Genomic DNA, 70,698 nt, shown 5'->3' with positions numbered 1-70,698 from the left:
GGAGAACGGGGGGGGGGAGAACGGGGGGAGGGGGGAGAACGGGGGGGAGACGGGGGGGAGAACGGGGGGGGAGAGAACGGGGGGGGGGAGAACGGGGGGGGGGGGGGAGAACGGGGGGGAGAGAACGGGGGGGGGAGAGAACGGGGGGGGGGGCGGAACGAACGGGGGGGGAGAGAGAACGGGGGGGGGGAGGAGAACGGGGGGGGAGAACGGGGGGGGAGAACGGGGGGGGGGGAGAACGGGGGGGGGGAGAACGGGGGGGGGAGGAGAACGGGGGGGGGAGAGAACGGGGGGGGGGAGAACGGGGGGGGGGGAGAACGGGGGGGGGGAGAACGGGGGGGGGGGAGAACGGGGGGGGGGGGAGAACGGGGGGGGGAGAACGGGGGGGGGGAGAACGGGGGGGGGAGAACGGGGGGGGGGAGAACGGGGGGGGGGAGAACGGGGGGGGAGAACGGGGGGGAGACGGGGGGGGAGAGACGGGGGGGGGGAGAACGGGGGGGGGGAGAACGGGGGGGAGACGGGGGGGGAGAACGGGGGGGGGGAGGAACGGGGGGGGGGAGAACGGGGGGGGGGGAGAACGGGGGGGGGGGAGGAGAACGGGGGGGGGGAGAACGGGGGGGGGGGAGAACGGGGGGGGGAGAGACGGGGGGACGGGGGGAGAACGGGGGGGGGGAGAACGGGGGGGGGGAGAACGGGGGGGGGGGAGAACGGGGGGGGGGAGGAGAACGGGGGGGGGGAGAACGGGGGGGGGGGAGAACGGGGGGGGGAGAACGGGGGGGGGGGAGAACGGGGGGGGGGGGAGAACGGGGGGGGGGAGAACGGGGGGGGGGAGAACGGGGGGGGGGAGAACGGGGGGGGGGGGAGAACGGGGGGGGGAGAACGGGGGGGGGGGAGAACGGGGGGGGGAGAACGGGGGGGAGAACGGGGGGGGGAGAACGGGGGGGGGAGAACGGGGGGGGGAGAACGGGGGGGGGGGAGAACGGGGGGGGGGAGAACGGGGGGGGGAGAACGGGGGGGGGAGAACGGGGGGGGGGAGAACGGGGGGGGGGAGAACGGGGGGGGGAGAACGGGGGGGGAGAACGGGGGGGGGAGAACGGGGGGGGGGGAGAACGGGGGGGGAGAACGGGGGGGGGGAGAACGGGGGGGAGAACGGGGGGGGGAGAACGGGGGGGGGGAGAACGGGGGGGGGAGAACGGGGGGGAGAACGGGGGGGGGAGACGAACGGGGGGGGAGAACGGGGGGGGGGGAGAACGGGGGGGGGGAGAACGGGGGGGGGGGAGAACGGGGGGGGGAGAACGGGGGGGGGAGAACGGGGGGGGGAGAACGGGGGGGGGAGAACGGGGGGGGAGAACGGGGGGGGGAGAACGGGGGGGGGAGAACGGGGGGGGAGGAGAACGGGGGGGGGAGAACGGGGGGGGGAGAACGGGGGGGGGAGAACGGGGGGGGGAGAACGGGGGGGAGAACGGGGGGGGGAGAACGGGGGGGGGAGAACGGGGGGGGGGAGAACGGGGGGGGGAGAACGGGGGGGGGAGAACGGGGGGGGGGGAGAACGGGGGGGGGACGGAGAACGGGGGGGGAGGAGAACGGGGGGGGGAGAACGGGGGGGGAGAACGAACGGGGGGGAGAGAACGGGGGGGGAGAACGGGGGGGAGGAGAACGGGGGGGAGGAGAACGGGGGGGGACGGAGAACGGGGGGGAGGAGAACGGGGGGGGAGGAGAACGGGGGGGAGGAGAACGGGGGGGAGAGGGAGAACGGGGGGGGGGAGAACGGGGGGACGGGAGTACGGGGGGGGGAGAACGGGGGGGGGGACGAGAACGGGGGGGGGACGAGAACGGGGGGGGGAGAACGGGGGGGGGAGAACGGGGGGGGGAGAACGGGGGAGGGGGGAGAACGGGGGGGGGAGAACGGGGGGGAGAAGAACGGGGGGGAGGAGAACGGGGGGGGGGAGAACGGGGGGGGGGAGACGAACGGGGGGGGGAGGAGAACGGGGGGGGGAGAACGGGGGGGAGAACGGGGGGGGGGGAGAACGGGGGGGGGGAGAACGGGGGGGGAGACGAACGGGGGGGGGAGAACGGGGGGGAGGAGAACGGGGGGGGGAGAACGGGGGGGGGAGAACGGGGGGGGGAGAACGGGGGGGGGAGAACGGGGGGGGGAGAACGGGGGGAGGGAGAACGGGGGGGGGGAGAACGGGGGGGGGAGAACGGGGGGAGGGGGAGAACGGGGGGGAGGGGGAGAACGGGGGGGGGGAGAACGGGGGGGGGAGAACGGGGGGGGAGAACGGGGGGGGGAGAACGGGGGGGGGGGAGAACGGGGGGGGGGAGAGAACGGGGGGGGGAGAACGGGGGGGGGAGAACGGGGGGAGACGGGGGAGAACGGGGGGGGGGGGGAGAACGGGGGGGGAGAACGGGGGGAGGGGGGAGAACGGGGGGGGGGAGAACGGGGGGGGGGGGAGAGAACGGGGGGGGGGGAGAACGGGGGGGGGGGGGAGAACGGGGGAGGGGGGGAGAACGGGGGGGGGGGAGAACGGGGGGGGGGAGAACGGGGGGGGGGGGAGAACGGGGGGGGAGAGAACGGGGGGGGAGAGAACGGGGGGGGGAGAGAACGGGGGGGGGAGAACGGGGGGGGGAGAACGGGGGGGGGAGAGAACGGGGGGAGAGAACGGGGGGGGAGAGACGGGGGGGGGGAGAGAACGGGGGGGGGGAGAACGGGGGGGAGAGACGGGGGGAGAACGGGGGGGGGGGAGAACGGGGGGGGGAGGGGAGAACGGGGGAGAGAACGGGGGGGGGGGAGAACGGGGGGGGAGAACGGGGGGGGGGAGACGGAGAGAACGGGGGGGGGGGGGAGAACGGGGGGGGGGGGAGAACGGGGGGGGGGGAGAACGGGGGGGGACGGGGGGGAGAACGGGGGGGGGGGAGAACGGGGGGGGGGAGAACGGGGGGGGGGAGAAACGGGGGGGGGGAGGGAGAACGGGGGGGGGGAGAGAACGGGAAAGAACGGGGGAGAAAGGGGAAAAAAGGAGAGGGAGGAAATGGAGAGCGAAAGAGAAAGGGAGGGAGGGAGACAGAGAGAGGGGAAAAAAGAGAACGAGAGAAAGGGAAGACAAGGAGGAGTGAGGACAGAGAGAGGGAGTTTGCTGACTGTCTCCTCTGGCAACACAGAGGCCCCGGGCCTGGGCCCAGCCCGCGGGTTAGAGACGGGGAAACCCCGGGAGTCTCCGCTCCCTCCTCCCCCTCACCTGGCAGCGGCACACGATGTCGGCGTCCTGCGCCAACAGATCCACCACTTTGCCCTTGCCTTCGTCCCCCCACTGCGCGCCCAGCACCACCGTCACTCGGTTGCCCAGCTCGGGCTTTTTGAGCCGGGGCCTCGGCCTCTCGCCCGGCTCCGGGCCGCAGCTCAGCTCCCCGTTGTGGCCGTGGCCGTGGCCGTGACCCAGGCCCCCTCCTCCGCCGGCTCCGTTCTCTGTCATGGTCTCTCCGGTTACCGTCCCTCCCGGTGTCCGAGTCACTGTCAGTGGGAGGTGGCCTGGCTCCTCCGCCCCTCCCTCTCTCTCTGTCCGTCCGCTTTTCCCGCCCTCCTCTCTCACCCTCCCTCTCACTGAAAGATGCCGCCGCCGCCTCTGAACCGTGTCTTCCATCACCACAGAACAGGCTGTTTGCAGAGGTAAGGGGATTCGCCTGTGGGATCTTACTGTGCGCAAAAAACAAAGTGTTATCTGCCTTTTGCCTCATCAGCTTGGTTATTGCAATCCATTCACTCTCCCATTGACACCTCCCTATATCCACACAAGTTTACATTTTCAACAACTGTTCCTTTTTACTTTATATTGTCCCAGTCTGGCTCCCACTGTGCTTGCACATAGAAAAATTAGCATAACTGCTTATTTTCCTGCTCAATGTTCTGCTGCTCTTCCTTGAACAATAACTCCCGTCCGTTTAGCACCCTTGAAATTGCTCGCCCCTTCACAGGGACATAATGGAATGAGATCTGACACTCATTTGAAGATTATTTTTCCCCCCAGTTTGTTCATGCAATGTGAGCATTGCTAGCAAAGTCAGCATTTGTTCCTCATTTTGAATTGCCTTTGAGAAGGTGGTAGTCAGCTGCCTCTTCAACTCCTGCAATCAGAGATACCAGATGACTGTAAGGCTGGAGAAGGTTACAGATGAGAGAGACCGTGGAAAATTTCAAAACAAGGATGAGAATTTTCATGTCAGAAAACTGAGTCCAATGTTTGTGAGTCAGCAGAAGAACAACGGATGTTAGTAATTGGGTGTGAGTTATTTGATTTGTCAATCTTATATTGCCAACCCTGGCAAGGCCACAAGACTGGAAGAGCAGTTACAAGTCAGCCATATTGCTATAGGTCTGGTATCACATGTAAGCAAGACCAGGTAAAGAGGGACAATTCAATAAAATGTGGAGCTGGAAAAATAGTAGATCAGAGGAGAAAAAAAGTCAATGTTTCAGATCAGGACTGGGGAGAAGGAAAGCTTAGAGATAAATCGAGGGAGGGGCTGGGGCTGGGGCTGGGGGAAAGGTAGATGGGATGCTGATAGGTGGATACAGGTAAGGGGGTTATAGTGATTAGTCAGTGGGAAGACTCTCTCAACATAGAGTTCACCAGTTTCGAAATCTCCCCATCCCCATCCCATGTCCCGCCCTCCTTTTACTCCCCACCTCCTTGACCTGATCTAACCATTCATCTTCCTTCTCACCTCAACCCTCCACCCTTCCCACTGACCAATCAAAATGACTCCCTACCTGGGCCACCTATCTTTCTCACATCTACCTATTACCATCCTATCTACCTTTCCCCCGGACCCACCCCCCTCCCTCTTTGTATCTCTGAGCTCCCTTCCCCCTCCTTAGTCCTGATGAAGGGTCCTGACCTGAAACATCGACTTTCCTGCTTTGTTTTTCCAGTTCCACATTTTACCAACTCTGACTTCCAGCACTTGTAGTCCTTATTTTCTACAAGATGGAAGATTTACTGTCCTAAAGAGCTTTGGTGAACCGGATGGATCTTTATCTCAAAGAACTGTGGTTACATTGTCATCATTTGGCTAGGTCTCTATTTCAGATTTTAATAAATTCACTTTCATCATCGACTATGGCTCAAACACACATCTTCAGAACATTTGCGAATCAAGTGGCATCACCACCACATCCCCTGAACAGTGCAGTTGTGCAATCCTACATCGCACCTACAATCCCCAGCTCTTTCATTAAGCCACTGGACTTCCACAATGGATGAGTTCAGTTCTGTTGAGGGTTGGATGATGGGAAACTGGACAAGAGTGTGTTTGAACAGCCAAATTTGGAGGTAACAAAAGCCAGGACAATGATTTCATCAACAGATGAGCTGAGGTAGGTAATACAAACAGAAATAATACGATGACTTGGCAATGCTGCTGATATGTGCTCAGACATTAAACTCAGGATCACAAAGGATGCAGAACTTGCAAATGGTCTGATTCACCCTCAGGTGGTAAGGTGAGAAGGGTTGGAGTTTGTGTCTAGGAAACTGAATTTGTTGCTCGGTCTGAAGGCAAAGTCTTCTATATTTCAGATATTTAGTTGAAGGAAACTTCTTCTCATCCAGTATAAGGTATCAAGCAAGCAATCTGACAATTTTGAGACAGTGAAAGGGTTGAGAAAGGCCATAGTTCAATGGAGCTGGGTGTCATGAGTGTGAACGTGAAACCTAATGCTGTGTTTTTTTTTGGTTTTTCTCTCCTATCAGCAAGTGATATGGTGTGAAGGGGTTGAGGACCTTTCAAGGACCACACGCATTTTCTGGGCTTTGAGGAGTCCCATATGGTAAAAGCATCTGGCTGCAGTGTAACTTGTGCTTCAGTTTAGGGATGAATGTTGACATCAGGCTTTGAATTTAGGGTAGATCATTCAGTCTTACAAACCTGTCCATCATTCAATTGGCCCATGGTCAATTATATCAGTATCTCTTTATACTGTTACTGAACAAATATCCATTCACCTCAGTCTTGAAAATTTCAACAAATCTACAACCTTTGAAGAAACAGATTCCAAAGCATTGCTTTTTTTGTTTGGAAAAGTTTTTTTTTCCAGATTTCATTTAGTCTAGCTTTAATTTTGATTTTTTTTTCTAAATTCTAAATTCTAAATTCGTCCACCAGAGGACAAGATTGCTTTCTTGTTGCATGAAATTCTTTTAACATTTAAATTCAATGGAATGCAAAGCAAGATTATGCGGCCTCTCCTCACAATTTAACAATTTAAGACCTAATATTATTGTGAACCTGGACAGTATTCCTCAGGTTTTGTGTGCAAAACTGAATGCTATACTATTAGGATCTGGTCAAAGCTTTGTAGAACTGAAGCATTAGTTCCTCATATGAATTCAAATATTTTAAGGCCTTTTAAAGGATTCAATTTCCTTTTCTTGCTTACATTTTGTACCTGTACATTAACTTACATTGACTTATGAAATTGAATACTAAAATCCTTTGCTAATACAGCACCTGGTCTCTCACCACAAGCTTTTTTCTTTCATGAATACAAATGGAGAACCTCATACATTACTTTGAATTCCATGTGAACATTTGCTCACTTACTCTGTTTGTGTCCATTTGTATTCTTCAGTTTCTACCTCTATGGATTACTTGACAAAACCCCAGTAGATATATTTATGGAATATCTCTCCACCCTGGAGGCTCCCTGCCTCTGTTCCTGATGAAGGGCTTTTGCGTGAAACATCGATTTTCCTGCTCCTCGGATGCTGCCTAACCTGCTGTGCTTTTCCAGCACCACTCTGATTTAAACTCTGGTTTCCAGCATCTGAAGTCCTCACTTTTGCCTAGTATATTTATGGAAATTGGCAAATGGTATTCCATTCATCAGAGAAGTAAAAGGAAATATTCTACGTGGAAAGTATGTACAAATGGTTATACTTCCTTGCACAGTTTGCCCATGTGTACAGCCTAATTGTGTCTCATTTCATTCTCTGACATTCCATCCTTTGTTGCTCTCTTATCCTCTCTGTCATTGCCTGAACATCCCTTCATCCCTGCCCTTGACTCCTGCTTTTACCACATGCACATATGCAGTTGCCAACATTTTAAACTAAATGGATAATCTGCTTCCTTGCTTTTTTGAAATTTTGAAGAGAATTAGGAGACTGTGAATGGGAAACAGTAAAATCTCCAAGGACAGCAGGTGTGAGTGGCATAAGGGATGTGGAGCTGTTGAGAAAATCAGGAGCTTGTTGGTGCAGCTGGGAAGTGCCATCAAACGTTGGGCCAAGAATACTCCGAGAAGAAGATTCAAAGAAAACTTCATTGGTTCTGGAGTTTAGTGACCTCAGTCACTGCAGGCTTTGGTGGATAAATTTGTGTGGTTTGTGCCAGTGATGTATGAAGGAAGATTGGTGCCATGGGACCACATAGCTGGAGATTTAGCTCAGACAATTGAAGCAGCAGTATTAGGTCAAATTGGAAAATTCTACATTGCTTTGTTAAATTCAAGTGCAATCTTTATCAGTCAAACAGATCATAAATCTCACATAATGTTGTCCCAATGTGTCAATTCTGCAAACATTTCATTTTTGGCATTATTTATAGCATTCATAGTTTGTTCATGTGTGAGTCATTGCATGTACTGGAAAAACAGCCTTTTAACTTTACTGTTATTTACCAAAGGACCTTTCTTGTATTGTGAAGACAGGGCAACCTGTAAAGCCCTAATAGGATGGCTGCTGATGCATTACAACATAGTGATTGGATTCCAGAAACCTTGTGACATAAATCAGTTCTGTGAAGTCAAACTTTCAGTTGAGCTCTTTGATTGGATTGCTACCTCCAATTCATTCGGCTGCATATCAGTTAGAATTTAAAGTATACAGTGTAAAAGTTAATGAATTGATGAACAATATGATTGGTGATGACTGGCTGTACTGTATCAATTGAAATAGTAACACAGAATCTTTCTGGGAATCACTTTTGTAATGTAGGAACTCACAGATTATTAAATATTTCGAAGAATGAATTATGCAGTATACCAGTACCTTTCATTAATGCATCTTGTCAGTCTTAGCCTTTATTTGTTCAAATAGTTCCTTATCCTTAGTGCCTTAACCTGCTGTAGTAAATCATAGAAGCACAAGGCCTATAGTAGGAGGCCATTCAGCCCATCATACTTCCGCTGGCTTTTGAAGGTTTTATAGTTCCATCTTTTATTTGTCACCCTGTAAGTTCCATACCCTCAAAAACTGCTCGACCAACCAAAATACTTTTTGGAATTAGCTATCACACCACCGCTTCAGGTAAACCTTCCAGATTCCAAGAACTCTGGATATGAAACACAAAATTAGATGTTTTGCCAATGATTTTGAATCTATGACTGCTTGACCTTCTTTCCTGAGGGAAGGTTTTTTTTTGACTTTATCAAAAAGCTTCATCATCTTTAAAGTATTTATGAAGTTTTCTCTTAACCTTAACTATCTCAAGGAGAACAATCCTAACTTTCCTAATCTCTTTGAACTGAAGTTCCACATAAATGGTTAAATACTAGTAAACTCTCTGCTTACCCTTTCTAAGGTTTTGGTGTAATATGTAGCCCAGTTGGTATCTCTTTTGCCTTTGAGTCATAAGTTTCTGTGTTCAGGTCCCACCGGAGTCAACCTGTCTTGCTTTAAATTAAAGAAAACTCTTCAGGGTGTAGGTTTGCTCGCTGAGCTGTAGGTTTGATATCCAGACGTTTCATTACCTGGCTAGGTAACATCATCAGTGGCGACCTCCAGGTGAAGCGAAGCTGTTGTCTCCTGCTTTCTATTTATATCTTTCTCCTGGATGGGGTTTCTGGCGTTTGTGGTGATGTCATTTCCTGTTTGTTTTCTGAGGGGTTGATAGATGGCATCTAGATCTATGTGTATGTTTATGGAGTTGTGGTTGGAGTGCCAGGCCTCTAGGAATTCTCTGGCATGTCTTTGCTTAGCCTGTCCCAGGATAGATGTGTTGTCCCAGTCGAAATGGTGTTTTTTTTCATGCATGTGTAGGTCTACGAGGGAGAGAGGGTCGTGTCTTTTTGTGGCTACTTGGTGTTCGTGTTTCCTGGTGGCTAACTTTCTTCCTGTTTTTCCTACGTAGTGTTTGTGGCAGTCCTTGCATGGAATTTTGTAGATGACATTGGTTTTGTCCATGGATTGTACTGGGTCTTTTAAGTTTGTTAGTTTGTGTTTGAGAGTGTTGGTGGGTTTGTGTGCTACTAGGATTCTGAGGGGTCTTAGTAGTCTGGCTGTCATTTCTGAAACTTCTTTGATGTATGGTAAGGTGGTTAGGGTTTCTGGCTGTATTTGGTCTGCTTGTCGTAGTTTGTTCTTGAGGAATCTACGCACTGTATTTTTTGAGTATCTGTTCTTCTTGAATACGTTGTATAGGTGGTTCTCTTCTGTTGCCACAAACACTACGGAGGACAAATAGGAAGAAAGTTAGCCACCAGGATAGACGAACACCAGCTAGCCACAAAAAGACACGACCCTCTCTCCCTCGTAGACCTACACACGGAGGAAAAAAAAACCCACCATTTCGACTGGGACAACACATCTATCCTGGGACAGGCTAAGCAAAGACATGCCAGAAAATTCCTCGAGGCCTGGCCCTCCAACCACAACTCCATAAACATACACATAGATCTAGTTGCCATCTATCAACCCCTCAGAAAACAAACAGGAAATGACATCACCACAAACCCCAGGAATCCCATCCAGGAGAAAGATATAAATAGAAAGCAGGAGACAACAGCTTCGCTTCACCTGGAGGTCGCCACTGATGATGTTACCTAGCCAGGTAATGAAACGTCTGGATATCAAACCTACAGCTCAGCGAGCAAACCTACACCCTAAACCTCATCCTGAGGTACAAGCCTTCACAAACCTTGCAGAAAACTCTTCATTTAACTGGTCATAAGACCGTAAGGTATAGGAGCAGAAGTAGCACATTCAGTCCATCAAGTCTGTTCTGCTATTTAATAAGATTGTTGTTGGTCTGATAATCCTTGACTCCACTTTCCTACCTTTTCCACATTATCCTTGATTCCCCTCCTGATTAAAAATCTGATAGCTAGATTTCAGGAGTTGTTATAAAGGAGAGATTAGGCCCGTTTCTACAGAATTTAGAAGGTTAAGGGATGATCTGAATGAAGTCTTCAAGATATTAACAGGAAAAGGTAGAGTAGATAAATATAAACTATCTCCATTGGTTGGGAATTCGAGACCTAGGGCGCATAGTCTGAGAATTAGAGCCAGATCATTCAGGAGAGATGTTAGGAAGCACTTGGCACACAAAGGAAGGTAGATATTTTAAACTCTCTTCCATAAATGACAATGGATGCAGGATTAATTGTTGATTTTAAATCTGAGATAGATATATTTTTGTTAAGAAAAGGTATCAAGAGATATGGGGCAAAGAAAGGTGTATGAGTTAGGCCACAGATCAGCCATGATCACATTGAGTGGTGTAACAAGTTCCTCCTTTTGTTCCAATGTTCCCATCTCAATTTTTAGTATACTTAATGATCTAGCCTTGACAGCGCTCTGTGGTAAATAATCCGCACTAGCCTGAGAGAAGAAATTCCTCCTTATTTCTTGTCTTAAATGGTTGATTCCTTACCCTAAGAGTATGCCCTCTGGTCCTAAACTATCCCAAAGAGGGAAACAACCTTTCCTCATCTACTCTATCAAGGCCCCCAAGACCTCATGTTTCAGTATACTCACCTCTCACTCTTTTAAACTCCCAATGAGTACAGGCCCAACATTCCACTTGCCTTCCCGATTACCAGCTAAACTTGGATGCTGTTTTTTTTTTGTGATTTATGCATAATAACCGCAAATGCCTATGTGCTGTGGCTGTCTGCAGTCTTTTCCCATTTAAATAATACTTAGTGTTTGATTCTTCCTGTGAAAGTGCATAACCTCAGATTTCCCCATATTATAATTTCATCTGTTAAGTTTTTGCTAGCTCACTTAACCTTCACAAATCCTTTTTTAGACTCTTTGTGTCATCCTAGCCACTTAACTTCCCATCCATTTTTGTGTCATTCCCAGACTTGACGCCAGTATGTTCATTTCCATCATCCAAACCATTGGAGACACATGTTCAAATTTCACTGTGGCAACTGGTAGAGTTTCTTTCTTTCTTTATTTTATAATAGAATATGGGTCTCACTGGCAAGATGAACATTTAATGCCTACACCCAAATTGCCCTGATGAACCACCTTCTCAATGCATTTCTGGTATGTAGGGACACCCGTAATGCTATTTAAAAGAGTATTTCAGGTTTGTGACTGAGTGACATTGTAGGTTTAATGATATGGTTCTAAGTCAGGATGGTGAGTGGCTTGGAGGTGATGATGTTCCCATCAGTGTTGAAGGGAATGAATATTGAAGGTGATGAATGGAGTGCCAGTTAAGTACGCTGTTTTGTCCTGGATGGCATTGAGCTTCTTGAGACACATGGATACCATTCACTCAGTCTCCTGCCTTGTGCCTTCTAGATGTTTGACATGCACTGGGGTGACGAGATGATTTAATCACTAGAATTTCTAACTTCTGGCCTGCTTTTGTAGCCACACAATTATGTGGCGAGAACAGTTCAGTTTCTGGTCAGTGGTGATATCCAGTATGTTGCTAGTGGGGAATTCAGTAATGCTATTGAATATAAAGGTCTGGTGGTTAGATTCTGTCTTATTGGAGTTGGTCATTACTTGGCATTTGTGTGGTTTGAATGTTACTTGCCAAGCCTAAATGTTGTCCAGGTCTTGCTGCATATGGACACAAAGTGCTTCAGTATCTGAGAAGTCATGAATGGTGCTAAGCATTATGCAATCATTGACATTCCCAATTCTGACCTTATAACAGTCATTCAGCTGTTGAAGATGGTTGGGCAAGGAAACTACCCTGAAGTACTCTTGCAGTGATCTCCTTGGACTGAGATGATTAATTTTCAAGTACCACAGCTATCCCCCTTTGTGCCAGATATGATTCCAATTGTCTCCAGTTTTGCAAGGGCTCCTTGATGCCATACTTGGTCAAATGTGGCCTTCATGTGAAAGGCATTCACTTTCACCTAATTTCTGCTGCCCCTGGGTAAAAACAAGGACTGCAGATGCTGGAAACCAGAGTCTAGATTAGAGTGGTGCTGGAAAAGCACAGCAGTTCAGGCAGCATCCGAGGAGCAGTAAAGGGCTTTTGCCCAAAACGTCGATTTTACTGCTCCTCGGATGCTGCCTGAATTGCTGTGCTTTTCCAGCACCACTCTAATCTAGACATATAGTTGACCCTCAACTGTCTTTTGAAATGGGCAAAAGTGAGGACTGCAGATGCTGGAAACCAGAGTTTAGATCAGAGTGGTGCTGGAAAAGCACAGCAGTCAAGCAGCATCCGAGGAGCAGGAAAATCGATGTTTCGGGCAAAAGCACTTCATCAGGAATGGAGGCAGGAGCCTCCAGCGTGGAGAGAGAAATGCTGTCTTCTGAAATGGCCAATCAATTCAAGAGCAATTGGGGATAGGTAGTAAATGGTGGCTTTGTCAGTGATAGCCACACCTCGTGTGAATCAAAGAAAATCATTGTTGCATGTTTTAAACGTTATTTATATGAATTCTTCAATGTGCATTACACTGTAAATCAGCATCTGTGCTCTTTGGTCAGGTCAGTACTCTTGAAATATGGCTGTTCAAAACTATTGTGATTGTAGGAAGCACAGATGCCAACTCTAGCACAGAAAACTCCAGAAACAGCATTGGGATAAGAGTCAAACAGTTTGTTTTTATCATGTTGATTGAGGAATAAATGTTGATAAGGACTCCAACGATAACAATCCTGCTTTTCTTCCCGGTAGTGCCCTGGGATCTTTCACATCCAGTCGAAACAAGTGGATGGAGCCTTAGTTTACTATCCCACCTGAAAGACAGCATTTCCAGTCATGCAATGCTACTTCGATTTTGAAGAGAGTTGAAATGCAGCATCGGAGCTCCACAATCAAAGTGAATTTCCTGGTGGGCGAGGAAAACCGTTTTTAAAACAACACAGTTATGGCTGCAAAAGCCAAAAAACAGTAAATATTTACAGAGATCCCATTGTAATTTAAGGTAATCTTCTTCGCTGACCACTACACTTCTAATTTTGGTGTCAACTGCAAACATACCAACTATACCTCTATTGCTCAAATCCAAATCATTTACATAAATGACGAAAAGTAGTGGACCCAGCACCGATTCTTGTGGCACTCCACTGATCACTGACCTCCAGTCTGAAAAACAACCCTCTACCACCACCTTCTACCTTTGAGCCAGTTCTGTACCCAAATGGCTAGTTCTCTATGTATTCCATGAGATCTAACCTTGCTAACCAGTCTCCCATGGGGAACTTTGTCGAATGTCTTGCTGAAGTCCATATAGATCACGTCTACCTCTTTGCCCTTATCAATCCTTTTTGTTATTAAAAAATAATGCTTTATCTTAAAAGCAATGATGTGCTGAAGTAAGACACAATCATAGGACAACAGGAATTCAAATAACTATTCACATAAAGAGTTTCCTGAGACTACATTAGAAGAAAAGCCAAAGGGAAATTGGTGACCTAGAACTTGCCTTTAGGCAAGAAGATATTTATATAAATGATAACTTGAATTTAAAGGTATGCTACAAGCAACTCTTCAACACAAAAGGTGTCAAATTACACATTTCATAATTAAGAATTCACATTTTTAAACATAAATGTGTATTTTGACCTCAATCTAATTAATCAAGAAACAACTGGTCAAGAACATGTCACAGTCATTAGATTTAAACTAGTAAGATGGCAGAGGTGGAGGTGGGGGATCCCAGGGAGACTGTGAGGAAAGAGATCAATCTGAGACTAGTACAGCTGGGAAAAGGAGTGAATCAAACAGATAGGGCAGGCAGGGACAAAACAGAGAACAAGCTAGGTCTGATAAATTAAACTGCAAGAGGCCTAACCAGGAAGGCAGATGAAGTCAGGGCATGGTTCGGAACATGGGACTGAGATATCGTAACAATTACAGAAACATGGCTCAGGGATGGACATGATTGGCAGCTTAATGTTTCAGGATACAAATGGAATAGGAAGGATAGAAAGGGAGGCAAGAGAGAAGGGGAAGTGACATTTTTGATAAGGGATAGTATTTCAGCTGTACTTTGGAAGGATATTCCTAGGACTACATCTAGGGAAGTTATTTGGGTGGAACTGAGAAATAGGAAATGAATGATCACCTTATTGGGCTTGTAATATAGACCCCCTACTAGTCAGCAGGAAATTGAGAAACAAATTTGTCAGATCTCATTTATCTGTAAGAATAATAGGGTAGTTATAGTAGGGGGTTTTAACTTTACAAACATAGAGTGGGACTGCCATAATGTTAAGGGTTTAGACGGAGAGAAATTTGTTAAGCATGTACAAGAACATTTTCTGATTCAATATGTGGATGTACCTACTAGAGAAGGTGCAAAACATTACCTACTCTTGGTAAATAGGGCAAGTAACTGAGGCCTCAGTGAGGGAGCACTTTGGGGCCCGTGACCATAATTCTATTAGTTTTAAAATAGTGATGGAAAAGGATAGACCAGATCTAAAAGTTGAAGTTCTAAATTGGAGGAAGGCAAATTTTGATAGTATTAGCAAGAACTTTCAAAAGCTGATTGGGGTAAATGTTTGCAGGTAAAGGGATGGCTGGAAAATAACAAGAGTCCAGAAATGGTATATTCATGTTAGGGTGAAAGGAAAGGCTTATACGTGTAGGGAATGTTGGATGACTAGAGAAATTGAGGTTTTGGTTAAGAAAAAAAAAAGGAAGCATAGATAGGAGAGATCGAGAGAATCCTTAGAAGAGTATAAAGGCAGTAGGAATATACTTATGAGGGGAATCAGGAGGACAAAAAGGGGACATGAGATACCTTTGGCAAATAGAGTTAAGGAGAATCCAAAGGTTTTTTTACAAATACATTGAGGACAAAAGGGTAACTAGGGCGAGAATAGGGCCCCTCAAAGATCAGCAAGGCGGCCTTTGTGTAGGTCCACAGGAAATGGGGGAGATACTAAACGAGTATTTTGCATCAGTGTTTACTGTGGAAAAGGACATGCAAGATATAGGATGCAGGGAAATAGATGGTGACATCTTGAAGAATGTCCATATTGCAGAGGAGGAGGTGCTGGATGTCTTGAAATGCATAAAAGTGGTTAAATCCCCAGGACCGATCAGGTGTACCTTAGAACTCTGTGGGAAGCTAGGGATGCTGGGCCCCTTGCTGAGATACTTGTATCATCAATAGTCATAGGTGAGGTGCGAGAGGATTGGAGGTTAGCTAACATGGTACCAATATTTAAGAAAGGTGGTAAGGAAAAGCCAGGGAACAACAGATTGGTGAGCCTGACGTCGGTGGTGGGCAAGTTGTTGGAGGGAATCCTGAGGGACAGGATGTCCATGTATTAGGAAAGGCAAGGATTGATCAGGGAATGTCAGCATGGCTTTGTGCCTGGGAAATCATTATCACGAACGTGATTGAGGTTTTTGAAGAAGTAACAAGGAGGATTGATGAGGGCAGAGTGGTAGACGCGATCTATATTGACTTCAGTAAGGCATTTGACAAGGTTCTCTAGGGGAGACTCGTTAGCGAGGTTAGATCTCATGGAATACAGGGAGAACTAGCCATTTGCATTCAGCAGTGGCTCGAAGGTAGAAGATAGAGTGTGGTGGTGGAGGGTTGCTTTTCAGACTGAAGGCCTGTGACCAGTGGAGTGCCACAAGGATCAGTACTGGGTCCACTACTTTTTGCCATTTATATAAATGATTTGTATGTGAACATAGGAGACATAGTTAGTAAGTTTGCAGATTACACCAAAATTGGAGGTGTAGTGGACGACGAAGAAGGTTACCTCAGAATACAACGGGATCTTGATCAAATGGGCCAATGGGCTGAGGAATGGCAGATGGAGTTTAGTTTAGATAAATGTGAAGTGCTGCATTTTGGAAAAGGAAACCATAGCAGGACTCATACATTTAATGGTAAGATCTGAGGAAGTGTTGCTGAACAAAGAGACCTTGGGGTGCAGGTTCATTGTTGCTTGAAAGTAGAGTTGCAGGTAAATAGGATAATGAAGAAGGCATTTGGTATGCTTTCCTTTATTGGTCAGAGTATTGAGTATAGGAGTTGGGAGGTCATGTTGCGGCTGTACAGGACATTGGTTAGGCCACTTTTGGAATATTGTGTGCAATTCTGGTCTCCTTCCTTTTGGAAGGACGTTGTGAAACTTGAAAGGGTTCAGAAAAGATTTGCAAGAATGTTGCCAGGATTAGATGATTTGAACTATAGGGAGAGGCTGAATAGGCTGGGGCTGTTTGCTCTGGAGCGTCAGTTGGTGGGGGTTGCGATTTAGAGGTTAATAAAATAATGGGTATGGATAGGAGAAATAGACCAAGTCTTTTCTCTGGGGTGGGTGAGTCAAGAGCTAGAGGGCATAGGTTCAGGGTGAGAGGGGAAAGATATAAAAGGGACCTCAGGGGCAATGTTTTCGCGCAGGCAGTGGTGCATGTATGGAATGAGCTGCCAGAGGAAGTGGTGGAGGTTGGTACAATTGCAGCATTTGAAAGGCATCTGGATAGGTATATGAATAGGAAGGGTTTGGAGGGATATGGGGCAAATGCTAGAAAATGGGACTAGATTTTGGTAGGAGATCTGGTCAGCATGGACAGGTTGGCCCACAGTGTCTGTTTCCGTGCTGTACGTCTTTATGACTGTATTTAAGGGATAGCCAGTTGTGGATCAACAGGTGAAAGAATTTTCAGTTAATGTAGAACTGTTACTGTCGAAGTTTCATGAGACTTTCTAGCCTCATGATGAAACCCAAATAGAAGACAGATTTCATTAAAATTAGCCATGTTGGCATAAGTGAATTATATCACATTGATAACAGGAAGGAAATCTGGCAGAACTAAAGGTACTCTGTATGAATGCACACAGGTTGATTTTAAGTCACAAATTGGGATAAATAAACAAGTTTCCTTGTAGCATTAATATTTATAACATGAGCATGACTATACATTTGGTATGAATTAATGATTTGTTTATGATACTTAATAAAAATAACAAATGCACATAACTCTATTATTTTTGTAGTAAAAACACAAAATGTTAATAGTTTCCAAAGGTTTCCATTCATCTTGATGTGTTTCTTTAAGGTGAGGTGGGAGTTTGTTTTAAAAAATTCTCAAGGTCAGGTTCGTAGGAGAGTAGTCTGACACAGAACAAACGACCAAGAGGCGAGTCTGCTAGAATATGGGTATTTTATTCCCCGCAGCGTCGCCACAACCAGGTTTCATACAACGGGTCTGGCTTATACTCACTCTACATGTTACCGGAACTGGGAGCCGTCAGTTCTCGTAGAGCGGTTGCCAACAACCCACGCTCGGCGGTTAAACGTAACCCCGGAGCAGACTCACCGAACTGGAGACTTTTCCAGCTGATATACTCTTTTCCAGATATAAACATTCATGTGAACAGCAGAGCAAGGCTAAAAAACACATTCCATTCTGGTTACATACAGATAAGAAGATTCACACGGGGAGGTGTGTAATAAGATTCACACGGGACTAAGCAACACCTCCATTCCGGTTAGATTCACACATGTATTGGGACATAATTTTTAACCGTTTCACCACATTCCACTGCTTGGCCCAATACATGTGTTACATTATGATTCACACATGTATTGGGACATAATTTTACACCACAGAGTTGTAGCTACTCCCTGGGTTTTTTTATACCCCCTGCCCCATATTAGCAAATGAATGAATAATTTCAGGAGCCACTGTGTTAGTACACTTAGATGAGAACATTATGAAAGATGCCAGTAGAGGGTGCCCACCATCTACCTTCATATCCCTATACTGCATATCAGGGGATGAGTCAGCAATCCAAACCAGTTTAAAATAAGATTGAAAAATTGCATGGAATATATAGAAGGAAACATTTCCCACTATGAAAGCTTTAAATTATTTTAAACGAGTCCAGTGTTTAGAGATACCTAGGCAATTCAGCTGAGAATAGCTTTCGTTCTGATAGAATGCCAAACATTGTTACAGAAATCAGAAAGACTGTAAGTGACGGAAACTTGTAATAAAAAATTGTTAAAATGCAGAAAATGTATTTGATGGTTGCTTGAGATGTTTTGAAACTTGAAAGGGTTCAGAAACGATTTACAAGGATGTTGCCAGGGTTGCAGGATCTGAGCTACAGGGAAAGTTGGGGCTGTTTTCTCTGGAGTGTCGGAGGCTGAGGGGTGACCTTATAGAGGTTTACAAAATCATGAGGGGCATGGATAGGATAAATAGGCAAAGTCTTTTCCTTGGGGTCGAGGAGTCCAGAACTAGAGGGCATAGGTTTAGGGTGAGAGGGGAAAGATATAAAAGAGACCTATGGGGCAACTTTTTCACGCAGAGGGTGGTACGTGTATGGAATGAGCTGCCAGAAGATGTGGTGGAGGCTGGTACAATTGCAACATTTAAGAGGCATTTGGATGGGTATATGAATAGGAAGGGTTTGGAGAGATATGGGCTGGGTGCTGGCAGATGGGACTAGATTGGGTTGGGATATCTGGTCGGCATGGATGGGTTGGACTGAAGGGTCTGTTTCTATGCTGTACATCTCTATGACTTTATGACTCTTAATTGTCTTTCCCAAATGTGACTCTTACAATAAAACAGAAATCAATATACTGCATTTAAAATCTAAAACAAATATAGAAAATCATGCAAACACACAATGTTAGATCAGGAGAAGGCCAGTCAGCCCCTTGAGCCTGTTCTATGATTCGATTCAAACTGTAGAAAATATATTTCTATCTTTTGTTAATATAATAAGTAATTAGGTTAGAGGGTAACAGTTGATGGTTATTAATTGATATCAACACATGTATTGAGGGGGACAGCTGGAAGTGGGGGAGAGAACAGTTGGACTGCTAAGTCAATAAACTCTCTGCACGAAGAAAATCTATGTCTCTTGGTTCCTATTTGACCAGTGACTGAGATTATATTGTTTTCTATATGTTAGCCTACACAACATATGCCACAAGTACTCAGTTTCTTATTGAGACAGATATCTGGAAGTTTATTAACCATCTGCATACACTAATATGAGAACTCAGATTTATATGTATGATCTGGGTTCTTTGCTTACTTGTATTATTATCACAGTATACAGATAGTTAACTGGATGACTAGCTGGATAACTTTCTGGTTGTCTGACTATTGACTGACTAACCGAGAGTAGGATGGAGTCCTGTTGTGCCAGAGCATCACATGTCGTGATACAGTCTTTTCTGAAATCTGTACAACAATACAACATCGCCCTTTTTCCCATTGAAGAATAGAAAACCTGTTATGATAAATACACACATGGATACATTATTAATATCAATATTTTATGGACATACAACACAAGTGGATCTAATTCTTGTTCAGCAACAATAACTCAGCTTCTGGCTTCATTCTGCAGTGAGTGATCTGTCATGATGGATGAATATATATCAATCATTATTGATGTATGGTTGTTGTCTGATATGATACTTTCAATATCAGAGTCATCACCTTATATGACAGATGGTTAAGCATATACAACTTGGATGTGTTGTCTGTTTCTTTCGTAGGATTTGACCAATTTTGCATCAAATTGGATGACCTGAATTAGACACAATTGCATAATGTATTGATTAACCCATGTATTTAGATGTAGATCTGGAACTCTGAAGCTTTGTCCTTATTCAGTTTGGGTTAAATGTCTGTGTGCTAGCTGATCATTCTCTTGTACTGAGAAAGTGTATTAGGTATGAGCAGGTAGGGAAAGAGTTAAATTTAGGGTTGCTTGATAAAAGGCTCAGCTAGCAAGACTTTGACCAGATAAGAACTTGCAGTAAACAATGAGGTGCTGGAGGCAAGGGTAGTGGGTTAATGAGGTAAAAAAGCATTCATTAGGTAAAGCAAGTTAACAAGGTGAAAAAGCATTCGTTATGTAAAATCAGTTAAACAAGGTGAAAAGCATTCATTATGTGAAGTCAGTTAAGGTTCAGAACATTCATTGTATAACACCAGATGGCTCAATCTCTACTATTGACACTTGCTGATTGTAACAGTCACCCAATCAGTATGAATGTTGCCTTATCCGGATGCTGCTCCCTGTAAGTGACTATATCATTCACTAAGAATCTGCTGGTCGAGAGAAGACCAAGAACTCATGTCTCTGTGCTCATGGGTGATCGTTCTCTTTCCCTCCAGCGCCCGGAGTAAAGATGAAGGAGGTAAAACCATACCATGTCTCTGAGTATTTTGCTTCAACTGAGACAGGAACAGGATGACAATATTGGCGTAGTCAGCGGGATCCAAACGAATACCTACTATCGGATAGTGTCAGCGATCGCCTGGAGCATCCATGTCTCAAGACAGATGGGCCCACAAGGTAAGATTTTAAACCTTGGTCCCTCTCAATATTCCTGTGTACCGGAAACAGTCCCCTCCCTTGATTGCACTCTATTCTATGTACTCCTCGAGGGGGACATCTAAATGGTAATTGGTTCATTCGAGAGACACAGTTTTGCAAGCGCGCTGACAGAGTTTCAAGTCCTCTGTGCTGTATTGGGGTTCAAGTCCCCTGGGTTTAATTGAGGTTTGGGTCCTTTGTGCTGTATTGGGGTTCGAGTCCCCTGGATTAAATTGAGGTTCGAGTTTCTGGGTGGGTTAAATTGAGGTTTGAGTCTTCCGCATTGTATTGGGGTTCGAGTCCCTGGGTGGGTTAATTTGAGATTCAAGTCCTCTGCGCTGTATTGTGGTTTGAGTCCCCTGGGTTTTATTGAGGTTTAAGTCCTCCACGCTGTATCGGGGTTCAAGTCCCCTGGATTTTATTGAGGTTCGAGTCCTCTGCACTATCGTGGGATTTGAGTCCTCTGTGTTTAATTGAGATTTGAGTCCTCTGTGTTTAATTGAGATTCGAGTCCTCTGTGTTTGATTGGGGTTCGAGCCCCCTTGAGAAGTAAAGTGAGAAAGGGGTTAAAGTTCCCCTGATGGTGAAATTTGAGGCTCTGTGAGCCTTTGTTCTGGGGGAAGCACCATGTGTAGCACCATGTGGTCTGGTTTGTCTTGTTTGAATTGGGATCTCAATTCAGTGTGTTTTGTGGGTAATGTAATGGAACAGATTTTGTTTTTACATTGAAACTGTAAAGGTCCTTTTTAAAATGATCAAACTTGTAACCTTAAAACAAATTGACTACGAGCCTTGAGCCCCTGATGTGTTTGAAGTTCTACAATGTGTGTTTAAAAAACAGTTGGGTCAGTGGTAATGCTTTAACCAGATGAGAGTATTGTATTAAAATATCTTTGCTGTGTGCTTTTAATGCAGAGTGTTCACAAAAAGAAGAGTAAATTTTGAGTTTGATGTCTTAAGATTTTGGAGAATATTAGAACTTGAGGCTGAGCTGTTTCAGTTCTGTTAATTATTGTTAAGACTTCATTGGCCGCCTTCATATTGCAAATTCAAAGAATGTTGATCTCTGCCAAAGTTGCCATTGTAATTCCAACTGTTTTATTTGGGAAGTTTCATTTGGAGAACAATATTTTAAAATATTCAGCATTTGTTTCCCACAAATATTTGAGATTTAAATCTGAACTGAAACTGCCTCTTCAGTTGCTAAAGCACAGGAGACATTTTGTTGTTTTCTTGCTGTTCCAGACTTTTGAAATACCTTTCCTGACAGCTTTCACATTACCAAGTCTCAATTTGTTAAAGAAAAATAATTTTTGAATAACCTGAATGGCGTCCCACGAGGGTTTGATTTTAGGATCGTTGTTGTTTATAATTGACTGAATTGTTTAGGCAGTACAGTTTAGAAGTTTATGGATTGTGAGGTGGGCGGCATGGTGGCACAGTGGTTAGCACTGCAGCCTCACAGCGCCTGAGACCCGGGTTCAATTCCCGCCTCAGGCGACTCTCTGTGTGGAGTTTGCACATTCTCCCCGTGTCTGCGTGGGTTTCCTCCGGGTGCTCCGATTTCCTCCCACAATGCAAAAATGTGCAGGTCAGGTGAATTGGCCATGCTAAATTGCCTGTAGTGTTTGGTGAAGGGATAAATGTGGGGGAGTGGGTCTGGGTGGGTTGCGCTTTGGCGGGTCGGTGTGGACTTGTTGGGCCGAAGGGCCTGTTTCCACACTGTAATCTAATCTAATCTAATCTAATCTAATCTAATCTAATCTTGATAATGTCATAAATAGTGATGGACTTCAAAAATTCAAAGAATGTTAAAATAATCAGACACAATTTAGTGTAGTTAAATGTGTGACTGTCTCCATACTGATATCCACCTTGGTAATGAAGGAATGAGAGAGGAAATGCAAAGATACTTTCAGCAGCTAACATCTTCTCTAGAGTTTCTCCATTCACAGGTAAAGCATGCCTTCGGACCATGGCCTGCCCCTCCACAACCTGATCCAACAGATTCAATTAGCTTCCCAGTCATGAGCTTGAAAAGTGAAGAAGCTATCAATGGCAAAGAGAAGGTCGGGATGCTTTTTGTCAGTGGCCTTTCTATGGACATTAAACCATGTGAGCTTTACCTTGTCTTTCGATCATGTAAGGGATATGATGGTTCACTGATCAAAGTAACATCACAACAGCCAGTTGGCTTTGTTACATTTAATAGCAGAAGCAGCAAAGAATGCTGTGTTCACCTAGCCTGCTGCTGCAGCTGCGGCGCTGCACGCTCAGATGTATTCTTCATCTGGCGCATCTCTACAAGGATGGAAGTCTCTTCAGCTCTGTTAAGTATTTAACTGTCCTTACCCAAGAATTTGGATTTCTCCACGGAGTGGTGTGCAAGGACAGGCTAGATTTTGTTTTCAGTTTGGACTTTACTGAAGGAGATTTTGGAGAACTGGGGGGAGGGGGCGGAGGGCTCATTTCCACTTGACTTGGAGAGGGTGGACAGGTCACTAAGGACTGTGGATTTAAGAACTTCATTGGTGAATTTTTTCCACGTGGAAGGATTTTTCAAACTCTATTTATTGTAACAGACTAGTAATTTTTGTTGTTATAATCATTGAATGCAGTGTGTCAATAACTTACTTAAATACTGGCTGTCAGAGTCTTATGAAAGCAGGTAGTGCCACCTAGGTGATTATCATGACATGATAAAAGGAGGGAATCAAAAGGTGCATAAGGTACGGAAAGAGTTAAGTTTAGGGTTGCTTGACAAAAGGCTCAGCTAGCATGACTTTGACCAGATAAGAACTTGCAGTAAACAATGAGGTGCTGGAGGCAAGGGTAGTGGGTTAACGAGGTGAAAAAGCATTCATTATGTAAAGCAAGTTAATAAGGTGAAAAGGTATTCATTATGCAAAGTCGGTTAACAAGGTGAAAAGCATTCATTATGTGAAGCTAGTTAAGATATAACACCAGATGGCTTAATCTCTACTATTGACACTTGCTGATTGTAATGGTTACTCAATCAATATGAATGTTGCCTTATCCGAATGCTGCACTGGATGATTATATAATTCATTAAGAACTTGCTGTTCAAGAGAAGACCGAGATCTCAGGTCTCTGTGCACATGGGCGATTGTTCTCTCTCCCTCCAGGGCCCGGAATAAAGATGAAGGAGGTAAAACTATACTGCGTCTCTGAGCGTTTTGCTTCTACTGAGCTGGGAACGGGATGACAGTACCCTTTTCCTCTTTTGCACTAATGCATTGTTTATGTGATTGGGTGCTCAGTGTGTTTGAGGGAAGAACTGTATGGAACAGTTGTCTGGGTGGGAGGAGGTGTAGTCCAGGTAGTTATGAGATTCTGTGGTTTACAGTAAACGTCCATCAGTAGACTGACGCTGGAGATGGAAACAAAGAGGTCAAGAAAGGGAGGGAGGTGTCCGAGATAGACCAAGTGAATTTAAGGGTGCGGTGGAAGCTGTGGGTGAAGTCTCCAGTTCAGCCTGGGTGTGTCACGGATTAGTGTCTGACACTTCCCACCTACATCTGCGACACTAACTACATCCTACACCTCTTCAGTAACTTCCAGTTCCCCGGACCCCAGCACTTTATCTTCACTGTGGACGTGCAATCCTTATACATGTCCATACCCTACAAGGATGGCCTTCAGGCCCTCAGCTTCTTCCTCTCCAACAGACCCATTCAGTCCTCCTCCACCAATACCCTCCCCCACCTCGCTGAACTAGTCTTCACCATTAATAATTTTTCTTTCAATTCTTCCCATTTCTTCCAAATCCAGGGGTTGACCTTGGGCATTTAGTTGGGCAGCCGCTACGCCTGCCTCTTTGTTGGCTACATTGAACAGTCCCTCTTCAGTACCTACACAGGCACTGTGCTCCAACTCTTGGCCGCCATTACATCGATGACTGTCGGTGCAGCATCCTGCATCCGGGCTGAACTGCAGTAGTTCATCGACTTCGCCCACAACTTCCATCCTGCCCTCAAATTCACTTGGTCCATCTCGGGCACCTCTCTCCCCTTCTTGACCTCTTCATTTCCATTCCTGTGACAGTCTACACAAGGATGTTTACTATAAACCCAAACTCCCATAACTACCTGGACTACACCTGCAGTATCCTGCAAGAACTCCAGTGTAGTGCTGGAAAAGCATAGCCAGCGAGGCAGCATCCGAGGAGCAGAAGAGTCAACGTTTCGGGCATAAACCCTTCATCAGGCTCTTCATCAGGAATGTTCCTATGCTCGAAACATTGAGTCTCCTGCTCCTCGAATGCTGCCTGACTGGCTGTGCTTTTCCAGTTTTTCCACTTTTTGACTCTGATCTTTAGCATCTGCAGTCCTCATTTTCTCCCTGCAAGTACTCCATCCCGTTTTCCCAATTCCTCCGTCTCTGTCTCACATGCTCAAATGAGAAGATTCCACTCCCAAGCATCCCAGATGTCCATCTATTTTGAACAAGTGCTTCCCCCACTACTCCGTCATCCAGACAGCCCTCCACCACACCTCCTCCATTCCCTGTTCCACTGCTCTTAAACCCCCCTCCACCACACCAAACGCAATGAAAACAGGATCCCCCTTGTCCTCGCCTACCACTCCACCACTCTCTGCAACCAATGCATCATCCTTAAACACTTTCACTAACTCCAACTAGACCCCACCACCAAGAACATATTCCTCTCCCCACCCCTCTCTGCCTTCCACAAGGACCGTTCCCTTCACCAATCCTTGGTTTGCGCCACTCTCCCCACCAAGTCCCCCAACCCCCAGCACATTCCTCTGCAACTCTAAAAGATGCAAAACCTGCCAGCACACCACCTCTTTCAGTTCCATCTAGGGCCACAAACAATCCTTCCAGGTCAGAGAGAGGTTCACCAGCCTCTCCTTCAACCTAGTTTACTGTATCCGGTGCTCCCGATGTGGTCTTCTCTACATCGGTGAGACCAAACATAAACTCAGGGCACATTTCGCCAAGCGTCTCGGCTGGGCCTGCAGGGGCTGACCTGACCTCCCACTCACTGCCCATTTCAAATCCCCCTCCCACTCCCTTTCTGACATGACCATCCTTGATCTTCTCCATTGCCACAGCAAATCAGATTGTAACTTGGAGGAACAACATCTCTACTTCCACCTGGGCAGCTGACAGACCAGAGACTCAACATTGAGTTCTCCAATTTCAAATAACCTCCCTTCCCCAACTCCCTTTCCAGCCCCTCCCTCTCTCTTCCATTCCTCTGACTGACCCTTCCTTCCAGCTACCAATCGGATTCATTCCTCCCATTGACCACCATGCCGTACCCTCTATCTGTGTTCACTTGTCTTTACCTCACCACTCTGCCCCTCTCCCCAACCTAAACCCTCCCCCACCCCCTTACACCCAACCCCAGTCCTGAAGAAGGGTTACACCCGGTGCATTGACTTCTCCCCGTCCTGATTTAAAACTCAATCTATTCATCTATCTCAGTTCCATAAACCTTCATACCGTTGCCAGACAAAAATCTATTTTTTTTTAAGTTTGTAATTAATCCAATGGTTAGACATTAGTCTGTAAGGTGCTGGACCTCCACGCAAATTCTCCTGATCTCTCAAAACACCTTTAGTAAAACTTCAGGAACAACCCAGTATAATGTTATTATTAGCCTGTCATGTGCTTCTTCAGTAAGCTTTAACAGAGATTCCCCCAAACATTTCAAGTCATGCATGTCTAAAATTGCAGACAATAGTCAACCTCCCTATTTTACAGTTTACCAGCAGCATGGCCAATCTACTTATGACAGTGGGAGGAAACTGGTGCACCTGGAGGAAACCCACGCAGATGCAGGGAGAATGTGCAAACTCCACACAGCCCGTGGGTGAAATTGAACAGCATGAGGGATCCAGGAGTTTGTGTGGAGTTTGGATCTTCTCCCCGTGTCTGCATGTTTCCTTCGCGTACTCTAGTTTCCTCCCATAATCCAAAGATGTGCAGGTTAGGTGGATTGACGATGCTAAATTGCCCATAGTATTCAGGGATGTGCAGGGTAGGTGGTTAGCCATGGGAATTGCAGGGTTATGTGGATGGCGTTGGTCTGGGTGTGATAATCTTTAGAGGGTCAGTGTGGACTTGATGGGCCAAATGGCCTGTTTCCACACTGTAGCCATTGTATGGCGTAGAACCGATCACAATCCTAGAGCATTTCAAAACATTTGACAGTCAATCAAGTACTTTAAGCTGGATGGGTATACGAATAGGAAGGGTTTAGAGGGATATGGGCCAAATACTGGCAAATGGGACTAGATTTATTTAGGATGTATGGTCGGCATGGACAAGTTGGACTGAGGGGTCTGTTTCGGTGCTGTACATCTCTATGAGACGCTTTGGATGTATTAATAGCTAATTTTGAGTATTTCCCTGAAACTTGTTGTCAAGCCCAGACAGCTTTATCTTCTTGAAGTTAATGCTTCCTTAAGCATTAACTGTCTGTTTTAAACATAAATTAATAATGTAATCAGCAGCCAAAAATTAGATAATCAGTGACTCAGTAGAACTCCATAGGAACACTTTGTGCTTTGTTTTAATGACACTGTTTTTAGAAAAGGGCATAATTTGAAGTGAACTGTCTTGTTATAGAAGACACACTGATGGATGAAAGCAAGAACTTGACATGGCCAAACATGTACTGTGTGTTTACACTTAATAAAGTTTCCTAAAGTTTTGCGTAACATTAATAGCTTATTGGGTGAGGTGCCTGAAAACCAGTGATAATTATCGTATCAAATCCAAACCAGGCAGCGAGGGCTGCAAAATGAGATTTTATAAAATGAGGAAAAAATTTATATCCCATTCTCCCCAAAGCTTTTTCCAACTATTTTTGCTGGGAGAGAAACATTTAGGGTCATGTGAAACACTGATTTTATACCTTAGAAACATTGACTAGCAGTTTGCAGAAATATATCAATGTCCAGACAAATGGGTTAAGTTATGATTTTCCCAGTGGTGCCATTCTGAAAAAGACAAAGAAAGATGCCCAGGTTCAAGCCTTGGTCTATAAGTTTGAAAGAAAAATTTGTATTTATATATCACCATTTATGACTTTACTCCATGCAAACAATTTTGAGCAAGGGTCACTCAGCCTGAAATGTTAACTCTGTTTTCTCTCCGCAGATGCTGCCAGACCTGGGCTTTTCCAGTAATTTCTGTTTTTGCTTCTGATTTATAGCGTGTGCAGTTCTTTCGTTTTTATTATTCAGGATGCAAAGAGTATGCTTTTGCAAAGCATAGACCAGATGGGTTAAATTTTTCATTTCCAGTCTTATCTGTAATGTTCCTATTGTCAAAAAATGTCAACACAGAGTATTTCACACACAAAATGTAGTATGAAACATTGGTGAAGAATCAACAGCTTTGGAATTGTACTGTCATATCATTAGTTAATTCAGGATGAGAAGAGATCAAGGTAGTGTGTGTGGAGGTGGATATCACCTATACTTAATAATTTTGCGGATACACCATTTCCGATCTAAGATAATATCAGGTACATTTAGTACAAGGCATGTAAAATGGTGTGACCTTTTATGTGCATTGCGTGAAGTTTTGTAAACAATGTGATCCTGTACAGCAAGGTTCTTGTAAAAGGGAACTCTAAAGGCAAATGCAGAGCTGGATAGTGATATGAGTCCACTTGCATTTTCCAAGGCAATAATGGTGGATGAGATGAGTAGAAGGAAATGACACTGAGGTTAGTCCCCAGTGGATGAATAAGTTCGCATTTGGCCGAGTAACAGCAGTCTCAATGGGCAATATGAGCTATGGAGAATTTATTCAAGATATTCAAGACTGGGACACCAGGAAAATAGTGAAAGATTCAGGCCTTAGAGATAGTGAATGAATGAATGAATGAATAATTTATTCATTGTCACACACATCTAGGGAGATACAGTGAAAGGTCTTCTGTCACCACAGTCTGGCACCATTTTGAGTAAGAAAAGAATAAAACGAAAGTACTTAAATGAAGTTCAATTTCATCGGCCATGCTCCCAAAAATGGCTCCAGGACTGCAGCAAGGTCCCCACTCCCTCATCACTGCAGCCGACACCCACCACCACTCCAGGAGTCCACGCATTGGATCTCCGAGCCAGGAATCATCACCGACACCACTCCAGCCTCCCTGTTACGCCAGGAAGATGAGGAAAAAAAGGAAAAAAGCTGTCAAAGTACGCCAGAGGGAAGAAACAAGAGGTGACATGTTGGGTGACTGGAAGGTGAAAAGGCAGGGAAGGTGAGAGAAAATTGATGAACAAATGAACAGAATAGCAGCTAAAACTACACACTTCTGTCTACCTTCTGGTAGCAGTGTTTAATAATTGATGTCCTCGGTCAAAATCTTTTGCTTACATTGATTTTGTTAGTTCCACTCTTCCTGATTGTTCCCCATATCACTGCAGTGTTTTCTCTATTTATCCAAATTTCTCTTTAAAATTATTATTGAATCTTCTTGCATCACATTGTGAGGCAGTGCATTGCAGATGATAAAAACTTGCTGCGTAAAAGAATTTCTCCTTGTTTCCCCAAAAGATTAACTGCCGATTATCTTTATGGTAGTTCATGTTCATTCAGTACCTTAGTTAGTCTTTATATTTGCCACTCTGAATGTTATCAAATGAAAGGCAGGGCAATCAGAGACTGTATTCCCAGAACAGAATTTGCAAGATTTTCTGCTTCCAGTGCCCAACCTTAATACGCACCAGATCGAAAGTATGAGGAGGACATAGAGGAATGAGAAGATCAGGGAGGGAAGTAGAGAAGACCTCCTTATTGGAAAATGTTGCCTTGAGCCATGGTGCTGATGTTGCCTTGATGTTGCATTCAAATGGAAAATGTTTTCAGACCATTACAGATTACATTGCAGCAAAGCACAGAGGACGAATGCAGAACCTCTCTCCAAAGCATTCTCAAGGAAGGAGAATTAAACAACAAAGAATCCTGGATGACCTGCCAGGAATGCCACTTGCATAGAATTGCTACAGCTGTTCTCAGTCTGCAGCGGTATTCAGCTAAGCTAAATGAAGAAGAGCACCGCATCTTCTGCTGAAGCACTTTACAGCCTTCAACACTGAGTTCAACAAATTCAGACCATGAACTCAGTCCACTACTTTCACTCTGTTTCTTTCGCCATATGCCATGCTGAATTTTGATTTTTAATGTTTTTGCTTCTGGACTGTTCATTATTTTGTCATTTGCACCAGCTCTGGACAAATACATTTTTTCATAACAGTCATTACCACTTCCTTTGCATTTTGTTCCATGACTCTGTTGACATAAAGGGTCAGATTTTCGAATGAATGGCAATCACATACAGATTTCCATTTCAGCTCCTTCTGTTTTATACATCAAAGAATGTCTGCAGGAGATTCAGAAATGCAGAGCCATACTTCCATTCTGACAAGTCTTTTGCAGCACTGAACAGAGGAGAGGAGACAAACTTTGTCCCTGTAGCCAACTCTACCTTCACTGTTTTGCAATGACCTTTAATTAAGTTTACCACGTTGTTTCTGACCCAGGTTCTTATTCTAAAAATGATTACCAAATCCAACAATGTTATGGTCTCTTTTCTAGGATATCTTTTACTCTAAGATTACTTATTAAAACTGCCTCAAAATTACCAGATTCAAATTAGCTTGGTCCCGTTTTGAATCTACAACATATTCTTCCAGGAAATTGTCCCCTATACATTCCTTGAATTCTTCCTCAAGGAATCTCCGTCAAGACCCCACCACCAAGCATATATTTCCCTCCCCACCCCTTTCCGCCTTCCGCAAAGACTGTTCCCTCCGACTGCCTGGTCAGGTCCAACCCACCCTCCCATCCTGGCACCTGCCACCGCAGGAACTGCAAAACCTGTGCCCACACCTCCTCCCTCACCTCCATCCAAGGCCCTAAAGGAGCCTTCCACATCCATCCAAGTTTTACCTGCACATCCACTAATATCATTTATTGTATCGGTTGATCCCGATGCGGTCTCCTCTACATTGGGGAGACTGGACATCTCCTAGCAGAGCGCTTTAGGGAACATCTCCGGGACACCCGCACCAATCAATCACACTGCCCTGTAGCCCAACATTTCAACTCCCCCTCCCACTCTGCTGAGGACATGGAGGTCCTGGGCCTCCTTCACCGTCACTCCCTCACCACCAGACACCTGGAGGAAGAACGCCTGATCTTCTGCCTCGGAACACTTCAACCCCAGGGCATCAATGTGGACTTCAACAGTTTCCTCATTTCCCCTTCCCCCACCTCACCCTATATCCAAACTTCCAGCTCAGCACTGTCCCCATGACTTGTCCTACCTGCCTATCTTCTTTTCCACCTATCCACTCCACCCTCCCCCTACCCCCGACCTATCACCTTCATCCCCTCCCCCATTCACCTATTGTACTCTATGCTACTTTCTCTCCACCCCCACCCTCCTCTAGCTTATCTCTCCACGCTTCAGGCTCTCTGCCTTTATTCCTGATGAAGGGCTTTTGCCCGTAGCGTCAATTTTACTGCTCCTCGGATGCTGCCTGAACTGCTGTGCTCTTCCAGCACCACTAATCCAGAACTACGCACAACTCTGCCTACCTTAGTGTCATCTGCAAATTTACTAACCCATCCTTCCACGTCCACATAAAGATCATTTATAAAAATGACAAACAGCAGTGGCCCCAAAACAGGTCCTTGTGGCACACCACTTGGTAACTGAGCTCCAGGTGAACATTTCCCATCAACCACCACCCTCTGTCTTCGTTCAGCTAGCCAGTTTCTGATCCAACCCATTAAATCACCTTCAGTTCCGTAAAGTTGTAACAAGACTTGCCTATTTTTAACTACAACTCTCCAGCAATAAAGGCCACAATTTCATTTACGTCTTCAATTACTTGTTCAGTTGCATGTAAACATTTTGTGTTTTATGCACAAGAACACTCAGACCCCTCTGTGCTGTACTTTTTTGAAGTCTCTCTCTCACCATTTAAATAAGTCTGTCTTTAGATTCTTCTTAGCAAAGTGTATGAATTCATACTTTTCTACATTAATTGTCATCTACCAAGTTATCATCCATTCACCCAACCTATCTATATAGCCCCTTGCAGATTCCTCATCTCAACATGCCTTTTCAATTATATTTGTATTGTCAACAAATTCAGATATGTTGCACTCTGCCCCTTCTCCAAGCCATTGACAAAGATAATAAATAATTGAAAACCTAGGGCTAAACCTTGGTTACATTTTTCTAGTTGATAAAGGCCCATTGATCCCAACTCTCTGTTGCCTGTAAGTTAACCAATACTGAAATCATGCTAATGCAATGCCTCCAATACAGTGAGTTTTCTGTTTACTCCAAATGTGCAACAATGCAATTGTAAGTAGGTAGATAGTGTGCAATACAATTTGTATCACTAATCTGTTAATATGACTAATGTCACAATTCCTAGTTACACTCATTTTCTCCGTAAAATTGTCAAGCCATGAGTAATGTGGTTCTCTCATCTGTGAAAATCAGTAATGTGATTTCATGAAAAGGGCTTTGCCTTTGGGTGTGACCTGACCTCCAGACCATGTCTGGAGTACTACACAATGTTGGATTCCTTAATTGAGGAAGAGTATAATTGCATAAGACACAGTTCAGAGAAAGTCCACTAGTTTAATTCCAGAGATGAAAGGCCTGTCTTATGAAGAGAGATTTATGAGCAATTTAAGCCTGTACTTGCTAGAGTTTAGAAGAATGAGAGAAGACCTAATTGAGACACTAAAGGGGATTGACAAAGTAGATATGGAGGGCATGTTTCCCTTGTGGGGCAATCTAGAACAAGAGGGCATAGCTTTCGGCTAAGGAGTGATGGACTTAACACAGAGATGGAGGAGAAAGTGAGGACTGCAGATGCTGGAGATCAGAGCTGAAAATGTGTTGCTGGAGACGCACAGCAGGTCAGGCAGCATTCAAGGAACAGGAGAATCGACGTTTCGGGCATGAGCCCTTCTTCAGGAATTCCTGAATGTATTCCTGAAGAAGGGCTCATGCCCGAAACGTCGATTCTCCTGTTCCTTGGATGCTGCCTGACCTGCTGTGCTTTTCCAGCAACACATTTTCAGCTTAACACAGAGATGAGCAGGAATTATTTTTCTCAAAAGGGTCATGAATCTGTGGAATTCACAGAGTGTGGAGGACACCAGGACCCTGAATAGATTTAAGGAGGAGATAGATTTTTAATTAGTAATTTGGGTTAAAGGATTATGGGCAGCGGGTAGGAAAGTGGAGTTGAGGCTGAAATGAGATGAGCCATGGTCGTATTAAATGACAGAGCAGGCTTGAGAGGCTGAATTGCCTACTGCTGATCCTAGCTCTTATGTTCTTCTGTGCAAATGTTTACTCATCTCCTTGGGTGATCTAGTGGTTGACTTGTTCATGCAAGCTTTGAGCTGGGTTTTAAATACCAGCTTTTGAGTGTGATTTAAAGTGTAAATTTCTGCCGGATGAGTGTATGATATAAAAACCCACCCTTTTATTGGTTTGACACTGGTTACAGAACAAGCAAATACTACTGAATAACAAGAATAGCTCACTTAAGCTAATTCTCTTACAGGAGCGGACCACAGAAATTGTCACTTTAACAAAACCATCAAGGTCAGCATGTCAGAGTGTAACCCATACATTATATATCCGCTAACATCTTATTTGCTGGCTGTTATGATTTTCAATATCCAGGCCAGAAAGTTTGTGCATTTGTACGGTAGATACCTAACTCAAGACCACTCTGTAGTATATGTTCCAGCTAAGATTGGATGGTTTGTAATGGAGTTGCCGTCATTTTTAGTACCTGTGATATCACTTTATCAATCAGGCAGCCTGGACAGTACGGGGAGCAAATTCTTATTATTCATGTTCTGTGGGCACTACTTTCACAGGTAAGTGCAATTTAAAAGAATCCTACTTCTGGAATTTTGTTTGTTTCCTTTGGCAAATATAGTGCAAATAAAACCAAGCCTGAACATTACATAGATTTTCTCCTTCTGTGGTTTGCTATTAGCTATCCCTTTGTCTGTCTAACAGTCTTTTTCTTTCTCTGGGCTCCATCTCTATCTATCTGCTCACTCCCTCTCCCCCCACCTCAGTCCCGAACATAAATACCACCTCTTTATAGCTACTGTCAATCCTGAAGGCGGCTCACTGGGTTCAAAACATTAACTCTTCTTTCTCTGCTACCAGATTTGCTGCTGCAATTTCTGTTTTTGTTTGACATTTCCAGTACTGGCAATTTTATGTTTTATTTACTTGAACATTATTTACCTGTACAGATTGCAGATAGAGTATTGTGTGCAGTTATGGAATCCACATCATAGGAGGATGGTGTAACACTTGAAAGGATGCAAAGGAGATTTACCAGGGTGTTGACTGGGCTGGAGAGTTTGAGTTTTGAAGAGAGATTGGACAGTCTGGGGTTGTTTTCCTCAAAACATAGGATATTGAGGGGGTCATGATTGTGATATATAATATTATGAGGGGAATATTGATGATAGACAGGAAGAAACTTTTCCCCTTGATGAAGGGATCAAGGACTGGGACATAGATTTAAGGGACAGAAACTTTAGAGGAGATATGAGGAAAAACATTTTCATTCAGAGCAGTTCTGAGGAAGGGTCACTCGAACCGAAATATTAACTCTGATTTCTCTCCACAGATGCTGCCAGACCTGCTGAGCTTGTCTGGCAATTTCTGCTTTTGTTTCATCCAGAGAGCAATGGAAATCTGGAACTCACTGCCTGTATGGGTGATAGGGCAGATACCCATATAAGATTTCAGAAATATTTAGATATACATTTATGATATGCATGCAAGGCTAAGAGCCAAGTACTGGAAAATGGGATTAGAATAAAAACTTTTAGACTGAAATTTATAAAATAACCTTCAATTATTTTTTCAATGTATTATTTAGTATCTCATTCTAGGTTATCCTAAATAAATCTACTTTTGTATGTATGTTAAATCTAAATCCCATTTGTTCTCTCAGGTCGATGTAAAAGATCCCATGGAACATTCTGAAGAAGAATTTGGGAGTTCTCCCTGGTGTCCTGATCATTATTTTATGTTTTGACTGATGTAATTATAAACAGATAAACAGTAGTTCTTGAAAGACTGAGAACAAATGCCGTTTGCTAGCCAATTTTGCCATTGTAAGCTTATGCCAAAATATTTTTGGGAACTTCATTTGAATAGGTCACTGAGGTGTGCAGTGACACATTTTCATATGAAAAAAAAACAAAGTTGCTTATTTCTTTGAAAGTGTGAATCTAGATAAGGAGGAGAAACTGTGGAGTTTTCAGAGTTCAGTACATCCAGTCAGTTAATGTTGGGTCAAAGAGAAAGCAATGGCTAGGGTTTATTCCAAGAGAGATAAAATTGAAAAGTAGGGATGTTATTGCTAAATCTGTATCAAATTGTGATGATATGGCATTTCAAGTACTGATGCTGTTCTAGTCTCTAAATTACAAAAAGAAATGGAGGCACTGGAAAAGGTACAGGGAAGATTTACAAGGATAATAGCAGAAATGCATCCTGGTTCTCTTTCCTCTTCAGAGAATGGGGAAGCTGGACAACCAGCTAAGGGAGAAGGAAATAGAGCAAGTCAGGATCAGGACCTCAAGGTTGTGATCTGAAATTTTGGAATTGTGAGTTCTGAGGCAGCAAGGGTCGCTGTGGAGCAATTGTGCTCTCCTGTATTTACAAACAAGCTCCCATTCTCAGACCCCCACTCCCTCACAGTTCTCATGTCAACTTTCAAGCTTTGAATTGCGTTACAGTGAGATAATGTTTGGGGAGCACTTTAGAACAGAGGACCACATTTGCAGATTTAGACCACGAATGACAGGTGGATACGTTAATGAATCATAAATGGTCTGGGTGTGCAGAATTATCAATTCCTGTGTCTCACATTTTAAGTAACCTAAATATTGGCTAATGTGGGATTATCAGAAACCAAGCAGTCAGTGGTTGACCCAAATTGTATTTTAGGAGTCCTCTTGTGGCACAGTGGTAGTATGGTACCCCTGAATGAGTTCAAATCCCACCAGCTCCAGAGATGTGTAATAGCATCTCTGAACAGGTTGATTAGTCAAAAATAGGTTAACTGAATAAGCAGATCAACTCTGGTATGACATGTAGGCAATCTGACTGTTGGATAACTGACTGAATTACATACAGTCCACAATCTTAACCTCTGTCCAAATCAATGATAGCAGGAAGGACATAAAGTCAAAATTTCATCCAATCCAAGGGAACTTTCACCCAACAACTTATCGTAAACTTTGCAGAGAATTATGGTCACATTTGGTTGATACTTTATGTTTCCAGGAATATTCTTAAGTTTGAGTTTTATTTTCAACCGTTTGTTTACAACAGGAAACAAACTGTAACTTTCCTCAGTGTTGTATGTGAGCAGTTTTGTGTCAAAAATCTTGCAGGGAATATATGAGGAAAAGTTACAATCATAGGTCAAAATTTGCTGAAATGATGTGAGCTATATTGCTTATCTGGTATTTATGCTCTCCAGTTAACATGCATTACATTGACAACCTAGTGATATCAAAATTAAACCAGCGACCTTACTGAAGATAGATTCAATGAATTATCCTGAAGACATATGACACAGCATAACATTACAAAGATAAAACTGGGACTAAATGCCATGACTTCTATTGAAACTTGGGATGGCAAGGGATAAATGAGCTGAAACTTCTGAAGTCACCTTAAATCCAACGAAATAATAACTTTAGTTCACAAAGACTTTGCAGGATTTAGTAATTAATAATGTCCAGCATCTTCATGAAAATGAAGGATGGCAGAGTAACAAAAAACAAAGGCTACAAGATCCATGGAGGCTCTTTTCACTGGTTATATCAAGGAGTAATAGTCACAAGGTTTAGACTGAGCTCAGTTTCTTCACTCAGACAGTGGTGATTTTTTGGAATTCTGTACTTCAGAGAGCTGTGAATGCTCAGTCATTGAACATGTTGAAGACTGGGATTGTTGGTCAATAAGGAAAATATTGATGAAGGGTCATTAACCGGAAATTATAACCGTTCCTCTCGCTGCAGATGCTATCTGGAGTAATAGCTAGATGAAAAATCTGCAGAGGCTGGAATCCAAAGTAGATAAGCAGAAGGCTAGAAGAACTTGGCAAGCCAAGCAGCATCAGGAGGTGGAGAAGTCAACGTTTCAGTATAACTCTTCTTCAGGAATTCCTGAAGAAGGGTTATCCCCAAAAAAGTTGACTTCTCCACCTCCTGATGCTGCTGGCTTGCTGTGATCTTCAAGCCTCCTGCTTATCTATAGCTGAGTTTTAGCAGCAGTTTCTGATTTTATTTAGATTTGCAGTATCTGCATTATTTGAGTTTTTGGTTTATGTTAGGAAGGGTTTGTTTGGACTCAGTAGAGTTTGTGCCTTTTATGTGTTTTCTTCATGACAAATTTCCTGCGAAAGTATTTTCATTTTGTTTTATTAATTCTGCTTTATAAGGACATTTATCTACGCAATTAGAAACAACGGACATCCTACATCTCTCCCATTCATTTTCTTTGGATGTCTGTTCTGTACTATTAATGGCTACCTTCAGGGATACACCATGATCCACTGCACTCACTATGATGACAACTGGGTCACTGACTTCAGGTTTATCTCAGGTAAACCAAATTTCTGTAAATGGTCTACTTTCAGAATATAGGGTAGAATTACTCATTTTGTATGCCTTATGGCTACTAGAGCACTTGTGATTACAGATTACAGTTCTCAAACTCAATATAGCATTGACCTGCATAATGTTCCATCACTGTTCCTAAACTCTCTATCACCCCAGTGGCAAGTGGGAGAATACAAATAGTGGATGCAATAGGGGCATGGTGCATGTGTAATAAAACAGATTTCAGACAATAGCGTGAGAAAACTTCTAAGGTCTCAATGAGAGATACTTTCCATGAAATTTAGCAAAAATGACATAGCCAATTTCTGGTAAGATTCAGCACCATCATCCAGTTGCAATTTCTGTGTAATTCCTCATTTTCACCCATTGCTGGCTTGTAGGGGCGTTGGCAGCATATTATTTAACAGGATTTTTTAAAGGTACCATTCAGTTGTTCTAACCAAATGTGGTTGTAGATATTTGCTTCACATGCAATTATTAATCATAATGCAACTAGATTCATCAAATCAAGGGCTACCATTTCATCTATATACAAGTCATGGATGTAGGTTTGCTCGCTGAGCTGGAAGGTTCATTTTCAGACGTTTCGTCATCATACTTGGTAACATCTTCAGTGAGCCTCCAGATGAAGCACTGGTGGTGTAGCCTGCCTTCTATTTATATGTTTGGGTTTCCTTGGGTTGATTATGTCATTTCCTATGTTGATGTCATTTCCTGTTCTTTTTCTCAGGGGGTGGTAAATGGGATCCAAGTCGATGTGTTTGTTGATAGAGTCCCGGTTGGAATGCCATGCTTCTAGGAATTCTCGTGTGTTTCTGTTTGGCTTGTCCAAGGATAGATGTGTTGTCCCAGTCGAAGTGGTGTCCTTCCTCATCTGTATGTAAGGATACTAGTAAGAGTGGGTCATGTCTTTTTGTGGCTAGTTGATGTTCATGTATTCTGGTGACTAGTTTTCTGCCTGTTTGTCCAATGTAGTGTTTGTTACAGTTCTTCCAAGGTATTTTATAAATGACATTAGTTTTGCTTGTTATCTGTATAGGGTCTTCCAAGTTCATTAGCTGCTGTTTTAGTGTGTTGGTCAGTTTGTGGAATACCATGATGCCAAGAGGTCTGAGTAGTCTGGCAGTCACTTCCGAGATGCCTTTAATGTAGTGGAGAGTGACTGGGATTTTTGGACGCATTTTGTCTGCTTGTTTGTGTTTGTTGCTGAGAAATTGGCAGACTATATTCATTGGGTACCTGTTCTTTTTGAGTACACTGTATAGGTGATTTTCCTCTGCTCTGCGTAGTTCTTCTGTGCTGCAGTGTGTGGTGAGTCGTTAAGATAATGTTCTAATGCAGCTTCGTTTGTGGATGTTGGGATGATTGCTTCTATTTGGTCCGTATGTGTTGTTTTTATGTAGACACTGGTTTGAAATGCCCCATTAGATGTTGCAATAGAGCGAACAGCCAGGAGTGGCAGTTTATTGTTTTCCTCCTCTTTTGTGACTTTTATGCCAGTAAGGGTATTATTGATGAGAAAGTGAGGTCTGCAGATGCTGGAGATCAGAGCTGAAAAGGTGTTGCTGGAAAAGCGCAGCAGGTCAGGCAGCATCCAGGGAACAGGAGAATCGACATTTCAGGCATAAGCCCTTCTTCAGGGTATTATTGATGACCTACAGACCAAAACCTACAGACAAACCAACGGAACACCCATGGGATCTCCAATATTAGGGCTCTTAGCGGAGACAATAATGCACAGCTCTGCCAACCATCCAACCCAAACTTTGGGTCCGCTATATGGATGACACCTTTGTCATCACTAAAGAAAACAGAGTAGAAAAAACCTTCAAGACCATCAATAATACCCTTACTGGCATAAAATTCACAAAAGAGGAGGGACCACTCTCGCTAGTATCCTTACATACGGATGAGGAAGGACACCACTTCGACTGGGACAACACATCCATCCTAGGACAAGCCAAACAGAGACACGCAGGAGAATTTCTAGAAGCATGGCATTCCAACCGGAACTCTATCAACAAACACATTGACTTGGATCCCATTTATCACCCCGTGAAAAAAAAGGAAATGACTTCACCATAGGAAATGACATCATCAACCCAAGGAAACCCAAACATATAAGTAGAAAGCGGGCTACACCATCCAGAGGCTTACTGAAGAAGTTATCTAGTATGGTGATGAAACATCTGAAAATGAACCTTCCAGCTCAGCTACATCCAGAACCTCAACCTGAGCTACAAAACTTCTCAAAATTCAATATACCAGTCATCTGTGGTCATCAGTACCACATCTTAGATGTCTGATCAAGGTATCCTGGGAGCTGCCATGATGACAACATCTTGGAGAACTTTCATCTTCCTACTGTTTCAGAAGTTGGTTACCTTACAAGGATGTATACTGGGAGACAAGGGCCACCCTCTGTGACCATGACAGATGACTCTGTTACACAAACCCCTGACTGAGGACAAGTGCAGATACAATGCAGCCCATTCTTTGATTAGGACCATCGTGGAGCAGATGATAGGCTCTTGAAGATGATGATTGGAAGATGAAGATCTAATGTTTGAATTGGTCATTGTGGGCCTCACAGTGCACTTTGGACAGAGTGTGCAATGTTAGTCCAGCATGCATGCTCTGCACAACTAGAGCAGCTAAAGAGAGGATGCAATGGATGCTGAAGTTCTGGGATAGTGGTAACTTTCTTCCTTGGAGAAAGACAAGTAGATTGAGGAGGAGGAACATCACTTTCAGCATGATGGAGCACCGCAGCATCAGGCACAACAAACCAGACAGGACCTAATTGTCAAAAAAATCAAAGAACTGCAGATGCTGCAAATCTGAAACAAAAATAGAAATTGCTGGAAAAATGCTGCAGGCCTGGCAGCATCTATGGAGAGAAAACAGAACTGAAGAAAGGTCACTGAACTAGAAATATTAACTCTGCTTTCTGTCCATAGATACTACCAGATCTACTGTGTTTCTCCAGCAATTTCTATTTTTGTTTCAGGCCCTAATTGTGACCCAGTTTCAATAGATCTGAGCTGGGTGCAATGATCACTTTTTGTCAGTGTATTTGTTGGTGCTAGGAAGACAAGGAGACTGTAATGTCAGGAAGCAAATACAGTTTCTGTTTAAAAATTGAAAGAATTCCAGATGCTGTAAATCAGAAACAAAAGCAGAAATTGCTGGAAAAGTTTAGCAGATTTGGCAGCATCTGTGGAGAGAAATCAGTTAATACTTCTGGTCAAGTGACCCTTCCTCAGAACCTTTCTGAAGGATCACTCATTTTGAAACATTAACTTTGATTTCTGTCCACAGATGCTGCCAGACCTGCTAACCTTTTCCAGCAATTTCTGCTTTTGTTGCAGCTTCAGTATTTTTGTGGTTTACTGTTGCTGAACAAAAGTGCATGTGCTTTTGTAAGGTTTTCCTGTATATGATGTTCCCACGTTGACCAATGATAAGATTCTGGCTACATTGTGTTTTGGGAGACAGTATTACTGACTTAGGTAGGGTTGTAAGATGGGATGATGTTAAGGACAGATAACCTATCTGGGTGATTTTTAAACACTTTTAGGTGTTAAACTGTGTATCTGCACGTGTAATGATGCGTGAGCCATGCCACCAATGTGCTCTGAGAAACTTGTTTAGTGGTTGCTATCCCTTTGCATGCATGGTCAGGGGAAACTCCAGATTGCCAATGCTTGACTGGGTGCATGGCTTGCTTTCAAACATGGGACCATTGCAGAGATTCTGGGATGTCCTGCCAGTGGTGAGTATTTCTGCCTATGACAAATGTGGGAATACAATGAGCAGATGCCACAGGGACATAGGTAATGAGACAGGTTTAGGATGATAGCGTAAGAAAACTCACAAGACCTTATGAAGAGATACCCACTATGAAATTTGCCAAAAATGACACTTAGCTGATTTTTGGTAAGATTCAGCACTACCATCCAGTTACAACATCAGTGTAATTTCTCATTTTCACTCATCGTTGGTTTCAGAGTTGACAGCTTACTGTGTTGACAAGTTTTTTTGATCTAACCTAATGTAGATGTAGATATTTGCTTTATGTTTACATAGCTATTTAAATTACCTCTTCCCTATATTTGCTTTCACTAAACAATAGTTCAATAAAACCAAGTTTTATTTTGCTTCATAAGACATTCCTAAAGTTCTATTAAATTTATAGAATTCACCTCATGTAATATTTCTGCATGACAGAACAGGAAATGGATTTCTTTTTGTCTCGTGTTAATAAATAATTTATTCTTTGTTATTTTGTTAAGAACAAAATAGATTTGAAAAATGTGTTGCTAGAAAAGCGCAGCAGGTCAGGCAGCATCAAAGGAGCAGGAGAATCGACGTTTCGGGCATAAGCCCTTCTTCAGGAATGAGGAGGGTGTGCCAAGAAGGCTAAGATAAAAGGTAGGGAGGAGGGGCTTGGGGGAGGGGTGTTGGGAATACGATAGGTGGAAGGAGGTTAAGATGAGGGTGATAGGCCGGAGAAGGAGTGGGGGCGGAGAGGTCGGGAAGAAGATTGTAGGTCAAGAAGGCGGTGCTGAGTCCAAGGGTTGGGACTGAGAAAAGGTGGGGGGAGGGGAAATGAGGAAGCTGGAGAAATCTACATTCATCCCTTGTGGTTGGAGGGTTCCTAGGCGGATGATGAGGCACTCTTCCTCCAGGCGTCGTGTTGCCATGGTCTGGCAATGGAGGAGGCCAAAGACCTGCATGTCCTTGGTGGAGTGGGAGGGGGAGTTAAAGGGTTCAGCCACGGGGCGGTTGGGTTGGTTGGTGCGGGTGTCCCAGAGGTGTTCTCTGAAACGTTCCGCAAGTAGGCGGCCTGTCTCCCCAATGTATAGGAGGCCACATCGGGTGCAGCGGATGCAGTAAATGATGTGTGTGGAGATGCAGGTGAATTTGTGACGGATATGGAAGGATCCCTTGGGGCCTTGGAGGGAAATGAGGAGGGAGGTGTGGGTGCAAGTTTTGCATTTCTTGCGGTTCAAGAAATGAACCGGGATTCAAGGGCGGAGGAGCGGGAAGTAATCTAGGTAAACTATCTAGATTTACTATAAACCGACTGACTAAATAAATTAAAAAAAAATAAACCGACTGACTCCCACAGCTACCTACATTACACCTCCTCCCACTCTGCCCCCTGTAAAAACTCTATCCCATATTCCCAATTCCTTCGCCTCCGCCGCATCTGCTCCCAGGCAGACCAATTCCAATACCGAACAACCCAGATGGCCTCCTTCTTCAAAGACCGCAATTTCCCCTCAGACTTGGTTGACGATGCTCTCCACCGCATCTCCTCCACTTCCCGCTCCTCCGCCCTTGAGCACCGCCCCTCTAATCGCCACCAGGACAGAACGCCACTGGTCCTCACCTACCACCCCACCAACCTCCAGATACATCGTATCATCCTTCGTCATTTCCGCCACCTCCAAACAGACCCCACCACCAAGGATATATTTCCCTCCCCTCCCCTATCAGCGTTCCGGAAAGACCACACCCTCCGCGACTCCCTCATCAGGTTCACACCCCCCACCAACCCAACCTCCACTCCTGTCACCTTCCCCTGCAACCGCAAGAAATGCAAAACTTGCGCCCACACCTCCCCCCTCACTTCCATCCAAGGCCCCAAGGGACCCTTCCATATCCTTCGCAAATTCACTTGCACTTCCACACACATCATTTACTGCTTCCGCTGCACCCGATGTGGCCTCCTATACATTGGGGAGACAGGCCGCCTACTTGCAGAACATTTCAGAGAACACCTCTGGGACACCCGCACCAACCAACCCAACCGCCCGTGGCTGAACACTTTAACTCCCCCTCCCACTCCACCAAGGACATGCAGGTCCTTGGCCTCCTCCATTGCCAGACCATGGCAACACGACGCCTGGAGGAAGAGCGCCTCATCTTCCGCTTAGGAACCCTCCAACCACAAGGGATGAATGCAGATTTCTCCAGCTTCCTCATTTCCCCTCCCCCCACCTTGTCTCAGTCCCAACCCTTGGACTCAGCACTGCCTTCTTGACCTACAATCTTCTTCCTGACCTCACCGCCCCCACCCCCTCTCCGGCCTATCACCCTCACCTTAACTTCCTTCCATCTATTGCATTCCCAACGCCCCTCCCCCAAGTCCCTCCTCCCTACCTTTTATCTTCGCCTGCTTGGCACACCCTCCTCATTCCTGAAGAAGGACTTATGCCCGAAACGTCGATTCTCCTGTTCCTTGGATGCTGCCTGACCTGCTGCTCTTTTCCAGCAACACATTTTTCATCTCTGATTGCCAGCATCTGCAGTCTTCACTTTCTCCTAACAAAATAGATTTGTCTGGATTCAATTTTGAACTATGTTCAATGGACCATTTTTATTCTGTTACATTTTAGGTGTTGTTCTATACTTTGTGGGATTATCCATTAACATTTACAGTGACAACATACTGCTGAGCCTAAGGAAACCTAATGACAGGGAATATTATATTCCTAAAGGTAACATCATCTTCAAAAGTTTCCACAAATTAAAAATCTTGAGTGATCAGCACCAAATAATATCTTTAAAATGGTAAATATAGATGTAAAATATATTGGATGATACATGATAAACAATTAAAACAAATATATAATTAATTCAAATATTAAAATTCTGTATATGAAACAACTAATATATCAGATAATTAGTTATGTAAGAGATATCCATATCTATGACTGAAAATATTTCTGGTGTGTTAGACATGGATTGACGATGATGGCAATGTTACACATGAATAATCTAGCATTCTTTCTCACTGCCTCTCCAAACTACAGATCTCTAACCTTACCTTTTTCAAACAACAAAGCCCCTATTTGCATTGTTGTAACTTTTATTGTTTCCATTTTTGTTCAAATCTATAGAACATTTTTTGGTACTGAAAACAAAAAATGCTGGAAATCACGGTGGGTCAGGCAGATCCATGGAGAGAAACCAAGTGAACGTTGCGAGTCTAGATGACTCTTTATCAGAGCTGAAATGAAGTGTGGAGGGAGCAGCATTTATGCAATAATGGTGGGGGTAGGGGGTGGTGGAGTTGGAGTGTTGGGAAGAAAGGACATTGATAGTTCAGATTAAGTGATTGGAATGTGCGAATGGCAGAATAACAGTGTGTCTAACTGCCAGATGTAAAAGAACAGACAGTCCCATTGAAGTTGAGGGAGGGTGGTGGTGAGGGTGAAGACATGGTAACAGAGATTGTAACAAGCAAACTTTTTTTTTAAATATGGGAAGGAATGGGTTTACAATTTGAAGGTGTAGAAATCAATATTGAGACCAGAAGGTTGTAAAGTGGTATAAATATTTTTGAGTACTGTGTGAAACTTTGACTTGATAATGTTAAACAATTCCTCAATGTTTACCAGGAGATCAGGCATAGTGAGCACACTTACTGGCTTTACACTCCCAATGTAGGCTTGCTAGCACTTCAGGAACTCAAGACCAACTCCCAAACAAATGTCAGCAGGCAAAGACAGAATGATTGTTGGCACTGAAAGTTTTTGGTTCATCTGTTATTAAAATTTCCATTTTAGTTAGAAAAAGAGACTAAGAATTCATAATCATCCAACTGGGTAATGAATCTGCTGGTTACTGACTGGTGTGGCTTGGCAGTGAGCCATGAGGACTAGATGGTCAACAGTGTCTCAACAGCATATACACAAAAGATACCATTTCTGCCTGCCAACCCAGCTAATCGCAGAAATTGATCTTGTGGCTTCTAATATTACCTTCAAGTCTTCTGAAGATTTTTGTTTTCATTCCTCATTTGTCAATACTGCTGTCAAGGCCAACATTTGTCATCCATTTATTTGCCCTGGAGAAGCAGTGGTGAGCCACCTTCTTGAACCTCTAAAGTCCATTTGATGAAGGTGCAGTCTCACTGCGTTAGGAAGAGAGTTCCTGCAATTTGACCCAGTGACAGCAAAGGAATGGTGATGTAGTTCCAAATCAGGTTGCTGTACGATCTAAAGGGTTTTGCAGATGGTGGTGTTCCCATGTTTTTCTGCCCATATCTTTCCAGACTGTAGAGATCATGAATTTAGAAACTGATTTTAAAGGAGCCTTGATGAGTTGAAAATCATACTCCTTCATACATTATCCTGGGAATCTTTCCCTAAGGGCATAGTGGGTCTACCAATAGCACATAAACTGCAACGGTTCAAGAAGGCAGCTCACCACTACCTTCTTAAGGGCAACTAGGCAATAGTTGGTAATAAATGCTGTCCAGCCAGCAATGCCCATGTCCCACATGTGAATAAAAATCAATAGGTGCTGGGCATTCACATACATCAGGTTTAGGATCACTGAGCTGAATCGCTTTTCATTGGCAAAGTAATTATCTTTTGCCTTTCGGACCTAACCCTTTGAGACCCATGAGGTCTTTTTGTTCTTTGAGATGACCTTGGATTGAAAATGCACATTAGCTTCGAAGGTTGAGTTTCTCATTGTGAAAATCATGTAAAGATTGTACCTTATCCTAAACACTACACTGATGGGCTGGTGCAGGTTTTGTAAGCCCTAAAAATGTACCTCCTTGGAATATTCATGACTGCAATGACAGGGAGATGCCTGCTGTAGATGGAAACAGCAACATTCTTAAAGGCAACTGTTTCATTCCTCAAGATTTCTCTATTAGATGTTGTATTGTAGATTGGCGTTTAAAACAATATTTCATCAGATGAGTCTGCCATGCAAATGTGAGTTGATCATTACATTGACAACCATCATCTAAGTACTGACATATATTTCACAGTGAAGAAAGTGACACTTCAGTTTCAGTATTCTACCCTGTTTCTATTTCTGGGCATTTGTTTTGATAGGATATTATGAATATTTGGCTGAATTTCAAAAGACCCAGAGCATTTATTTCAGCAATAGAGATTCACATTTTGATTCATAATTTTAAGAGAAAATTAAAAGGTGAACAGTTGATGTATAAATGTAAATTTATTTTTTTCTAAGAGATTGACCACTTAAGTGGATTTACATGTTTGAATGGGTTTTATAGAGGAGAGCTTTTTTCTGTAAGAAATGTCTTTGAATATGATATACATATTAGATTGGTACAGTTTTATTACAATTTTAAAGTTAATTTCAAAGATATTAGGAGGTCTACCTATATTGGATACTGGATATTGGATGGCTAATGTGGAGGTAAGAGAGAGGATTCGGAGATATGAGGAGGTGTAGGTTGTCATTGGGTTAATGAGGGAGGTGAGGTTAAGAGAGGTATTGAGTGGACTGGGGAGATGAGTATGAAGTGAGTATGGGTTACATGGAGAGATGGACAGGGAATACAGTGGCATGGGAATATTAGCGGGCATGGGATAACATGGTGATCTGAGGGGCAGAGGGGGAGGATAGGGGATGAGGAGGATTAGGTGTGAAATTTAGGAAACCTTTAAACAATTCTGACATTTGGGCTGCTCCAAGAAACAAGGTACGCTTCTAACCAACCCATCTCTATGTCCACATCACGACTGTATTCCATCTCAGTTCATGCAAGGTACCATGAACTTGAACTCTGTTTGAGAAACCAAATATCCCATGCAAAGTCACACGTGGATCAGGTCAACATCTGGGAAAGAACAGAAGTGTGCAAATTGTATTTCCTGAGCTCAAAATTTTGGATCCATATTTTACTACATTAAAGGTTCATGTCATGGATTGTATCTCATATTTATTCCTGGATCCTTTGCCAACAGTATTCATGTTCATGTTCAGAAGTGTTCAACCCTAGTTTTTAACAAATACTGATAATGACATGATACTGTAAATTTTCAGCTACTGCATATGCCAATCAGAGTGATCACCTTACATCTAACCACTTCATTTGCATTCAAGAATCCTAAACCGTTCAAACAATGTAAAGTGTTTTGGGAGGTTATATTAAAGGCAGTATATAAATACAAGGTGTTATTGAAAACAGCTAATAAACAGCAAACAGGAGTTTACATGATTGGCTATTATCTTTCCTGTTTTTGCAGGTGGACTATTTGAATATATCACAGCAGCAAATTACTTTGGTGAAATTGTTGAGTGGTTTGGCTATGCCATTGCAACTTCTACTTTGCCAGCTTTTGTTTTTGCCATTGTCACTGCCTCTTATTTGGGTCATCGTGCATACAATCATCACAGGTAATTTGTGAGCTTGCAGCATATGTGTTTACAATATCAATCTCGTGGCAATTTTACCCCATTAAAATCCCTCTGTCAAAAAAATGATAGGATGAGGTGGGACAATGGTTTAATATTCTGTTAGACTTTATCCTCCACTGAAGTCAAGAGACAGCACGATTGGGCAGAATGTAAACATGATTCCGTGGGATTCTTGCTTTGCATGTGGAATTTTGTCATGAGTGCACCATGCATGATCATAGAACTGAATTGTGTGTTACTTTTGTGCTATCTGCCTTTTTCCTGCTTTCCAAATGATTGCAATGAAAACCTAATGCACTGGCTATGTGTGCAGGACACGCACACAATTCCATGGCAGACCAAGCTTTTCAGTGGTGATATCCACTGTAAACTAACAGTGCAGCAGATATAGTTGGGCTATAAAAGAGTCTCCTGGTCATACAGGCAGGTTCTGCATCATGGCTAAACATTCCATGGCTAATAAAATAAGACTTTGTTGAGACCAGAAATGTGGTATACAGATGTTTTCTGCAAATTCAAATTCCAGTCATAAATATTTCACATTACATTATTCATGTGTGCATCATTGTTATTTGTTAATACAAGCTAAGCCAGAGAGTTAAATGTGCTGACACACATGGATGATTGTAGGGGCATTAGGAATGCTTCTTTTATTGTAGAAAAAACATTTATATTTTGTTCACTCTTGATTGAATGTTAATGTTCATGTCCAATCTCATTTCCTCCACTCAAGGGGACATGGTTGAACCTGCAGGCACAGCAGACCTTCCCTTCCAAGCATTGTAATGGACATTGTCCAGTTCACATTCACTGGGGAAATTAAAGTGTTGTGAGTGAACTCAGAACCCTGGAAGGTGTCTGCCATTCAACCCCCTAAGGTGGTCCCACATGTGAACAGTATTAACACTCTTTAAGCCCCCTATTTTCTTCAATTCAGTGACTGCCCATACCACACTCAGAATGCCCGCCTCGTCCTACTTAACTTCTCCATGCACCTGAATCCAATACCCACCTTCAGCCTCCTGTAGCACACTCATCTTTTGTGGTTTTAAACCTCCATGCCAGCTGCCACTCTCCTGCTCCCATTCCCTTGTGTCACAGAGTTTCACAAGGAACTTTGGTGACCTTGGACACAACTGCACAAAGGCAATTCTTGCAGACAATCTTTAAACAAACGTACATGATGCCCGAAAATTATTATGCAACATTGACTTTATCCTGAAGTTAATGCGTTATCAAAAAAACTTTATACTATGTACTCATGGCATACAAAGACATTATAAATGCAAACATGCCACATGGCATGAACCCTGATGCATCACATTTCTGTTAATGACTTAATCTCTGCATCTCAATTTGCTGTCTGGAAATTGACATTACACCTAAATCAGTCACCTCACATGCCACAATTCCCACTCTTGTAGCCTCTATAAAATTCCTCCAGCCCCAGATTTGGAGTTTCCTATATCCTTGAATTTCTTTGGTGTTTCTGATCCAATGCTATATTTCATGGCTGGAATTTAAACTTGGAGTGTTCTGTCGACTAGACAGCTTACAAACATCTTGTTTTGGACTCTTTGGCACGGTGGTAGTGTCCCTATTTTTGACCCAGGAGGCCTCGATTCAAGTCCCACCCCATTCCAAAAGTGTGTAATAGCCTCTCTTATCTGAACAGAGTGATTATAAAATATCTACAAGCACCTTGTGGGGTTGATGCCTCACCCACTGTTGGCAAAATTGCAGTGGATGAGGTGTCTGGGTAGGTGCCAGGAACTTGGTTTGGAATTTGCATTGATAGCTGCACTTCAGTAATATTTTGGGATTTCTTCCCTGGAATTTTTAATAGAATGAGTCCCTGTCTCTTCTGTTATCTGTTGTACTGATTGTTTTCTTTTCATGATATTTAGATATTATCTGGAAAAGTTTGATGACTACCCAAAATCAAGGAAAGCTCTGATTCCACTCATATTTTGACGTATATACATCTGAAAATTACTGGATCAAATGCAAGATACCATCTTAAAATCAAACCTGCCATATTGAAAATCAAAAATAATGATACATGGAATATTTGACTTGTTTTTAATACATATGAAAAGAAATGTTGCTGACTTGGTTTTCTTGAAGATTTACTTTCCAAAGTATAGAATTTGAAAACTTAAAGTTAGATTCAGCATCTGCAATATCTCTGTAATCAGAGCGACAGGGAATGAAATGAAAGGAATTTGACTTCACTTTTACAGCACTGCCAATTGTGGCACTTGGTAGCTAGTTTGGTGCAATAATCCTGGATACCCTCTCCCTGTTGAGAGCAGTGGCTGCTTCAAGATGTTTCTCTCATGGTGTCTCAATGAAATGGTTACTCACAGCCAGAATTTTAAACAGATCAAAATTTAAAATGGTGACTCTACCTAAATTGGTAAATCCTCTTCTATATTAGGTATTGAGTTAGCCTAGAGTTGAGAGTGTGGTGCTAGAAAAGCACAGCAGGTCAGGCAGCATTCGAGGAGCAGGAGAGTTGACCTTTTGAGCAAAAGCCCTTCATCATTGAGTTAGCCTAGGCCTAGGGCACAGACCTTTAGATTGTGTATTTTAGTCAAGGTCATAGAGTCATAGAGATTTACAGCACAGAAACAGACCCTATGGTCCAACTAATACATGCCAACCAAATATCCTAACTTATTCTAATCCCATTTGCCAGCACCTGGTCCATATCTCTCTAAACCCTTCCTATTCATATACCCATCCAAATGTCTTTTAAATGTTATAATTGTACCAGCCTCCACCACTTCCTCTGGCAGGTCATTCCATACACGCACCATCCTCTGTGTGAAAACATTGCTCCTTAGGTCCCTTTTATATCTTCCCCCTCTCACCCTAAACCTATGCCCTCTAGTTCTGGACTCCCCCACCCCAGGGAAAAGACTTTGTCTACTTATCCTATCCACGTCCCTCATAATTTTATAAACCTCTATAAGGTCACCCCTCAGCCTCTGACGCTCCAGGAAAACAGCTCCAGTCTTTTCAGCCTCTCCCTATAGCTCAAATCCTCCAATCCTGGCAATATCCTTGTAAATCTTTTCTGAATCCTTTCAAGTTTCACAACATCCTTCCAATAGGAACGAAACCAGAATTGCACACAATATTCCAAAAGTGGCCTAACCATGATGTCCCAACTCCTGTACTCAGTATTCTGACCAATAAAGGAAAGCAGACCAAATGCCTTCTTCACTATCCTATCTACCTGCGACTCTACTTTCAAGGATCTACGAACCTTTACTTCCAGGTCTCTTTGTTCAGCAATACTCCCCAGCATCTTACCATTAAGTGTATAAGTCCTGCTCTGATTTGCTTTTCCAAAACGCAGCACCTCGCATTTATCTAAAATAAACTCCACCTGCCGGTCCTCAGCCTATTGGCCCATCTGATCAAGATCCCAATGAATTCTGAGGTAATCTTCTTCGCTGTCAACTACATCTCCAATTTTGGTGTCATCAGCAAACTTACTAACTATACCTGTTATGCTCACATCCAAATCATTTATATAATCCAGCACCGATCCTTGTGGCACACCACTGGTAACAGGTCTCAAGCCTGAAAAGCAACCCTTCACCACCACCTTCTGTCTTCTACCTTCGAGCCATTTCTGTATCCAAATGGCTAGTTCTCCCTATATTCCATGAGATCTCACCTTGCTAACTAGCCTCCCATGAGGAACCTTGTCGAACGCTTTTATTGAAGTTCATACAGATCATGTCTATCAACTCTTAAATTACTTGAGCCATTAGTGTGGTCAGCTCTTATTTTGTCAGGTTTCAGATGAGATATGAAAAGCTATTCATACTTGAGGTAAACCATGATCAAGAATTTTCTGTCTACCCTTAGAAATACTGATTGAATTCAAAAGATCTTTTTTGAATTCTTCTTGTGATAGTGGTCTGGTCCCTTCAACCTGATCAATTCACATTTGACTTTCAAAGGAACATGTAAGATTCCTCATCCACGCCCACTCAAGCAACTGTCTCTGCCCGCACCTCCAGCTCCAGCTCCACTCCAGGTCCTAGCTCCCAGCCCTGCCTATATGTTCACCATTCCCCCAAACCTTCCCCTCACCAAGGACGAATGTTTAGTCCTCAGTAAAAGCCTCACCTTTATTTCTCTATGGTCCCAGATTAATCAAGTTCGACACACGCTATGACCTTGAACGTCTCTTCCACCGTCTCCACCTCTGGGCCCACCTTTTCAACCACGACCCCTTCTCCAGCCTCCAACACACCCCATCCACCTGGACACCTCATGCCGGCCTGTTACCCGCCCTTGAAATCTTCATCTCAAAATGCCACCGTGACATCGACTGCCTCAACCTGGCCACCCACCTCACCATTCCAACCTCCCGCCCTCACAACACACAGCCCTCCACTCCAACCCCAACCTCACCATCAAACCCACAGATAAGGGGGGAGTGCAGTAGTAATGTGGTTCACCGACCTCTACCCCACAGAAGCCAGGTGCCAACTCGCAGACACCTCCTCTTACTGCCCCTTGATCACGACATCACCTCCCCTTGTCAAAACATCATCTCCCAGACTATCCACAATCTCATCACCCCATTGGATCTCCCATCCACAGCCTCCAACCTCATTGTCAGTGTACCCCGCACTGTCCAATTCTACCTCCTACCAAAGATTTACAAACTTGACTGCCCCGGTCAACCCATTGTCTCAGCCTGCCCATGTCCCACTGAACTCGTCTCTTCCTACCTCAATACCGTCCTGTTCCCCTTAGTCCAGGAACTCCCCACCTATGTTCGTGACACTACCCATGCCCTTTACCTCCAAGATTTTCATTTCCCTGGCCCCCAATGCCTCATCTTCACCATGGACATCCAGTCCCTGTATACATTGATCCACCACGATGAAAGTCTCCAAGTCCTCCATTCCTTCTTCTCACAACGTCCCAACCAGTACCCTTCCACTGACACCCTCATCAGCCTGGCTGAAGTGGTCCTCACCCTCAACAACTTCTCCTTCCAATCCTCCCACTTCCTCCAAACCAAAGGGGTAGCCATGGACACCCGCATGAGACCCAGCTATGCCTGCCTGTTAGTCAGATATGTGTAACAGTCCATCTTCTGCTGTTACACCAGCACCACCCCCCACCTTTTCCTCCGCTACATCAATGACTGTATCGGCGCCAGCTCATGCTCACACGAGGAGGTTGAACAGTTCATCAACTTTACCAACACCTTCCATCCGTTTTGAGAGGAAGGAATGGAGGACTTGGAGACCTTCATCGTGGTGGATCAATGTGTACAGGGACTGGATGTCCATGGTGAAGATGAGGCATTGGGGGCCAGGGAAATGAAAATCTTGGAGGTAAAGGGCATGGGTAGTGTCACGAACGTAGGTGGGGAGTTCCTGGACTATCCCAGATACCTCCCTCCCCTTCCTGGACCTCTCCATCACCGTCTCTGGTGACCGACTAACCACAGACATCTACAAGCCCACCAACTCCCACAGCTACCTACACTACATCTCCTCCCCTCCCAGGCTCCTGTAAAAATGCCATCACTTATTCCCAACTCCTCTGCCTCAGTCGCATCTGTTCTTAGGATGACCAATTCCACCTCAGAAAGTCCCAAATGGCCTCCATCTTCCACAATTGCAATTTCCCTTCCCATGTGGTTAACAATGCCCTCCAGCACATCTCCTCCACTTCACATTCCACTGCCCTTGAACCCCACCCCTCCCAACACAACAAGCTCAGAACCCTCCCCCCCCCCCCCCCCCACCCTCTGGTCCTCACCTTCCATCCCACCAATCTCTGCATATTGCATCATCCTCTGCCACTTTCGCCACCTCCAAAAGGACCCCACCACAAAGATATATTTCCCTTCCCAACCCTATCAGCATTCCGAAAAGACCAATACATCCATGACTCCCTTGTCAGGTCCACACCCCCACCAGCCCACACCCCACTCAGGCACCTTTCCCTGCCACGGCAGGAAGTGCAAAACCTGCCCCCATGCCACTCCCCTCAACTCTGTCCAAGGCCCCAAGGGATCCTTCCACATCCATCAGAAATTCACCTGTACTTCTACCAATGTTATCTATTGCATCTGTTGCATTCGGTGTGGTCTCCTCTACATTGGGGAGACAGGATGCCTTCTTGTGGATCGTTTCAGAGAACATCTCTGGGACACCCACACCCACCAACCCTAGTGCTCTGTGGCTGAACACTTCAACTTCCCCACCCACACCATCAAGAACATGCAGGTCCTGGGCCTCCTCCACTGCCAAACTGTTAGCACCCGACACCTCGAGAAAGAACTCCTCATATTCCACCTTGGGACCTGCAACCACACAGGATAAATGTGGATTTCAACAGCTTCCTCATTTCCCTTCCCCCCACATTATACCAATCCCAAGCCTCCAACTCAGTACCACCCTCTGGACCTGTCCATCCCTCCCCCCCTGACCAGTCACCTTCTCCCTCACCTTAATCACCTATTGCTTTCCCAGCCATCTTCCCCCCACAACTCCACTCCCCTCCCATTTATCTCTCAGCCCTGACCCACAAGCCTCATTCCTGATGAAGGGCTTATGCCCGAAACGCCAATTCTTCTGCTCCTCGGATGCTGCCTGACCTGCTGTACTTTTCCAACAACACACTGTCAACTCTGATCTCCAGCATCTGCAGTCCTCACTTTCTCCTAGTAAGATTCCTCATGTCCATTTTGAGGACAAATGAGTTTTCTTTACAAAATATATCTTTGAATTTCATTAGTACACAACCAAAACCCTGAAGCACTGTGCAGTCAATGAAGTGTATCCACTAAAATAAAACAAAGAATTATGAATGCTGGCAGTTTGAAATAAAGAAGGGACATGAGTCTCAAAATGTTAACTCTGCTTTCTGTTCACAGACACTGTCAGACCTGTTCCAAACACTTGTTTCAGTTGTAATGTAAAACATGCAGCAGCCAATTTGCACACAGCAATATCCCACAAACAAAACAAATGTTTTTGTAATATTGAGTGAGACATAAACATTGTGTTATGGACCAGGCCAGAACTCCTCAAAACATTTCAAGAAGGTAGCCTGGATCCTAACTTTGCTAGTTGTTTTAAGCAGGTGAATGGTGGATATTCCAGGAGTGATGCAGCTAGCCCAACCACTTAGCTTTAAACAAAATAGATTTTATTTGCCAAATTACAAGCTGACTGCTCGCTAAAACCAAACCAAACTAAATAAACGCTGAACCGAGAGAACTGGTCAGTCTACTTTCATTGTACAAGTGTTTTTTTCAAACTTGAAAGCTTTTTTCCTGAGACAGTATCTGTGAGCTATAATCAAATTAGCCCTAAAGCCCTTCAAACCTAGACCTCCCAGTGTCTCTGGGTTTATAACCCCTCTGAAAAGGAAATGCAAAGGACAATACAACAGTGTTAAAGGAGCCACATCATCACACCTTTCCTATTAAAAAAAAATGAACCATCAATATCCAAGGTGGCTTCATTTTAAAACAGACTTTAACCTTAAATTGTTTGTACACTGCAACACCCATATAAACTACATTGCCAATAATCATGCATATATGCACGACTACAGTCAGTTTCAGTCTGTTTTTCTCCTTCCACCGAACACATCCATTTCTCATTAAAGTCTCGACAATACATTGGCAATCACGTTTTCTTGTCCAGCCACATGCACAGTTTTCAAATTGAATGACTGTAACAACAAGCTTCATCTGAACAGTCAGGGACTTTTGTCCTTAAATTTCTTCATAAACTTCAATGGGTTATGAACTGTGTATATGATTCTCTCAGGTACATTACTGATAACATAAACGTTTAAATGTTGTAACGCCAACAACAAACTCAAAGTCTCCTCCTCAACTGTAGAATATTACTGCTGATGACTGTTCAATTTCCTGGAGAAATATCTTCTCATCATCTTCTTGTAAGAGCACAGCACCAACATTCACATCACTTGCATCGATAGCCACCTTGAATGGCTTTGCGTAATTAGATGTGGCTACCACCAGGGCAGTGGTTAACACAGCTTTCAGGCTATTAAATGTCTTCTGACAGTTTGCTGTCCACTGAAACTTCTTGCCTTTCTTTAGCAATTCAGTGAGTGGAGCAGCCACATGCTAAAATTTGGTACAAACGCGATAAAATCCATTCAGTCCCAGCACTCGTAGTACTGCTCTTTTTGTTGATAGTATGAGAACCTCCTAGTTACCTTTTGTTTTTGCATTCCTTGGGGCCATTTGTCTATGTCCAATAGCATGGCCCAGGAAGGTGACTTGGGATTGGCAAATTCACTGTTAGCCAGGTTGATCAAGTCTGCCTGCCGAAGTCATGGAATCATAGAGATGTACATCATGGAAACCCTTCGGGCCAACTTATCCATGCTGACCAGATATCCCAACCCAATCTAGTCCCACCTGCCAGCACCCGGCCCATATCCCTCCAAACCCTTCCTATTCATATACCCATCCAAATGCCTCTTAAATGTTGCAATTGTACCAGCCTCCACCACTCCCTCTGGCAGCTCATTCCATTCACTCTCTGCGTGAAAAGGTTGCCCCTTAGGTCTCTTTTATATCTTTCACCCTTGACCTTAAACCTATGCCCTCTAGTTCTGGACTTCCCCAGCACAGGGAAAAGACTGTGTCTATTTATCCTATCCATTTCCCTCAGGATTTTATAAACCTCTATAAGGTCACCCCTCAGCCTCCGATGCTCCAGGGAAAACAGCCCTAGCCTATTCAACCTCTTCCTATAGCTCAAATCCTCCAACTCTGGCAACATCTTTGTAAATCTTTTTTGAACCCTTTCAAGTTTCACAACATCTTTCCGATAGGAAGGAGACCAGAATTGCACACAATAATCCGCAATATTCCAACAATGGCCTAACCAATGTCCTGTACAGCCGCAACATGACCTCCCAACTCCTGTACTCAATACTCTGGCCAAGAAAGGAAAGCATACCAAACGCCTTCTTCTCTACATATCTATCCTGGGACAGGCTCAGCAAAGACATGCCAGAGAATTCCCAGAGGCCTGGCACTCCCACTACAACGCCATAAACAAACATATAGATTTAGATACCATCTATCAACCCCTCAGAAAACGAACAGGAAATGACATCACCACAAACCCCAGGAACCCCATCTGGGACAAACATATAAATAGAAAGTAGGAGACAACAGTTTCGCTTCACTTGGAGGTCGCCACTAATGATGTTACCTAGCCAGGTAATGAAACGTCTGGATATCAAACCTACAGCTCAGCGAGCAAACCTACACCCTAAACTTCAACCTGAGCTACAAACCTTGCAAACACCTATGGGCGCAACACGCTACAACTTGCCTGAAGATGGGAAAGGAATGCCATCCGAAAGAGTTCCACCCACGAGCAACTGTACTTCCTGCATGAATGTTTGAGAAAACAAGTACTGCCAAAATGTCTTCAGTACAAACCGCCGATAAAAACACCTCAAGCCAGAAGTTTAAAAGAACAAAACGGCCGCAGAATGCTCCGAGAACTAACCAATGACGCCCACCACAGACTCCGAAAATACAACCAGGAAACTGCACGCCAAAAACCGTTATTCAAACAAACAATAAATCAAGAATGGACAGACGCGGTAGAATGAGCCATAAACACCAAACAACGATAAACACAGATAAAGAAAAATCGGGACCTGAAGAAAAAACTTGACAAACTCACAAACAAAGACAAAACCGATAACACAGGGGCATGGATAAAGAACTTATCAGACCAAACCCTATCAGACACAGAAAAAGCGGTACGAGTAAAAGGACTAAATTTCAATTACCGAGACACTGACAAGAAGGATTTCCTAGCGACATTAGAAACCACATTGAAGGACAACAATCTCATGGAAGAAACACAACAAACGATCAGAGAGTTGCACCTACTCTGAGCCGAAAGAGGGAAGGAAACAAATTGAACGCACAAGAAAAGAAAGCCCTAGAAAACCTCAAAAAAAACAAAAACATCGTTATATTACCTGCAGACAAAGGTCGGCTCACAGTCATCCTGAACACAAGGGACTACACAGAGAAAGACAATGCACTACTCGCAGACACCAACACCTACCAACAGATGGCGCTAGACCTGACCCCACAACTAGGAAACAAAATTACATATCTCTTAAGAAAATTACACAATTCCGAATTAAACAAGAAGGAATTCCAAAAAATGAAACCCGACGGGACCAACACCCCACGATTCTATGGACTACCAAAAATCCATAAACCAGGAGCCCCCCTCAGACCTATAGTCTCACTACCCGGAACACCCACTTACAGACTGGCCAAAGAACTACATGCAAGACCGAAATACCCAGTAGAAGAGTCACAGCACTCCATCCACTCCACCCAGGAATTCCTAAAAATCATCAAAAACACCAAAATAGAGGAAGACAAAACAATGATCTCATTCAACATAACAGCACTGTTGCCTGTCCTCGGATGCTGCCTGAATTGCTGTGCTCTTCCAGCACCACTGATCCAGAATCTCCATCAACATTGACCTGGCAAAGGAAATACTTACCACACTTTTAGAAGAGACCATCACACACACCCCAAACACCATCAATCACATTACCAACGAAAACATCATGAAGCTAGTGAACCTGTGCCTCACCACCCACTTCACCTTCAACAACATAACCTACAAACAAACCAACGGCACACCCATGGGATCTCCGCTTTCAGGATTCATAGCAGAAGCGGTAATGCAAAGACTAGAACAAACAGCCCTACCAAGCATCAAACCAAAAATCTGGGTCCGCTACGTAGATGACACTTTTGTCATCACAAAACGAAACAAGTTAGAAGAGACATTTAACATCATCAACAACACCCTCACAGACATAAAGTTCACCAAGGAGGAAGAAACCGACAACAAACTCGCATTCCTGGACGTCACAGTCGAAAGAATGGACATCAGAGAACTACAAACCTGCATATATAGAAAACCGACAAATACCTAACTACACCAGCAACCATCCCAACACACACAAACGAAGCTGTATCAGAACACTATTCCAACGAGCCACCTCACACTGCAGCACAGACAAACTTCAGAAAACAGAAGAGAACAACGTATTCAAGAAGAACGGATACTCAAAAAATACAGTCTGCAGATTCCTCAAGAACAAACCATGACAAGCAGACCAAATACAGCCAGAAACCGTAACCACCTTACCATACATTAAAGAAGTTTCAGAAATGACAGCCAGACTACTAAGATCCCTCGGAATCCTAGTAGCACACAAACCCACCAACACTCTCAAACAAAAACTAACAAACTTAAAAGACCCAGTACAACACATGGACAAAACCAACGTCATCTACAAAATTCCATGCAAGGACTGCCACAAACACTACGTAGGACAAACAGGAAGAAAGTTAGCCACCAGGATACACGAACACCAGCTAGCCACAAAAAGACACGACCCTCTCTCCCTCGTAGACCTACACACAGAGGAAAAAAAACCACCATTTCGACTGGGACAATATATCTATCCTGGGATAGGCTAAGCAAAGACATGCCAGAGAATTCCTAGAGGCCTGGCACTCCAACCACAACGCCATAAACAAACACATAGATCTAGATACCATCTATCAACCCCTCAGAAAACGAACAGGAAATGACATCACCACAAACGCCAGGAACCCCATCCAGGAGAAAGATATAAATAGAAAGCAGGAGACAACAGCTTCGCTTCACTTGGAGGTCGCCACTGATGATGTTACCTAGCCAGGTAATGAAACATCTGGATATCAAACCTACGGCTCAGCAAGCAAACCTACACCCTAAGCCTTCTTCTAACTTCTTGTGACTCCACTTTCAAGGAGCTATGAACCTGCACACCAAGGTCTCTTTGTGCAGCAACACTCCCTAGGATCTTACCATTAAGTGTATAAGTCCTGCTAAGATTTGCTTTCCCAAAATGCAGCAACTCACATTTATCTAAATTAAACTCCATCTGCCACTTCTCCACCCATTGGCCATCTGATCAACATCCCGTTGTAATCGGAGGTAACCTTCTTCGCTGTCCACTACACCTCCAATTTTGGTGTCATCAGCAAACTTACTAACTATACCTGTTATGCTCACATCCAAATCATTTATAAAATGATGAGAAGTAGTGAATCCAGCACCGATCCTTGTGGCACTCCACTGGTCACAGGCCTCCAGTCTGAAAAACAACCCTCCACCACCACCCTCTGTCTTCTACCTTTGAGTCAGTTCTGTATCCAAATGGCTTGTTCTCCCTGTATCCCAGTAGATCTAACTTTGCTAACTAGTCTCCCCTGGGGAACCTTGTCGAATGCCTTACTGAAGTCCATATAGATCACGTCTGTCGCTCTGTATTCATCAATCCTCTTCGTTACTTCTTCAAAAAACTCAATCGAGTCGTTCGAACAATTTTATTAAATATTGTAAATGTTCCTTTCATGTGTGACTAAAAATCATCAGGTCATCAATTTCAACTCTACAGGTTGAACGTTTGCTCACTAAGCTGGTGGGTTTGTTCTCAGATGTTTCATCACCATGCTGGGTAGCACCATCAGTGAGCCTCTAGTGAAGTGTCAGTGTTCTGTTCGCTTGTTAATTATGTGACTTGATTTGTTGTGGTGTGTGATATCATTTCTGATTCTGTTTATGAGAGGTTGGTACATGGGGTCCAAATCTGTATGTTTATTAGTGGAGTTCTGGTTTACTTGCACCTTTTCTGGCAATAGTCCTTCAGAGGTACACATCTCCTCATCTTTCAAAATCAAAGATTGAAAAGTTCCTATATCTCTCAATATTGTAACTCTTTACCTGCTGCTCTTGGCCTCTGTGATTTAAGGAGAAAGTGAGGTCTGCAGATGCTGGAGATCAAAGTTGAAACTTTATTGCTGGAACAGCACAGCAGGTCAGGCAGCATCCAGGGAACAGGAGATTCGACGTCTCGGGCACAGGCCGTTTCGGGCAGATTCCTGAAGAAGGGCCTGTGCCCGAAATGTCGAATCTCCTGTTCCCTGGATGCTGCCTGACCTGCTGTGCTGTTCCAGCAATAAAGTTTCAACTCTGTGATTTAACTCTACTTTCGCAGGTATATAGTGTAGGAAGATCTGGCACTTCTTTCTTTACCAACCTCCGACCAGGTTGTACATTCTGGTACAGCTTTCTAGCCTCCCTTATGCTTTCCGTTACCATTCCAACAAAAGTCACTGACTTATCCTGTTTTCTACATTTGGCTTCCCAGTGCTTTTCCTAACCCACCAACATAGTGATTTCATATGGCCTGCTATATTGCATGAAATCACTGGAACTTTTTAACTTCCCTTTTCCCTGCAAGGGTTTCCTTTTTACCCTGTGGCAAGTTATCCTTATGATCTTCACTGAGCCCTATTGTTCCCTTTCCATGTGAGGATTTCTCTTCCCCAGTTTCTATCCTTCACAGATTGAAATTGATTTTGGAAGCTAAACTTTGATTTATGGACCAACTCTCAATCATCAGCCATTTCAGCTGCTAATCTTGCTGCTTTAACTCTCTGCTCTTCCACGTGAGTTCTCACTACTTCAGGAACTGAATTTTTTAACTGCTCCAAAATAATCATCTCTCTAAGAGCTTCATAGGTTTGCTATATTTTAAATGCCCTTATCCACCTGTTAAAATTACTTGTTTGATCCTTTCAAACTCAGTGCAGGTTTGACCAGGATCCCTCCTAGGTTCCTGAAACCTGTTGTCTGTCAGCTTCTGGCACAGGCTCATATACACTTAAGATGGCTTTCTTCACCTCCTCTGATAGTGATGCAAATCAGTCACGAGCACTATCTATAAGTTTTGTTTGGATCAAAAAAACCCAAATATCACTGGCCACAGCATTTGTTTAGCCCCTTTTCAAATGAGATGTAAAGGCTTCCACCTCCTTCTCATCAAATTTAGGCAGTACTTGAAAATATTTGAACAGTTTCTGACCAAACCTTTGGCCACCATGGATTTGCTCCTCCTCACCTTCAGCCTTCACCTCCACCTTTTTAAACTGACTTCCATGTCTCAGTGTCAATTTCTGAAGATCAAACACTCTCTCTTACTTTGTTTCATCTCTTTTTCTCTTTCTTCTCTCTCTCTCTCTTTTTTTTTGTTCTTCTAAAACAGTTCTGTCTTTTTATTTTTGTTCGACTAGGGCTTTTCATTCTTTTTCTCTTTCATCTGCTTGAATCATAATTTAAGCAGTTTCATTTCTTTTGTGTTTTGCTTATCTTTTGCCTCTGATTCAAGCTGCTTCATTTTCAATTGAACTATGCCATCTCTAAAGATGCTGATGGCTTTTCCAGCAAATTTAAATGACGAGCTATTGCTGTAATTATCTCTCCTTTTCTTTTGGAAGAAGGCAGCTTCAACTCCAGCTCGTCTGCTAATTCCAGCAGCTTGGCCTTAATCACCTTTTCTAAGGTCCTCAAAGTCACTTCTTCTACCTCCAGAAAACTCTTAGTGATTGAAAGGGCCATTGGTATCCCAGGCACTGTTTAAGCCAACCAAAGCCAAAACCCAGAACAAAGACACTTACACCTGCCACTCACAGTCTCTGAGTCCAACAATTCTAATTCCAGTTTGGAACTATCAAACAAATCACGCCTGTACCCCCAATCTGTTATGGACCAGGCCAGACCCCCTCAAAACATTTCAAAAAAGTAGCCCGGACCTTTGCTAGTTGTTTTGAGCAAGTGTAAGTAGATATTCAGGATGAATGCACCTGACCCAACAACTTAGTTTTAAACAAAACAGAATCTATTTGCAAGATTGCTGAATGAAACCCAAACAAAAGCGAACAGAATACAGAATAATGTAACCTAGGTGAAAATCCAACAGATTATCCAAACTTAATGTTGCTGTTCCAAATACTTGCAACAATTCCTATAAACATCTCTTTGCAAAAAAAGAAAAAATCCAACACAGGCTCTTAAAGGAGAGATGTCAGAGAGAGGGAGGATCAGCATGGAACTGCTTCCTTGGGTCTAGCAGCTTCAAAACCTGACTGCCTGCTCAAACCAAACCAAACCAAACCACAGAAAAGCTGAACTGAGAGAACTGGCTTCTCCCCTTTCATTGTACAAGTTTTTTTTTCGAACACAAAAGCCTCTTGACTGAGGCAGTATCGGTTAGCTATAGTCAAATTGGCCCCAATGCTCTTCAAACCTAGACCACCTGAAGTCTCTGGGTTTATGACCCCGCTGAGAAAATAAACCAAGGACAGCACAATCTTATTAAAGGAGCTGCATCATTACAACTGGGACACTTCCCATTCTATGAAATATTTCTGTCAGATCTTTTGCACAAGTTGTGAGGGAAAACAGACCTTGATTTAATATTGGATGCCATCTCTAACAATGCAACTCTATTTCCAACTTGGAGTGGAAAACTGACCGGTAACTCATCAGCTCAGGTTGTAGAGTTTAAACAAGTAACTTATGAACAGGAAGCAGGAATGCTTCAAAGCTATCGCACACTCCGGGTGCTCTGGATTCCCCCCCAAAATCCAAAGATGTGCAGGTCAGGTAAATTGGCCATACTAAATTGCCCATAATGTTCAGGGATATGTAGATTAGGTGTATTAGTCAGGAGTAAACATAGGGTAAAAGGATAGGGGAATGGGTATGGATGGGTTACTCTTCGGAGGGTTGATGTGGACTTGGGCCAAAATGGCCTGTTTCTGAACTGTAGAGATTCTATGATGACTCAGACTAATTTAAACTAAACTGTCTGTCAGAGTTTTATATTCCAGACTGCCACAGAGTGTACGATCTCTGGAACAAACTGAGAGGCTTACGGGTTGAGTCCACCAGGGTTTCTCAGAGCTGTCTTGAATACGTACGTACTTTAATAATTTGGCACTGTAAGCAGGATTCCAATAAGGGATAGGTGTGAGTGAAACTGGAAAAGAGGAACTTCATCTAAAGGTCAGACTTGAGACCAACGGGCCCACAAGGTTAGGTTATAGCTTGGTTGCTCTCTGTCTACATTTTTGTGTGCCGCTTCCCCGATTTCACTCTCACGTACCCTGATGGAACCTTGATTGAGATCGTTTAAATAGACACTGAAAAGGTAAGAGACAACGGTAAGAATTTTGTGAAGGTATACAATAAATAGGATAAATATGGGTGTGACCCTGGAAATGATAAAGGGCAAATGCCACTTAACAGAGATACTGAGTATGTATCCTAATTATGAGAAACAATTAAGAGGGATATCGGGTGCAGCTGCCCAGCAGAATAAAGACTGGCCTCTGGGAGGCACACATGATCTAACTCTACTTCTGAAAGTTGAACAAGAGATATGGAGAAAAGGTTGTGGGAGTAAAAAGAAAGAAGCCATATCAGTATGGAAAAATGTAGTGAAAGAAAAATGGGAAAAATCTATGCAGTCATCATGGAGAAAAAACTGTATTAAAAGTAGCATCAGTCCATTAACTGAGGAAGGATTTGAGTTAGATTGGGCAGAACTAAAACACAAATGTGAGGCACATCATTTAGAAACAGAATTGGAGTTGGCTAGAGAAAAAAATCAGAAAAAAGGAAGGCAGAAAACCACAACCTAATCTGAAATTTCAGGGGTCTCAAAGAAAAGGGAAACCGGTAAATAAAAATCAGATTGCTGCTGCAGCCACACAGAACCAGACAGACAACAAGAATAACTCCTTACACCCCACCTATCCCAAAGACCCATTATTGGAGGACAAGATTCTCCTACAAGTGAGGAATTTGAATCAGATTTGGAAGAAGAGATCTTTTATTATGCCCCCCTCCTCCTATTCACAGACCTCTTCTAGTTCCCCAACAGGGACTTCTTCAAATCCCACCCATAGTACGACCAAAGCGAACACACGCAATGAAACGAAAGCACCTGGACCCCCCTTCCTATTCTGTGGACAAATGTGCTAAGGCCAGTAACCTTTTTTCCTCATTTGCCTCTCCTGTCCAGCATAATGAGAATTCGGATGATCGAGGTTACCAAAATCGCATTGCCACCCGCACCTGAAATCAACTAAGATTAAGACATGAAGGGAACCCTGAGAAGGCACCTTTGAGTGCCACTGCCCCACCACAAATGAGTCCTGAAGACATTGATGAATCAAAGTTTAGGGACCTTTATGTTAGTCCTCGCACTCACCCTGATATGAAATGGCAAAGGGGATATTTCCCGAATAGAAGCGTCCCTAACCCACTTGCCCAGAATCAGGGACAAAATCCATTTGTTAATCTTTATCAACCTTGGAAGCCTCCTGAACTTTCCAGCATCATCAATAAGGCTCCTGACTATGGAAAGAATCCCGAAGGGATCATTAATTATATTAATAGGACGAGGACCATTTACAATACAACCGCCCAAGACTTACTTAACCTCATAGAAAGCACTCTTTCCCCTGAAAAATGGATAAAGTTCTTAGAAATTTTACAATGTCATAATTGTGCCCAACTCATGCTTATGCATCCAGGTGAACCTAATAAGTCAGATTGGATTATTACCTGCCTCCATCAAGCAGTGCACTGTGCAATCGATGTGAGTAAGGTCCTTTCATGTAAGCCTTGCTCAAGTGAAGGAGCTGAGGATTTCCTTGTCCACTTTAAGGTCTGCTATGGTGCTTACTCTGGTGATGCTCAGTACCCACAAGGACAATCACCCCAATTTAATGCCTTATGTATGACCATCTTTCCTGACCAGGTACAGAAAGCTATTAAAACCCATAACATGCACTGGCAAGATGCTGATGTTGAACAATTCAGCCGAAAACTGTTACTTCTGGGAACCCCAACAGTATGGCCTCAACAGTTAAGGTCAAGACCGAATTTGCCCAATCTCAGGGGCTAGACCTAAAACCAGAACTCCAAAGAGACCTTACCGTCCGCAAGGCCAGCCAGGCTATCGAATGGAATCCTCATACTGTCATCCAGTATGGCAAGATAATAGGTTTGGTAAGTAAAAACAAGGACTGCAGGTACTGGAAACCAGATTCTAGATTAGAGTGGTGCTGGAAAAGCACAGCAGTTCAGGCAGCATCCAAGGAACAGGAAAATCGATGTTTCAGGCAAAAGCCCTTCATCAGGAATAGAGGGTTTGGTACCAAATATCAACAACATCCCTATGGACCTTGGGATTCTCCTATGTACCCTCCCCAACAGTCCATGATGCCCTTACTCCCTATACATCTTCTTACTCTTCCTCTGTGCCTCTCCCACCCCCTGGAGCCCCCAAATGACCAGACATTTGCTTCAACTGTAATCAACCAGGACATTGGTCCAAGAACTGTCCTTTCCCAAGGCAGCCCCCCGTTGATCACTGGAATGGAAGAAGCCAGCAACCTTCTGATCCCCCTCCCCAGGGACCCCAGCAGGTTGCCCCTTTTAATGCAAAGAACCTTTTCTGAACATGACTCCCTGACGTAGGTCATCATCCTTCCTTGTATCTTCCCATGGTTACCACTAACCCTGAGGATGAACCTATGCTAACCCTTAACATTAATGGTCATGATATTGAATTCATGGGCTACACAGGAGCCACTGTTTTATTGCTTCCTGCTAATCTAGTAAATGCCTTTGACTTTCAACTCTCAAATAATGTTGAAGCCCTACAATGTTTTGATGGTTCCTCTAATTGTTACACATACACTGTCCCTCTGAGTGGTGGGGAAAAATTGTATCTCACTCCCTTTTTGCTTTGTTACTGATAAATTACGTATCCTTACACTCACCAGAGATCTCCTCTGTCCTCTACATATTACTATTGAATGTCATGATGAAGGTATCCTAATTCAGGATCCACCTCATTTTGTTCAATGCATCAACACCGAACCAAAGCCCTCTCAATGGTGGTCTCTTGATTTGGATCCTCTGTCTTTCAATCATACTTTACATAATGTCCCTCACCCCCATGTTACTTTAGCTTCTGACCCCTCTAAGACTGACCACAGCCTTGAATAATACTTTGATCCCTTGCTGGGCACCACTCAACACGCTTGGTTGATTGGTGAGATCACTTCATTGGATGGTGGTGTCCTCCTCATGTCAGTTCCTCCTTATGTTTGGGAAACTGGCCCTCTCATTTTCTGTCATGTCACCACTTGCGTGAATGCAGAACACCAAGCCGAAGAACTAGGCTTTGTCACTAAGATTGTTTTTGATCAAGCTGATCAAACCTCCCATAATATTCAAATGCTCGCTCAAAGTTCAATCTTACCTCATGCTCAGCCTTATTCAATTCATGGCAACCTTCATCATCATGATGCCCAACCCTGCCCTCAGGACATAGTATACCCTGAAGCCTGGGCGGCCACTAAAACGGAAGTACGCCTTGCAAGCATCCCACCCATCTCTATTCCTGTTAAACCTAATCCTGCTCTCCCCTCTATACCCAATACCCCCTGAAGCTGAAGCTGCCATTCAACCTGACTCTTTCATACAGCAAGGCATCCTGGTCTCATGCCATTCTCCCATCAATACAACCATTTTTCCGATTCCTAAACCTGGACGTCCTGAATGACGACTTGTTTAAGATCTTCGTGAAGTAAATAAAATCGTTGAGCCCCTTCACCCTCTCGATGCTAATCCTGCTACTATTCTCATCCAAGTCCCAGCTAATGCCAAGATTTTTACTATTGTTGACCTCCAACATACATTTTTTTGCATTCCGTTGCATCCAGATAGCCAGTATATTTTTGCCTTCACTTTTAAGGGCCATCAAATGCGTGTACCCGCCTACCTCAAGAGTTTGTTCACTCACCTACATTTTTTTTTCTCAGAGACCCTTCACACCCAACCTGAATCACTTACATTTCCTGGAACCTCTACTCTAGTTCAACATGTCGATGACCTCCTTCTCGCTAGCCCTGATATATCTTCCAATCACATTGACTCCACTAACTTAGTGAACCATCTACATCAATGTGGTTATGTTGTACCCCCCAGTAAGGTTAAGACGAATCAGAAAGAAGTCACATTCCTAGGTACTCTTATCTCTGAATCTGAGTGATGCTTGACACCTAAATGTATTGATCCTATTCTTTGTATTGCGCCTCCAACCACTCCCAAACAGATGAGGTTGTTTCTAGGTCTCATCAATTATTGCCGATAATGCATCCCAATTGTACCCTTCTAATTCAAATATTTCTCCTGAGGCCCCTCAACAGTATGGTCACTCCTGAACAACTACAAGCCTTTACAAAACTTAAAACTATCCTGTCTTCAGCTCCTGCATTAGGTCGATCTTTGTATGACTTCCACCTCTATGTTGCTGTTAAAGTACAGATATGAGACGGCCCAGGGAATCCCGAGTGGACTCAACCTGTAAGCCTCTTGGTTCGTCCCGGAGCTGATACTTTTGGTAGTCTGAAATTAAAAAACCTCTTACAGACAGTTAAGTTTAATTTTAGTTATTCCCTTTATTTACTAATAGCATCACTGTTGCAACATAACACTGATACCCATAAGCTAAACTAACTGGGTTCTAATAACCCAGGAGAGTAGGATATCAGCTCTTCAGCTCTGTTGTACTATCACAAACTGGCTTCCTTTATAAAAAAGTTTACAAAAGCTGTACTATATGTTCTTAAATAGACAGATAACAGTGAAGATTCTGGATTAGTGGTGCTGGAAGAGCATAGCAGTTCAGGCAGCATCCGAAGAGCAGTAAAATCAACGTTTCGAGCAAAAGCCCTTCATCAGGAATAAAGGCAGAGAGCCTGAAGCGTGGAGAGATAAGCTAGAGGAGGGTGGGGGTGGTGAGAAAGTAGCATAGAGTACAATAGGTGAGTGGGGAGGGGATGAAGGTGATAGGTCAAGGAGGAGAGGGTGGAGTGGATAGGTGGATGCCTCTGTCTTCACCTAAGGGCCCTCAACAGTATGGTATCACTTCTGAACAACTACAAGCCTTTACAGAACTTAAAACTATCCTCTCTTTAGCTCCTGCATTAGGCCAACTTTTGTGTGACCGCCACTTCTGCCTCTATGTTGCCATCCTTGAAAACTGTGCGACAGCTGTTCCCACCCAGAAACATGGCTCCTCATGGCACCCTGTTGCCTATTATTCCACTAAATGTCTCCCTGTTGCTCAAGGTTATGCCTTTGTGCACTCAGATTCTCCAAGCTTTCCGTATCACGGTATTATCAGCCTTTAGTATAACTTTACATCAAACTGTGGAAGTCTGTACCTCCCATTCTGCGGTGTCTTTGCTTACTTGTAAACATACTCAACACCTCACTCATCTTAGTCGCTATGAGATCTCATTGCTTCAGAATATGTTTCTCACTTTTAAATACTGTTCTAATGTTAACCCCACCTCATTCTTGCAGGAGGAACCTCTTGAATTGCCCGATCCTCCCCATGATTGTGTTGTTATAAATTACCTTGTTACTAAACCACGTCCTGAACTTATGAATCAGGCTCTTGTTAACCCAGATTTTACGCTTTTTGTTGATGGCTCTTCTATCGCTCCAGAGGGCAAACGCATGTCAGGATATGGGGTTGTCACTTTGTCTCAAGAGCAAAACTTATTCCATCAATCCACCCTGTTCTGCCCAACAAGCCAAACTTCTTGCTCTTAACCGTAACTGTATACTTGCTGAAGGGAAGTCAGCTAATAGCTACACTGACTCTTGCTACGCCTTTGGATGTGCCCATGACTTTGGTCAACTCTGGCAGCAGCGTGGCTTTCTTACCTCATCAGGAACCCTTATCCTCAATGCTGCCTATGTTGCTAACCTCCTCCATGCTATTCAACTTCTCTCTCAGTTGGCAATTATCAAATGTTCCACTCACTCCTCCGATGCTTCTGATGTCACTAAAGGCAACTATGCTGCTGACGCAGCTGCTCAGAAGGCAGCTTTTGATCAATGAGATCTGGTTACTCAAATGACAAACAGGAAACCAAAGGAAGATCCTCCTTTTTTCCTCTTCTGATACACTGACCATGCCTGACCTAGCACAAAAATGGACTCATCAGTAGAATGCCTCTCATGAGTAGAGCAAAGAAGAATGAACCATGATTGTTATGTCAATAGTTACAATAAGCTTTGGGTTACGCCAGGAGAACAGACATGTTTGCCCGACTCGCTTTTGCCTATTCTAGTTGATTATGTTCATTAAGATATGCATGTAGATAAGGAGACAATGGTGACAGAATTCTCCAAACTTGGTGGAATCCCCACCTGCAAGAAAAAGTAAAACAAGCAGCTGCAAATTGCCTAATTTGTCAAAGGCATAGTCCGGGAAAGGAGCAAAGTGTCCACCAAGGGAAACTTCCTTGCCAAGTGCAACGTTTGATACTATCCAATTGGATTTTATAAAATTACCTAGATGCCATTGTTTATAAGTGATAATTCGTGTCTTTAGTAAATGGATTAAAGCTTATCCCTGTACTGACAACACAGCAACAACTACATGTAAAATTCTAAGGGAAATCATACCCAGATTTGGAATACCAGTAACGGTCTCTTCCAATAATGGCCCCCACTTCTACATGGAGCTAAATAAGGCACTATGTAAGAGTTTGAATATGAATCAGATTCCATGGTGCCAACCATCCCCAATCAGCAGGAATTGTGGAAAGAGCCAATGGTACTTTAAAAGGCCAGCTAAGCAAGTTGGTAGAGGAAATGGGCCTTAATTGGCTGCAAGTACTCCCAATTGCCATGTTTTAATATGAGAACTATGACCCAGAAAAAGGTGGGATTCTTGGCAGCTGAACTAGTATATGGAAAGCCCCTAAGGACTCCCTGGTCTGCACCATTGATGGTCCAACACCTTGCTGATGTGCATGTCATGGCAGAAGAAACGCACAGGTACTTGATTAAGCTAACCAAAGCATTGCAGTCTCATCATCAACAGATCAAAGAAGCCTATTGGGTACCAGGGAAGGAAGAAGAAAGAGTTCCACTGTTTAAAGACATTAACCCAGGTGACTACGTACTATTGAAAGACTTTAATCGAGAAAAATTTGGCCCTCACTGGAAAGGTCCTTATCAAGTTCTTCTGACAACTGAAGCTACAGTAAAAGTAGAAGGACGTTCAACATGGGTCTACAAAGGACATTGCAAGCTTGTATCACCCTCACAATCCTAGTATTAGGACGAGCGCAATCATCGATGAAAATCTAACCCAAGTGCATGCGCCCAGATGTAATCTGCCCCTCTGTAATATCTCTGACTGGCTATACCTTT

The 70,698-nt window shown here is 43.9% G+C and overlaps 2 protein-coding genes and 1 long non-coding RNA gene across 3 annotated transcripts in view; 1 reads left to right on the top strand and 2 right to left on the bottom strand.

Moving 5' to 3' along the window:
* Window positions 1-3,533, bottom strand: part of adss2 (adenylosuccinate synthase 2) — a 77,573-nt gene extending 74,040 nt beyond the window's left edge. The window contains exon 1 of the mRNA XM_087991178.1: window positions 3,237-3,533. Coding sequence (XP_087847304.1) covers window positions 3,237-3,470 — 234 coding nt within the window. The 5' untranslated portion in view covers window positions 3,471-3,533. The remainder of the gene's footprint in view (window positions 1-3,236) is intronic.
* A 9,077-nt stretch (window positions 3,534-12,610) lies between these two features.
* LOC148148917 (uncharacterized) lies at window positions 12,611-43,569 on the bottom strand. Its single transcript, XR_015758358.1, has 5 exons — window positions 43,415-43,569; window positions 28,517-28,679; window positions 27,432-27,516; window positions 19,313-19,426; window positions 12,611-13,030 (listed from the first exon to the last, which is right to left on the bottom strand). It is a non-coding gene; the product is annotated as an uncharacterized LOC148148917 (long non-coding RNA).
* On the top strand, window positions 33,043-49,555 carry LOC122552652 (3-oxo-5-alpha-steroid 4-dehydrogenase 2-like). The gene is made up of 5 exons (XM_087991179.1): window positions 33,043-33,454; window positions 37,063-37,226; window positions 43,651-43,752; window positions 47,278-47,428; window positions 49,357-49,555. Exons 1-5 carry the CDS (start codon window positions 33,180-33,182, stop codon window positions 49,421-49,423), a joined length of 759 nt encoding a protein of 252 aa, XP_087847305.1. The 5' UTR covers window positions 33,043-33,179; the 3' UTR covers window positions 49,424-49,555.
* The last annotated feature ends 21,143 nt before the right edge of the window (window positions 49,556-70,698 follow it).

The sequence above is a fragment of the Chiloscyllium plagiosum genome, unplaced genomic scaffold (assembly GCF_037043375.1).
Source record: "Chiloscyllium plagiosum isolate Xiang-an unplaced genomic scaffold, Cpla_swu_hap1 HiC_scaffold_10, whole genome shotgun sequence".
Classification (NCBI taxonomy): domain Eukaryota; kingdom Metazoa; phylum Chordata; class Chondrichthyes; order Orectolobiformes; family Hemiscylliidae; genus Chiloscyllium; species Chiloscyllium plagiosum.
The sequence above is the reverse complement of the archived record's forward strand: the minus strand, read 5'-3'. Positions and strand labels throughout refer to the sequence as shown.

What these genes read in the sequence shown, in the direction of transcription:
- LOC122552652 (XM_087991179.1), top strand. Translation starts at nt 33,180, where the DNA reads ATGTCAGAGTGTAACCCATACATTATATATCCGCTAACATCTTATTTG. An exon ending in GGAATATTATATTCCTAAAG is followed by an intron (nt 43,753 to 47,277) that starts GTAACATCATCT and finishes CTGTTTTTGCAG; the next exon opens with GTGGACTATTTGAATATATC. An exon ending in CGTGCATACAATCATCACAG is followed by an intron (nt 47,429 to 49,356) that starts GTAATTTGTGAG and finishes CATGATATTTAG; the next exon opens with ATATTATCTGGAAAAGTTTG.